Below are 72,089 nucleotides of genomic sequence, written 5' to 3'. Positions count from 1 at the left end.
TTTTTTGAGACGACACACTAGCTTTTCTTTTCCTGGTTTTACGTAGCCTTCGGGTTGCATGTATATTTCCTCTTCCAATGTTCCATTGAGGAATGCCGTTACTACATCCATTTGATGGATCAACATACCTCGAGATACACCAAAGCCAGAAGAGTGCGAATTGACGAAAACGAACCACTGGAGAGAATGTCTTTTCATAGTCAATTCCATATTTTTGCAGAAAACCCTTAGCCACCAGACGACCTTTAAATCTCTCTACCTTTCCTGTCTCATCGTATTTAACTTTAAAGACCAACTTGCAACTGATAGGCTTACGACCAGCTGGTAATTCGACTAATTCCCAGGTCTCATTCTCTAGTAAAGACTGGTATTCTGCACCTGCAGCAGCTTTCCATTCCGTTGCATATTCACTATTAAGAGCATCTTTTAGGGTTTCTGGCTCTGTGATCTCAGATACATAAAGTGCTGTATACCTCGATGTAGTGATCCCAGCATACTCGTCGTGGTAATATATTGGTGGATTTCTTTCTCTTCCTGAGCGTCATGATCATGTTGTTCATTTCTGGTTGCACGAACTTGTCCCTTTATTTCTGTTTCTTCTTCAGCACACTCGGTAATAACTTCACCACACTTCATTTGAGCTTTTGTTGATCCAAAATCTGTTTCATTAAATGTAACGTCCCTCCGAATAAAGACTTTTTGTCGATTCTCATCATACAGCCTGTATCCTTTCTGTATAAGGCTGTAACCAACAAATCTCATCTTGACTGCCTTTTGGTCAAATTTCTGGCGCACCGCATCAGAAACATGAGCATAAGCAGTACAGCCGAAGACACGAAAATGGGACACATTTGGCTTCTTTCCATACCATCTTTCATACGGAGTTACCGCAGTTGCAGTCGTAATGACTCGATTTCTTATGTAGGCTGCATTGCATACTGCTTCAGCCCAAAATTCTTTGGACAGTCCAGCAAGCAAAATCATAGAAAGACCTGCATCTTGGTTTGTCCGATTCATGCTCTCAGCTATCCCTTTCTGCTGGGGTGAATGTGGCACTGTTGTCTCATGACGAATTCCTCTCTCCTTTAAAAAATCTTTAAACTCAGTGGATGTATATGCACCCCCATTGTCCGTGCGTAGTGTTTTTATCCTACACTCTGATTGGTTTGTGACTGCTGCCTCCCTCCTTGAATTTTCCAAGCACTTCTGACTTGTGCTTCATTGGATATAGCGTAACACATCTGGAGTAATCATCAATGAAGGTGACAAAATATCTTGCACCTCCAAGGCTTTTAGTCTTCATAGGTCCGGCAACATCACTATGAACCAACTCCAATCTTTTGGTTGATTGAATATCTCCCACTGGCTTAAATGGTGTGCGATGGGCCTTTCCTTCTGCATGCCTCACAAAGCTTGAATTGCAAGATTTAGGTATGTCCATACCTGTGATAAGTTGCTTTGAAGCATAGTTTTCATTTGACCGACATTTAGATGTGCCATTCTTTGGTGCCATAGATAAAGTTTAGTGCCACTTTCATTAGCAACTGATGCTTGGTTTTCCGGTTTGTCAACTTTACAATCAAGTTGATACATGTTCCCAACTAGTCGACTGCGTGCTACAGCTTGTCCATTGGAGTTCTTTATCCAACAGAGACTGTGTCCAAATCGAACCACTTTGCCTTTAGATGCTGCTGCACGTGGGCTATAAAGATTTATAGCTATCTTCGGGACGTACAGTACCTTTATCAATATTGATTTCTGTTGATCTTTCTCTTTACGTCCAAGTATCATGGTGATGTCAACTTGTCCATACCCATAAGCATTTACATAACGACCGTCTCCAAGTATAACAGGTTCTGGCTTTGGGAACTCGTAGTAATTTACCAAAATATCGCGACTAGCTGTCATATGTTGCGAGGCTCCTGAATCAATTATCAAACATTTGCTTCCTTCTGTTGCTGTCATTCCCACGACAGACACATTACCTCCAGAATTTTCATTTTTGTTTCCATCACTATCCACCAAAGCTGCTTTATGCTTTGATAAATTTCCCTGCTTGTTTCTATTCTTCATTCTCCCCTTTCTTTCTTTTGGGACAATTTTTGATCACATGGTTTTCTTCTCCACATCCATAGCATTTGACGGGCCTTCGATTGTTTTTATCATGCTGCAAAGCCATGTCACCTTATCGATTTTGCCACAATCATCCTTGCTTTAGTATAAACTACGCTTTTCTTCTTCACTCATGAGTGCTTGATGCACTTGATCTAGGCTAAGCTCATCTCCCTTTGCAGTGAATGCAGTTATTAGAGTGTTGTATGATCATGGAAGGCTGAGTAAAAGGGCTACAATATGCTCATCCTCAGGGATTGATGCCTTGATGGCTGCAAGTTGGTCAGTGATTTCCTTCATGTGACGTAGATGTTCAACCAAAGAATCAGAATCTTTCATTTTCATAAAAGCAATTTGTTTGCCACAGTGTTTCTTTCAAAGCGTTCCTATAATTTATCCCAGATTTCCTTTGGTGTTTGGCATTCGGTATTCAGATATACCAGATCCGAGTTGATACTCGTTACAAGGAGGGCTTTGTTTTCTTTGTGCCTTCTATGAAGGATATTCTTGCCCCTGAACTGCTGTCAGAAGCGTCTAGGTTAGTCGCCGATCCATCGACGTGTCTCCACAATTCCCTCGATTCAAGTATAGCTTGCATTTAATAATTTCCACACGTGCTAATTTTTTGCACCGATTAGTTTATCGATAAATAACTTGTCGTCTTGCACCATTTCAACTGTTTTTAATGGACTAAACACTTCTTACTTTAATAAACAGTATTTCCAAGGGTACCTGGGCCCATAACCTGTTCGTATTACGATATATTTCAGCAGAGAAAACAGTTTGAACATAAAAGTAAGTTTTTTATTACGATAAAAGAAAAAAACACAACGAACGTCGTGCGAACGTACACATGCGCCCACGATATAACCTTAAACCTAGTTAATACTTCATAACAACGTAGTTAAGAATGTTGAGTGTAATTTACAACATGCCCTACCAGAAAAAAACGAGGTGGGCGGGGAAATGGGAGAGGTCACGGCGGACGGCGTAAACGTGGCCAATGCGTCGCCGTGGCGGATGGCGTGGGAAAGGGCGTGGACATGGCTTAAGGCGTGGCCAAGTTGTAAAAAATTTGCTGTGAAAATATCTTCCATTTGTTTCACAAAAACAACCAAAGTATCACATGGCACATGCAATCCACCAAAGGCTGACTTGTCTGTGTCATATGCTTTAAATAGGCAGAACAATTTGCTGTTGTTGTTTAGCTCGTTGTCGACTAGATTGGCCTTGCAAATTTCACATTAGTGCTTGCTCAGAGATTTCATCAAAAGATACCCATCCTCATAACAAACTGCATTGGCTTTAATGATGTTTGTGCTGACTTTTTCATTCTTATAATCAGTTACTCCAATATCTAATGTACTTGGCTCCACTCATTATTTGACAGGAACTGGCATTTCATTCATCTTAGAAAACAGTCCAAGAAGTGTATTAAAATCTTGGTCACTGCTACCTGCCGAGGACTGAAGGTATGAATTGAAGAATAACTTTCTAAAAGCTCGTTTGAACTGCACTGCTGTTGGATTATCACTGTTTTCCCTTGCTGACGTATTGCTCCAAAGACGTTTTCAAGAAGATCTGTGTTTGACCGCCTTATAAGTAGAAATTTGAAGTGGTGCTCGGTTTTTAAGTGATCCCAGATCTGTAAAATGGCATTTAACGTGACCAACTTTCCTTTTAAACATTTAGTTCTTGCCTTCATGGTTTTAACTCCATCGACAACCTCCAAACTTTAGACAAATTGAATAGCTTCTTTCAAGAAACCTTCGTGTGTCGTTGAATTACTCATACCACCTTTTAATTTCTTCATACAGTGCATTGTAGAAATATCGACACTGCCAAATATGCAATCAAACTTTGACAGCAAGTCACCCTTGCCCAAAGCACTTGGTGGAAGACCTCCCATGCTGACATATTAATATATTGCATATTGGAGCAGCTACTATATGGCTAAACACTTTACTTGCATATCTTACTTTCATCTTGGAAAATCCATTTGGATAAATGTGCTTCTCTGTCAATGTAGGTGCGTTTCGTATGGAAAGAGTTTTGTCTTTCTCGTAAAACCTTTCAATGTCTTTCCATAATGCAGTGTGTGAGCCAAACTTGAAAAAAGTATTTCATGAGATTGTTGACTGACGTTTAACAACCTTAGCGGTAGTCATCTTCATTTGACTCTGAAGATGACTACCGCTAAGGTTGTCGAAACGTCAGTCAATAATAACAAAACAGTCCTTCTCAGGACTATACCAACCTGGACGATCGACTTTACAAATGTACACACGTATATATTGCCAATAAAATGAAGAATAGCATATTGTTGTTTCAATCTTCCGTTTCATGAAATAAAATTTGATTAAATATTTACAATATCAAAACAATCCTCGTTCGTCCCTTACATGGCGACAATGCAATTCCCAATTTTCTGTATAGTTACTGTACACAAAACTTGAATTTCCTTCATATCCACAAGTATAAGAACGTAAAAGTGCCAATAAATGTCATCAAACACGTTTCTTCACTACTCTACACATTTTAAATAATAGTCCAGTGACCAGCTTCAGAAAAATGGATTTTTCCTCTCGATTAACGCATTCAACAATACAACATTATAGTCAACTTGCTGCTGCTTACTGGCGGCCAGTAATTTAGCCGCGCAGAAAAGACTTGTACCGATTTCACAGATTTTATATTATGAGTGGGACTACTGTTCGTCTCGATATTGTGCTTTAAGCGTAAAAATTTCAACTGTTTGTTAAGCGCCACAAGTCATTCCTGTTGAAATTCACAAATTAGGCCAAATTGGTTATTGTAATTTGAAATGTTTTGCGTTGTTATTAAATCAAAATATTGTGAAATTTCTTGGGAAGATTTATCTGATGACGAGTATTGAATCATTTAACGCTTGGCTGAGTCTTGGCTCCCCGGACTCATGTAATCAGCCCCTTGGAGGTATTTTGTTTAGCACAGCAGCAAGCCCTTCCACTTCTAATCCAGACACCTTTGGAGCTAAACCTGCTACACTTTTGAAAGACAGTGATAGTGATTTTGAATTTGTGGATGATATCTTGCGAGTTCAAATAATTACAATACAAGCAGAAGTACAGGTATTGAATTTGTTCCTGTAATTAATTCAAAAGACTTTTTACCCTAGTAGATTCTAAGATCTATATATTACATCCTTTTTTTGTAGGTAAAGAATGGGTTTTTCAAAACTGAAAAGGAACATTGCAGGCTCATTTTCAACTTGTGTTCAACATGGCAAAAACATCAGGGAAGTAATGAAAATCATAGGAAACAAGAATGTTGTTATCAAACAACTTACAGAAGGTAAATTATTTCATTATGCTCAATTTCGTTTCTTCGACAGCATTTTTTCTTGTGGTGTCTTTATGTCATTTAAATAGATAAATGGCTTCTATTAAATTACTTAAATGTGAATATTGTAATACATGTGTATATTATGATTATATAGACAACAATAAATTACGTAAGTGGTAAAATGTGTGGAGGTGTAAAATCAGAACGAGGAAAAAAAAGGATGGCTGAAATTAGACACAGCACAAATTAACACATAATATGATGCATAGGTTCTGACGACTATGATATTGAAACAGATTTTTCACAAAATGAAGAGCTAGAATATGTCAAAAAAGTATGATTGTACAATACATATTTATTATTTAGTCTGCCAGTGTTATCGACTATTTTTATTTGTGTATCTGTAAAGAAAAAATATAATACATACAATTATTGTTCTAACCCTCTGGGTGAACAAAGAAGAAGGCAACCTCAGGAAGCAACCAAAGTTTAATGTATTCCCATCATGTAGTAATGATAACCCCACAGTTGAAGTGTCGGAAGGTGGTACTATGGCCAATATAAGTACATTTTATAACAACCCTAATTGCAAAGAAACTAAGAAAGGAGCGCAACTGGAAGTCACACTAATTCCTGCCAAGCTCCCATGCTCCAAAGGGAAATTTTCTTATCAAATTTGCCATTTTATTGTTTCACGCTTACGCTAGGGTAATTCATATATTCTCACAAATGGGTCTTTATGCCATATCTTTGACCACATTCTTCAAACATCAAAGGGTACGTAGGTTGTTTTAATATTCCTGATTTCCTAGGTTTAAAGTTGTGCTTTTTTAGGTTCATTTGATATTTCTTTATGAGGAATTGCTTTTACCAATGATTAGTATCTACTGGAGGAAATACATCTCGTTATGTTTGAAGCAACTAAGAGGCAGAAAAAAAATGGTCATTGGAAGACATGGAAGACATGACAGCATGAGCCATTCGGCGAAACAATATGCTTACAAAATATTTTGTTTGTCTGTGTGCACACAATTCTCAATTTTAAATTAATCCATGTATGCCTTTTTCACCTTCCTTTGTATCACACAAGGGTGGCTAATGCATGACGGCGGGGATTTTGTTTGAGCAGGTATTTTAATGGGTTAGAGCCTTTTCAGAAAGGAAACAACCCATGTGAATATTTTTCTGTGTATAAATCACAATTATCTATTTAGACAAACAAGGCCGAATGTAGTTTAGCCATGGAATACATCGGTTTTCAAAGATGTAGGGTTTACATGCTAAACTATGGACTGATAAATACAGTAGCACAAATAAATACAGAATCGCATACACGAGAACCTAATCAAATTACACATAATTTTGAGAAAAGTTAGTACAATTATTGCATAGAAGATGTAGCTTATGTTCTGTTTTGAATCTGTTAAAATAAATTTGTTACTTCATTCTACAAATTGGTAAGTTATTGACAAAGCATAACAAGTAAAAAGGAAATAACGTCCACATGAGAATAATTTTGTATGAAGTGATACATCAACTTTCTCCGGGGATGGTAAATTAATTTGGGCAAAATTTCTATCTTTCTAAGCAATGTTATAAACAAACATGATTAGCCTGATGAACCGTATTTCAGTAATTCTGCTTATGGTTACATTGTATCAAAAAAATGGTTGAGGAATTGTATCTTTGCTCACTAAAATTAGAAGAGTTCATTTTTTTGTAATAGTTTCAAAGTTGTTGCTATTGTCAGCAAGGTATTGCTTTAAGTGTGCCCTTATTTTCATTAGGTAGTTAATTATTTCCCACAGATTGTAATTTGTATGAAAAGTTGTTTTGCTACCATTAAAATAAGGAATCAATGAAAGGAATTATTACAGCCTCCCCCTTTTCTCAAACAAGTTGGTTAGAAGGCCTCCACTCAATTTTGAATCACTTTACAGCAGAGATGTTTCCCTTCACATATCAAGGAATGTAAACAAGGTAGTATCATAATGTCCTAAAAATATTTGCATTAAATACAATAAATTAAAAGCAATTAGGCCGTAATCCATGGCACAAAGTCGCTTAGAAAACGATTTTCGTTGCCCCCCACCGGGCACTACATTTTAACACGATAGATAAGTAGAATATATCATAGAAAGTATGAATTCACTTGTTTCCACCTTCAAGGACCCGCAGTTTTTAAGTATTTCAACATTGAAAATTCTATAATTTGATGTCTTTCACAATCGATCGACGCCATTTTGATTATGTAGCTCTGCGGATACTTGATTTGGATACGACATAAAATGCAGATTCTGCAGTTTTACACTCATTTCTAAATGAAGTTTCTGATAATCCACTATTCAGGTAAGCTTCAACAAGAAAGTTTTGGGTGGCGTTTGAGAGTGTTTTGAGCAAAAATTTTAACATTTTCAAACTGGACTGGAAAGAAAATATGCACTCAAATCCATTTGAGATATTTTAGACTATTTCTGCATTAGGAAGAAAATATATTTGGGGCAAACCCATGTTAGGACAATGCATTCCGGGGTAAATTAGCATTTGTGTTAGTTATGAACACTGTTTTGTGGAATTTTTCGAACCATTGATTTTTTTGTATTTGTTTAAGGTAAAAATGCAAACCTCTGCAGGCAACAAAGCATGGAATGTAACACCAAAAAAATTGTTCTAATTCCACATTATATGCTTCGTAAAAACTTATAAGTAGCAAACTATAGTATGTTCTGACGTCATCTCCTTTATAAACATAAAACACGAGAGTTCATTGAAAATCATATTTTAATACCAACCTAATGTTAATCTACTGAATATACTATATAACAAAACGTAACATTTTTGAGGTATATGGTCCTACTCTTAGCCATTTAGTATAAAGTAGGCAATGGGGTTCTGAGAAGACTTTTACAGGGAAGCGATAAATTATATGTGTCATTTTAGTTGGGTATTATTAACGCATAGTCAAAATTCGACACCTCATATTCCCTTCTTCATCCCCAATCGAATAATAGGTCGGGGTGAAATGGTGAACTGCTTGCCACCCGTGCCAGCACGCCACTAGGAGTAGATAGAAACCGTCAAATATACCATATCAAATATAGTTTTCTTGATCAACAGTGGCGTCATTCCATTCGAGTTCTACGTAACATCTAGCTTCACAAAATTAATTTTTTCGTTATTTCCAAGGTGAAGATAAAATCCGCTAAATTTATCCTCATCGTCATGTTTTTGCAACTCTTCTCATTGGCATCATCTTCAAACTTTCATTCTGGCAATAACAGCAAAAATACAAATAGGCTCATTTTCAGTCAGTCTTTTACAAAGGCAAAACTTGGTCGAGCATTCAGTCTTACACTTACAATTAACATCTAAATTCAAACAAACATTAACGACTCAAGATATGCCCTTTTTCATGTTGGGGTAATATTTCGATGATGTATTGCCTTTAACATACAATAGCCAAGTCCTACTTATACATACAGCTTATTTTCGATATGGACGAATAGATTTTCTCTCACCGATTTGTCATGGATGGATGTTTGATGATGGAGGACTGCTATAACGTAAATGGCACTCCACTCCCTCTTCAATCTTTGAATCTGTATGTTGAGTGTAGGTGTAGGACTGAATGCTTCACCGTGCGAAAGGCTGATTTTAAATGCACAAATTTTTGCTCCTCTATTAATTGCCTGAATGCAGTGTTTGGAGATGATAATGACCATGAGAGCTGTTATGAACACATGATGATGAATTGATGATGATGAATTTCGTGCATCTGATCTGTACCTTGGAAATGACGATGATGATGATTTTAGTTCTAGATGTAAATTACAAAGCGAATAGATTGACTCAATGCTGATCAAAAAAGCTGAAATCAATATTTTATATTTGACTGTTAATCCCTATATCATACTTAAATATTCAGAGTTTCTCTCGTGTTTTATATTCATATAAGACATAGCGCCAGAACATACTATAGTTAGCTATTTGTGAGGTTTTACGAAGCATATAATGTGGAGTTAGAACAAGTATTTTTCAGGTAACATTCCATAGTTTGTTGTTTGCCAAGTTTCGCATGTTTTTCAGCTTAAATAAACACAAAAAAGTCAATGGTTGGAAGAATTACAGAAATATAGTGTTCAGAACTAACACAAGGGTCCATTTTACCCCAAAAGGCGTTGCCATAAAATGTGAGACAATACGTTCCAGATTATCCCAAAAGTTTTAACTTCCTAAAGCAGAAATAATCTAAAATATCTCAAATGCGTTTAAGTGCATGTTTTCATTTCAGTCAAGTTTGAAACCTTTAAAATTTTTGCTCAAAACACTGCCAATCGTTATCCAAAGCGTCCTGGTTGAAGCTTGCCTGAACAGTGGATTGTGTGGGAACTTCAATTAGAAATGAGTGTAAAACTGCAGAATCAGCATTTTATGTCGTATCCTACATCAAGCTTCCGCAGAATTACGTAAACAAAAGGGCGTCGATCGATTGTGAAAGACATCAAATTATAGAATTTTCAATGTTGAAATACCTAAAAACTGCGCGTCTTTGAAGGTGGAAACAAGTGAATTCATACTTTCTATGATATATTCTACTTATCTATTGTGTTAAAATGTAGTGCCCAATGGGGGGCAACGAAACTAAACAATAATCGGCCACAGAATACGGCCTAAATGTACACTTGGGCTTTAGTTACATTGATAATTCACTAAATTGACTAAAATATGTGATGTAATGTTATCTTCTTCCGGACACATTAAAGCTGCAATACATTTCAATGCAAACTTAAGAAGAAAAGAAAAACAAACGATAATGGCACAGGGTACCAAAGTAGGAGTGTCCGTGTTAAACAGAACTTTGGTATATGTGCTTTCGCGTATGAATGACAATCATGAGTTGAAAGAAAACTAGCGTTTACGCAAACACCATTCTTAATATTTTTTTCCTTTCCTTAGATTAAGTTGAATGCATGTATTACTCATTAACATGCAAACTGATTGGTTCAAACTGAACTAAGTGTCATGTGAAATTCAAACGTCTTCACCATATCCCATGAACACAAATAAAAAGTTGGAACCAAAGGAAGTGTACGACGGCTGCTTATGTCCCAAGACCATCACTATTGGAACAACATGGTAATATACTTCAAAGATCTGTATTATGTTAGAAATAAAAGCTTCTTAATTGTTTGTTGGAAAGGTGAGCAACTTTCTGAGGATGTGCCAAAACCTGTACCAACTATAAATATTTTTTACAGCTAACCAAAGCAACAGTTGCGAATATCCTCCAAACACCCGTGCAGTACCGAAAAGCTCTAATTGGGGCAATTTGATGAAGAATCACAAGAACATCACTGACTGTGTAAAAAAACAGAAAATGATGTGATTACAGGTGGAGGGGGAATGTGAAGACAACTTATGGAATCAGTATAGCAAAAAAATCCTACTGTTTATATAGGGTTTAATAAATCACAATTATGTAAGAAAAAATAGCACAAATATTGAGATCTGCCTATTTTCTTTTTTACTCTCCGTCAGATGATGTTTCCTCTTCATATCCCACAAAAGTTTCATCTTTTGGTGGCATAAACTGTTTTCTAATAGAATGATACGCACAAGATGGAAGTGAATAAAATACGTAAACTTTCTGTAAGCAATACTTCGTGAAAATCGCATAGAAAATATAATAACTTTCTTCAATGATTGTTAATCCATAAAAAATTAAGCATAAAAACTTACGTTTCTTCTTGTTTCCTCTTGTTAACATATAGGAGCAAATCCAGGATGGTGTTTAATGCACAAGGTGACTTCAGATACATCTAAAAGAAGTTGTCTATTGTGGAAAGTTGTAACACAAGCGTCGATCCCCTGACAGCACAGACACACATCTGTTTTTTTGCAACAACTCTGTGATGCGGTATCCGCACGTGCACCTATACAACATTGAAAATTATTTTGATGCAGTGATAATTAGATAATGCTTGCTCTTTTGTTGAAATTGAGGTGAATAATTTATGCCGTGGAAAAAATAAACACAAAATGTTAGATCCTTACCATTTCTCTAGGGGATTTGCTCCATCAAATTGCATTCTAAATCAATTAATCTCTTTTCGTTTTTATGTTGTTCATTTTCGTAACATTCTTTCCAGTCTCCACTGGCGAAAGGTTCGCCTTTTTACAGAAGGCTAAATATGGCGTGATTGTTTTCTCTATTAGAGCATTCGGACTTAACTGAAACGCCGTCATTGACTTCTATATCATATGTTTTTTTGTCAGAAGAATCCGGAGAAGATAATGCTGAGTTAGGCAAATACATTTCAATGAAAGAAGTTCTCTGCACTTAAAAATAGCTGTATCTTTAACAAAATGGCTTTATATCTTTAGATCAAAACGCTACCGAGTTTCTCACATGACGTCAGCGGATATAAGAGACACAAACTCTTCTCAAGGGCATTACGGTAAAATTCAGACGTCGTATGGGGGAAAAAAGCAATAGAAATATAAATTTCGAAGACCTGGTCTTTCAAGAAAAATTAAAACGCCACAAGTTTAATTGAACTTTAATTTACCTTTGATGTATTTTATGAAAGCTGTAAATGCAATAGCTCGTAGATAGATTGATTTTGTCTCCAGAATGAACATTTAAAACAATGATGTGGCAATTGAGGTACAATTTCACAAAAAAGTCCGCTTTCACGAAATTCTAAGGGTACAACGCAATATCAAACACTGTCTGTTTCGAAAGAGGCATTGGTGTAAGTGGAACGTTAATTGAGGGGGCTATATTTTCTGCCATACAAAGTCGATTTTATTTGAGATAGAAGATATTTTCAAAACATATTTTTCTTTAATAGCCATTTAAACAACAAATAGTATTCTAATGTGCAGTTTTGTCTTTATACTAGACATTATCAGACGAACAAATAAAATGATCACACGTGCGTTTATATGCACATAAAGATTTCTATTTTATGCAGGTAGTTATTCGTACTATACTACAGGAAGTGAAGTATGGTGAATTGGACTAACAATAAAGGGTGAATGAGGATTTAGAGGATACAGATGAACATTCTGAAGAATATGAAGGCAAAACACAGTGGGTTAGTTAAAACAAGATCCAACGACATAAAACTACTTTAAGCATTCAGCGTGGGTGATCTGAAGGGTTATTATGGAAGGACATGGTGACTATTTTCCTGTCAAAGGCGAGTTGCGGTTAGGTTTTCATATTTACACACGTATTTCATCCTTTTTTCAGTTCCAGCTGATAGATTCCAAAATTCTTGAGATCTGATATTGTTTTGTCTTAGCAAGTTTCGACAATGTACCGCATCGCATGTTGGTCAAATAAAACACCATCTCCATGCTAATATCTAACAACAACTTGCTTTTGACAGGAAGAAAGGCACGCTTTACAGTACTGGGGCACTGGTGTGAGGGAAGCTAAACACACGGAATTCTTGTAGTAATTTTACGAAAATTTTAATTACTAATTTTACAACAACTATTTCATGCAATTAGAAAATTAATACAATAAAAATATGTTTACACGTCTTAATTATAAAGAGTTCAAACATAATTATCCTATACTAACTTGCTCATAAATTGCCTTAATACTTCTGATGAAAAACAAAGCCTACAGCATAAAGGCAAAAACATGGGATGTACAAATAAAAAGTATACATTTATGATTCTTAAATAAGAGCTTAGGTTATATACAGGTGTCTCGTGAATTCAAATATGCTATTCACACTAAAAAAATAACTTTTTGAAAAGGTGAAGTAGAAATGTTCTCATACATATAATTTTCGTAACTGATGTATGTCCTAGTTGTTAAAGTCATTCTTGCAAAGATTTTTTCACCATCTACACAAGCTCTACTGAAAACATTTAGTCTGCAATAATTGTTGACAGAAACTCTTATTAAACCAAACAGGTATAAATTCTGGGCTTACATAAATAAGATAAAGAGTCATAATTCAGACAATGGAAAAGTGTTTAGTTAAAGAAGCAGCCTGACTTGTTGAAACAGCAACAAAAATCTCTTTAGCAATATTCAACTGCCACGATACTTTGTATTAAAATTAAATTTTTTATCACAAAATTTCAATCACTTTCGTGATAATGCATCCGTTGTTCACTTTTTTTCTGTACTGAGAAGCTCCATCAAAACGTCTGCATGAGATGATACTTTCACATTTCAGTTTAATGACATTACGACAAAGACAAAAATGAGCTTCACTACATTAAATATGTTATGTCACGCTCCTTCTTGTTTGGCTCTTTCTCTTAATATCGTTCAACTACAGCAGACGATGGAAACTTTTGAAGAAGCCATAACTAAAATCAGCGAAGAAATTTGCAGAATGTCCACTAAATACGGGTGGAGAAAGAGTTATCAACGATTCTTTTCTTTATAAAATCATCCCATAAACTATGGATTCAGAAAGCAAAGCTGCTCAAACATTGACAATCCTTGACGCAAGTTTTCACTGAAAGCGATAAACGTGACTTCAAACATCCTTCCATATTGATTACAGTCGTTTTTCCTTTCTTTGTCCTTGTTAAACTTATTGCTAACTTTTCCAGTTCGTACAATGATATAGCTAGTTTGCAGCAAACAGCAACAATAGTCACATTATACTTGTTAATTCATTTCCTTAAGCTTACGATCAAAGCTAGCCCAAACTTTTTGTCTTGCTAGAAAAATTTAAATGCCACGATACTTTGTATTAAAATTAAATATTTATCACAAAATCTCAATAAATTTCGTGATAGCACATCCATTGTTCACTTTTTTTCTGTACTGAGAAGCTCTATTAAAACGTCTGCATGAGATGATACTTTCACATTTCAGTTTAATGACATTACGATAAAGACAAAAATCAGCTTCACCACATTATGTTAGGTCATGCTTCTTGTTTGGCTCCTTCTCTTAATATCGTTCAACTACAGCATACGATGAAAACTTTTGAAGAAGCCATAACTAAAATCAGCGAAGAAATTTGCAGAATGTCCACTAAATACGGGTGGAGAAAGAGTTATCAACGATTCTTTTTCTTTATAAAATCATCCCATAAACTATGATTCAGAAAGCAAAGCTGCTCAAAAATTGACAATCTTTGACACAAGTTTTCACTGAAAGCGATAAACGTGACTTTAAATATCCTTCCGTAGTGATTATAGTCGTTTTTTCCTTTCTTTGTCTTTGTTAAACTTATTGCTAACTTTTCAGATTCGTACAATGATATAGCTAGTTTGCAGCAAACAGCAACAATAGTCACATTATACTTGTTAATTTATTTCTTTAAGCTCAGGATCAAAGCTAGCCCAAACATTTTGTCTTGCTAGAAAAATTTAGCAAAAGCGCAACGCATTTATTGTGATTTTACATTTTTTAAATGGATGAACATGAAAATATTTATGAAACGAAAAAAAGATTTGGGCTGGCTTGGACTCTGATAACACCCATGTTTTCAAATTTTTATGGTCAAAATGCAAGTATTACGACGATATAACTTTTATCAAGAATAAAAAATGATTTAAATGCAAAATAATATTGACTGATTGAAGAACAACTTTTTTTTAGAACAAGATAGTATCAAAAAACGAGCAGCGTTTAATACTAAAACCATCCTGCACTAAATATAAATTTGCATGGTTAATGCGATAGTTACTAATGCAAGTACAGATAAACATGCACGACTGCAGCAAAATATTTACAGTCTTTAATGCACTCAGAAGTGCATGTCTAGACAAAGTTGCACGAGAAATTATACAATTACTTAATAAAATATACTTTAAGGTATTTCTAGACTGTACAGTCAGTAACCGTCTCTTCTTTACGCTCTATTGCATCAGAAAGCATCGTTAGGTGTCCTTCCTGTTTAAAACAGTTACCTAAGAACCACTGCTTCCTGTTTTGCTTTTATTATAAGCATTCTTTTGTATTTCTTGTCTTTCAAGCGATTGCAATTTTAGTAAACTGTGTTTAGGTACAACTGTCGCCGTGTATTTTTGAACTAAACAGAAGTTTGTTTAGCTTTCATTGCTTATCAGCAAATCAGAAAACAGTGATTGCAGTGTAATCACATATGTATACAGTACAATTACACATTTTCATTTTGCATTTACAGATAAACCAATCTATCACTATCGCTCTGCAATCAACCTATCACAGTTGAGAAATATCTCAAAGCATATTTTTACCATAGTAATTGTGTGTGCATAGTGTATAACAAAATACATCAAAAGTTCTCAATCAAATATTCTTAATGTATAAAAATCGCATTTGTTTAGCTGTAAAAGCTCTGCTCCTTTCAATTTTGCAAATATACGTTGATCCATGCATATGATGTCATCAAACATTTTTTGTTAAACTTTCATTGTTCGAACAATAACCAAATTATTACGAATATGTCACCAATTAAAGACACCATACATGAAAAATAAAATCAATCAATTAAATAGTGAAATAAAAGAGCAATAATAAAAACAATAAAGGTCACAAATGAAGTTTGCATATAAGATAATGATTTTACTCAAGACAACAACATCATTTTGTTAATTCTAACTTGTCAAACAAATATAGAAAAGCAAACCACTGTTAGGTAATATACTATTTGAAAACAATCATTATACATACTTATATTCTACGATTCTCTACATGCAAGAAATTTTTTATAAAATATTATGAACATTAGAAGTATGTAGACTAACAATGTTTATAGCATTATTGATATCTATCACTAGTATGCATATTACGTGCTTAAATTGGACTTTTTACCTAATAAACTTACGTTGTTGTTAAAATTACGTTAAGTTATTTTCTTCTTTAGGTAGAAATTCATTGTACGTGTACGTATTAGTGTTTTTACAATGTAGTTTATAAATGTTGAACCTATATTGTCTTATAACTACCACTAGCTGATATATTACGTACTTTTGTTGTAGTAAAACTTTATTTTAATAAACCTGTGTTATTGTTAAAGTTAAATTATTATCTTGTTGGACTTTTTAGGGAATAGTTCCCGTAATAAGTCTGTTTCCAACAAAAAACTTAATTAATACTTTTTCGCAACTACTTAATTAAATATGCTTAGTTTTCAACCGTAATCGCCCATATTGTTGCTACTGAATATTTTTTGTCTTTCACACATGTTTTTGAAATTCCAACTTACATTGTTAATGTTATAAATTGTGCATGTTAATGACAATTTTTTAAGAATAAGGAACTTGCGATACTATAGAATGTGATGTTGTTTAAGAAAATGTGGTTAAGATTCGTTATGATCCAAGAAAGAGCAATTTTATCATCAAAGACTAAATTCATTCTCGTGGCAATACAATTTTCGCGCAATTTATCAAAACGTCTAAGTCAGTGAAGAAAGTAAAGACAAGTTTGCGTTTACAGCAGAAATAAAAGCTGCTACGATTTACGCGCAAAAGCGGAAAACCTAATTGTACGTTTTTAAAACACTTCAAATCAATCAACATAAACTTATCACTAATTATAAATCTATCATTCAGAAAGACAGACTTAGCTAAAAACATGGTTAAACTGTAAATAACTTGTATGTTTTTAACGTCAAATACCTTTACATAGCTATGGCTGTCACTAATTAATAATTTATTCGCTGATGGTGAAAAGTCAGCGTGATCAATACTGTTACCTAGCCGCTTAATCCTATTTCTAAACTCTTCATCTATATATTCTAAACCATCTAGTGCTTCTCTACCTCCAATGATTTCTTTCTGAAGTACGTCATTCCAACCATTTACTGGTTTGTCCTCATGCCACATATAGTAAGATGTTTCATCCTCAAACTTGACTTTAGCAAACACATGATTTTTTGAGCTGCATGCAAGTATGTGCATATTTTGATGCTTAAAATTCACTAATACTTCTTGTTGCTTGTTTTCTATATTAAAAAACACAAGAGAATCAGTTTTTTGACAGGCAATTGACAAATCACTCACCTCAAAAATTCGGTTTGTATCTTTTAGTTCATTGAAACTATAAAGAAGTTCTGTCAAATCATTATTCCAGAGTTCTGGAATGCTTTTTTCTTTACGCAAAATTACTCCACTTTGTACTGCAACCATTTCATTTACTAAACATTCCTTGATAACAAAGTCACCTGTGTTGAGATTGGTAACAATTACCCTTGAATTTTCATTCAGATAAAGAGAGTTTTCATTCAAGCAAATATTTTCTTTATCAACATGGTAAGTAATTGCAAGTGCACGTGCTATTAACAAAACATGAGATTCCTGAGGTAAATCTTTTCCGTAGCTAAATAGAAGAGCATTGTCGTTGTTCAATATAAAATAATTATACATCCCAAGACCTTGAAGAGAAAAAGTTGATATGTTATAGTCGAAGGGATCAAGAGGATACAAACGATATGTAAAAGTAAGATCTAAGTTAAGAAGTTTCTCACCAGTAGGATTTATAACAAAAAGTTTCCAAATGAAAGACTGTGAATACAAACCACAACACCAAGAATGAAGACCAACAGTGAAACTAATACAAACTTCTCCAAAAGGTGATTGATGGTCAAAAACAAATATTTCATAGTTATTCGCTACATCGTATGTTCTAAACATGTTTTTGTTCTCGACAACACCCAAATATCTGCCCGACCTGGTAAAACACAGTGAGGTCACATTGACGCATCTAATTCTCTTCTTCCTCTCACCTTTCTCAACGTCCCATACTGTCAAAACATTTTCGTAATATGTAACCAGCGTGCGCTTATCTTTTGAAAAACAGCTGTTAGTAAAGAACTTAGAAGTAGAATCATCACAATGGAATGGACTGGAGCAAATTTTACCATTAATACATAGCACCTTATGAAGTTGTGAAGCAAAAATGAAATCTTTGAAAGGATGAAAGATAACGCGAAATTCTTCCCCTTTACAGCGCTCTAACTGATCAGCAATATTTCTTATCCATAAACATCTGCTTTTTCTCAGCGACAAAAGTTGTACAATGAATCCCTCATAACCCAATATGACGTAGTCATGATTTTGTGAAACATCGATCGAATTCAAGTTTCGATTTAAACATAAAAACTTCGTCTTTACAAAACCCATTTCGACGTGCTCTAAATAAGCAGACTCTTTGAAACGTGTTTGAAGCATTGCAGTAGCTTGGAATGAAAGATCTCTAACTTCATTGACAACGTTTTGCAAAAAAAATATTAATTTATCCATATCTCGAGTATAATTGTTAACGACGAATGTCAACAAACAATAAAGATCATTAAATAACAATCGAGTGGCCTCAGAAATGCGAAAATACACGTCAAGAGAGATAAACAAGTCGAACATATGCAACATAATATCTTCATCGATCAACAAAGAAGCAACTAAAACTTCTAAGTCTACAAGATATTTACCAATATTTTCAATGATAGAAGCATTATCAACGGCAAGCATATGAAAAACCAATACTTAACTGAATACTTCACTGACGCATACTTGATTTTGTCATAATTTACGCCAACAGCTTTAAGTTCGTCGAGTGTTTTCAAACAAAATTCTAAAACAATCCAATGACCACCACTCCTATCAACTGAGTAATCATGCTCATGATCATTAAACAACCAATCATTCAAGGTCTTGTGAAAAAACGAAACACAACCGTCTGCCTTGACAACAAATAAGCAAGATATAATTTTTTTAACCAAACATGATGTGCTTTTCGTGCAAAGTTTGTTCTCGATTATTTCGAAAGGAAGAGGTTCTTTGGCAACAACCAAAGCATCTAAAACTGACAAAAATTTTTCGTTACTGATTTGAAATGCCTCTAATTCTTTACCTAATCTTTTAAAGCAGGTTTCATAATATTCATTTAGATCTTTTGGTATGGATGCATTCGACAAACTTCCATTTTTGACTTCCTTGCAGAGAAGAGATGCAAGCAACATAAGTCCGTCAGCTTTGTCTACTAAATCATTTTTTAATTGCATTAGGCTGTCAGTAGAGCCAATTCTTTCATCGATCAATAATTTGATGTCATTTAAGTTGCGATCATCACTGCATTTAATAAATAGTGGATTTAATTTTTGAATGTGTTTAAAGAAACTTCGTTTGACCTTGTTGTAATTACAAAGCGAAAACAATGCGGAAGTTTTTGCAAGTGATTAGCAATCAAGTTAGTCAGGTCGCCCCTTTCTTCATAACCACATTCATCCAGAGCATCCAACACAATTAGGAATCGCTTGGGAGATTTTACGATTTTGGAAAACAAATTAGTAAAAAGCAAATAGAACAGTTCTTCAACGTTCATGCTATTCAAACGCTGAGAGAGTTCACCAGAAAGTTTTTTTTCAAGAAGCTGTTGATAAGCAGGAAAAGTATGAGCAATTTGAAAGGCTAAAGATTGAAGAAGTGTATTGGCTTTATTGTAACGACTGTTGTTGTGTTGAAAGAAATGAACTGCACTCAAATATTGAGGATAACGTTTGCACAAGGTAGCTGCAATTACAGATTTACCCATGCCAGCAACAGCGGAAATAACAAATGCACGATTTTCGGATGTATCGCTATGGAACCAAGCTAAGAACTCATCAAAACCCATTCCCGCGTTCCTTCTAAAATTGTTCGTAGTGATGCGTAATTACACTCTCGAAGTCTAAACTCACAAGTTTTTTCGACAAAATATCTTCCACATTCTTCAATTGATCTATTTCTCCCTGAGTTATTCCTAAGCGAACTAATGGTTCGCTTATTTCCACCCAAAAACATTGAAAGTCATCAAAGCTTACTGAAGTGTTAGGTAAGTGAGCGAAACGATCATTGCGAAATAACCTGATACGGGTAATATCTGCTTCAGTTGAATGATCAGTAGGATTAGGAATGTTATTCCAAATTGGATCATGCGGTGGTTTTAAATTGCAAATATTGCGTAAGAGTATACAAAGTAAAGTAATGTCAAAATCATTTTCATTTGGCAATGTTGGAGGACTAGGATAAAATAAATCCCACTGTTCTTGACCAATTACTTTCTTCTTTTTTAATTTCGAAAGTTTTGCCTTATTTGTTGGGTTCTTTAAGACATGAAATAAATCAATACCTGACAGTTGTTTTTTCAATGTGATTCGCAAAGCCTCACCACCAAGATCAACAATTAATCTCATCAACTTAAACGCATTTGCTTTGTCTTCTGAGCTCTCTGAAGCAGTCATCATTTCAAAATCTAGAATGATGAATTCTATAATGAGATTTACACATTCACGACAAAAAATGAATATCAGAGATACAGGAAAAGATCTTAAAATGCAATACTTATGAGTCACTTTTAAAAATACTAAATAATACTTTTTAGAAAGTAGAAGAACTTCATTAACTTAGATCATTTCAAGACGTATTGTCCAAAATTCTTTTTCAACACTGTCTGAAAATTGCAATTGATAAATAAAACACCGTATTATAGAAAACACAAAGTTAACAAAGTTATAATTTTCTTTTTTAGAAGTAAAATAAGTAGGTATCCGTCATTTTGGTTCCAATTAAACTCAGTCCTTGCAAAGATCGAGTCTAACTAAAAGTGTATAGAAAGAAGAATAGTATTCATTTTTATTCATTTCTTTTAAAAATTCATTGTATTCATTGATTTTCATGTGAGTGGAAGTAAAAATATTTGTATTGCATAGCAAAATAATGAGCTGTCTTTGCTGGTCTGTAGTAAGATGTAAAAACATTTTTAATAAAATACTTTGCCGCAGAATGCTCTTAAATACATCTAATAACACGCTTTAGGGTATTTCTCGACTGTGATTAATTGATTTTATCGGTAGCTCCGTATAAATTACACTGTAAAAATGCGAAACAACGCTAAGCTACAGAAAAATTTACACGATTTGGAGCAAGAAGAGAAGGTTGGTGACAATATAAACAAGCAACTTGCTAATATTGTCTACAAACGATGGTAAACAAAGCTACCAGAGGCAAAACAAATAGAAAAAATGGATAAATATTCCAGGCAAAGCAGCAGTGACAAATTTGTTTTTCTTCGAGTTTAAAATAATTAATTATAGGGGCTGATCTAGGGTATGTCCAATCAGTCACGCGATTGATGTTTATAGTTCAAAAATTATTTATCAAATTTAATGATTACAATTTTTTTGATTATTAAATTTTCGTTCTGTAATCATTTGGATTTCATCGTCAAAATTCTGTTTTATGTATAAAACTCATACAAATACCACTTTAGTAAACAGATCAGTAGATAAAACATATCTAGAATTACATTAACTGGCTGATTGATAAGAGGGTGGCTCGACTGGTTCGACCGATAACGGAGTTCAAGAACGCTTATTTAAGCCATTCCATTGGTCAATAGCCAGATCAGTGGATGATCTTGAATAATCTCGACGGATAAGCGGGGTGGCCGCACCGATAAGGGAGTCCAATTGCTATCGCGTAATTGGTTCGTTTAAATTTTTGTCTTACTGTGATTGGTTTTACCGATTCCGACTGATAACCAACGGAACTAACATAGTCAAGATCACTGTCTGAAATGAATGTTTGAACGTTTCATAGTAATTTTCTAAAGTATGAGAGAAACTACAATCAGATGAAATTTAGGGAAATCTTTCGCAAATTCATATATTGACATGAATGCTGCTGTCCAAACTGTGAATTTTCTCAAGAGGATGAAAAATTTATGGATAAATTGTAAATACTTGGCAAAATCGATCTCGCGAGCGACATTGCAGTCATTGATTTTCAAAAGCAAGCCAACATTCTTTTGAGTTTTCTCGGCAGAAATTTACATCCAAAATCGTAATTAAAGGACAAGTGAAGTGTATGCATGAATGTAAAATATTCAACTCAATTTATGCGAGTATGTGATGCGATTGATGTCAATATGGCGTATGGTAAGCAGATTGATGCTTCTAAAATTATTGTTCCTGAAGGACTTTTACCTATGGTTTCTTTAGTGCTTGGGGAATCTTGCCCGTTATATGGCAGCGAAACCCTATATTCCTGCAAATATATTTCAATGGACAAAAAATATGTAGCCATAAGGCGCCATACTATTATTTACTTTATCATAAACAAATGTTTGGGAATTTTCAGTTTATGATCATTGATCATTCAATCATTGGACAGTTATACTACACATTGTTTAAGATTTAAGAAAACTAACATTGATTACATGAGAAGCTGTTTTCTATAACCTGTGATTTTGAGTCTTTTCAGATCTGCGAGGCTTTTTATTTTGACAATTGACTGGAATGGTATTAAACCTGAGTATTTCACATACATGAAATATTGTCCCATGTCACATATTATCCCTTTTCCAACTGAACACCTCATGTAGAGATGCCAAGGTGTGTTGATCTACGACTCATACCAGATTGTTTGCCATAAATTACAAAGGGCTATTGATGTATGAAAAGCATATTCTACAAAGGAAAAATGTGTTCCTATATATGCAGATAAACCTTGAAATTTGACAAAACAGCAAAGTATTTTTCATGATCACTAGGTAATATTTCTGATGATCATTATAATTTCTAAACTAAATTATTTCAGATTTACATTTAAACGAGCTTTGATCATATGAAAAGACATTTATCATAACCAGTAAGCATGACACATGAACCAATTTTAACATTCATGTAATTATATGACTAAAGGCATGTTGGTAACATTCTGTTTGTGTTGGCAAATACAATGCTACTGGTGATTAACATATAGCACACCTTGCATATACATACAGAAGATAATAATCTAGTAAAATGCCTAATAAACATTAATTGCATTAAGCTGTTTTAATTCCAAATTTTCACTCATAATTTTGCTTAATCTTTGGCAGAAAAAATTTGCACTGTATGTGGAGATTGGTAAGGGTTACAATAAACTTGCATGGTTTGAAGTCTGAGGTTTTCCACATCTGTGAACTGTCCCTTTTAGTACCAAATTTCTAAATTAACTCATTACATAGATGTTTGATTGGGGGTCTCTAGGGGAGTCTTTCCCTGACAACTTGGGAGAAAATTTTAAAGACAATACCTTTTGGAATAGCATTATTGTAAAATAAATTTTATGTTCCTAGGCATGCAAATGAGCCATATATTTGGCATGATAATGAGCCTAAATATTTGGCATAACATTCAAGTATTGTTTATTTCAGTTTTTTTTACGCTAAAACGATGCACACAAAATACATTTTGTATTGCTCTAAAACGCTGAAAATGTTATTTTCAAGTCTCTGAAATTTAAAATTTCCAGGGAAAATGTCTTGGACCGCCCCAGGTGCGGAGCGCTTCCGACGTTTTATGACTGATGTTTGAAAATCCTAGATCCGCCCCTGATTAACTACACTCTGAAAATGTTTAGTTGCATAACAAAAAGGTATAGTTAGCTGTAAATATTATAACCTGGTTGTTTGAAAACCAGTAAAAGCTAAACAAGCCTATTTTTAATTCAAATAACAGGAACGTCGGAAGATCGAAAATTCTATTTCGTCATAGAAATTTGCCAATAAAGAGTCATGTAAGATATGTCATATAAGACATGCAAGTAGCTATTTAAAAATCGAACAAAATCGTAACGAATGATAAAACAAACAGATATCAAATGGCAAACTGGAAAGACAATTATTGGAGCCACGCGTTATGAATGAAGCGACCACTGGGAAATCGAAAGACCAGAAGTTCCAGCTAATATAGTCGAGTAAGTAGAGATAATGTCAAGCATTTAAAATGAAGTAATTATAATTAAGATATTCGCTGAAACAGCTGAGTACAATATATTTTGGTAATGAATTGTACAAATGTACCCTACTTTTGTAGCTCAAAGTAGAACATTACTTTTCTTCTAGACTTGTCAATGATATTTTAATTGTAGGTTTGGGTTTATAAGATCACAGAGGCATATTTCCATAATTTCAGCTATTTGGGCTCTTTAATGTATATTACAACTGCTGCTGCCATTCTGATATATATTAAAATATTGCTGGTTTTCTGATGTATATTTAAGTGCTGCTAGCTTTTTGATATATATATATATATATCACTGGCAATACAAGGTATAGCATTTGAACAAACGGGTCTAAGCCCCCTCCAACACACCCCTGTTTGATCAATAAACACATACAGAAGTTGAGTCATTCCTCAACCCATAAATGTAACTCTTTGCTAAATTAAAGGTTGGATCAGACTCATATGCTGTATAAAAGACTACAAACAGTATACTTATAGCAAACAGACTGTTCTTCAATAACAGAAATGTTTCATGTTATAGAAATAATATATTCATTTTAAAGAAATGCTTCAGCAGAATCCTTAACAAACTTCATTAGAAATAAACTTTAATACTTTATAAAGTGTTTAAGGCGAAATAACTTCATACAAAGGAATAAAATGTTTAAGGCCAAATGCATCTTGGGCAAATCACTGCATATTTCAATAACTAAAAAGTAAAAAAGTCTGTCATTTTCTGCTGAGCAAGAAAATTTTGTGATCTTTCAGAAGAAAAATTGTCATGCTTCGATCAAATTGGAGGGCATAAACAACTCAATACTATTAAATTGTTACAAATCTTGAACACAAATCTCTCAGGACCAAAACTGCATGATTACTAAGATTCGAAGTTTCGAACAAAGTCTTGTCCAACTAGTTGATAACAGTGATGCCAGGATAACATTGCCGCTTGCCATCAAGCTTAAAGATTTTGAAAACTTGTTACAGAGTCGGAACATAAGTCGAGAAAACACGTTCACTTACGAAAAATACTTCTTACAGTGGGTCACGATCAATTTGAAGCACGAACTAGTAAACCGCAAACGAAGCTCAAACCAATGAAATTAAAGCAGGTCTGCCCCAAATCGTTAAAAAACCCCAAAGGGCTTGCTATTGTTCCTAATATATTAGATAATACCATGGAATAAGCTTAAATTGCTTTCCACTTTTGCATATATACCCAATTTTCAATAGTATTATTATAGATTCACTTTGCAAATTTGAACCGAAATGGCGGCTACGCGCTAGCCACAGACCGTTTGTCGCAACTCTTACGAATAGAGGGCTCTGAACACAACAACCTACCCATTCTTAAAGTTGGTTTCCACAATTTCTTTCACAATTGATAAATTACAACAAATGCGTCGTAAAAGGTTGCCAGACAGCAGACGTTGATCAACTGATCACAATAAATACCGATGATTGACACATCTTGGCCACACTATGTGTGAGCTGTCAGTGCGTCGACGCAACGTAATTATGACAAATTCAAACAAAGAATGTAGCAAAGTTTGTGCCTCATGGGTGCGCTTAAAAACCTTCTAGTTTGGAGTGAACCTTCAAACATAACTCAAAGACATTAGGGTATCAAACAAATATAGCAGAGCAACAGTGTAAAATAATAGAGTAACAAGTACAATAAGATTCAACATACTATACCGTATGACTGTTCTCAATCTAAAGGTAGCTACTAATTAAAAAAAAACTCTTCTTAGGGAAAGTCAAACAAAATCCTTTCTATCCAAGAATCAGTTGAAGGGAAGAACCCTAACCTTAACTCTAACCTTAACCCTAACTCTAACTCTAACCCCTAACCACCAAACCCGAATTATCCATCTAAAAATGTGTTAATATTTCCAGGCAATAACCAACAACAGCAGTAAGTGTTAATGAAGAAAAAAACCACAACATCATGTTGAATTTACAAGTTGTTACTTTAGAGGAAGACCTGCTATTGTTGATCAACCACTTAAGGCTGAAACACACTGGGCAGTCCCTTCAGTCGCGCGTCCAAAGCGAATTGATGCGCACGCGTCAGTCGCTTGAACGCTAGAAACACACATGCAGCGACCATCGCGACTTTTACCGTGGCGTCTATTGAAAATGGCGGTGATTTTAGTTTGTTACAGACACAGATATCACTTAAACTTTTTATTTTGGCCTTTATTATAGCTACTAATATATGAATATTTACTCAGTACAAACTACTATGTGGAGAAAAGAGAACAAGCCAGTTAAAACACGCCAATATGATCATAGTCCATTACGCGTATATTGTGGATAATCTTATTCTGCGCACTTAGGTTGTGCATTAGGGTTCCAGTTTGTAGCTCCTATTGTCCCTATTTGATAAGTCATATAAAACTGAAAGATTCCAGTGTGAATTCACTATATATTGCCTTCGTTTTCCAAGGTATAATCTATAAATTTCGTATGATGCTTATGACAGGAAATATGATATGCATTTAGGAAGTTAAAATGTATCTATTGGCCAATCAGTGTAAAGCGACTGAAGCGACCAAAGTCAAAAGTACAACATGTTGAACTTTCAAAGCGACTAGCTGACGCGACTACGCTACTAGCTTAGTAACCACGCAAAGCGGTAGTTTTAGACGCGCGACTAAAGCGACTGCCTAGTGTGTTTCAGCCTTTATACAGACGAGTGAACTGCTTTCAAGTTGGACAATTAAATAAATCATTATTTTTGTCAATGGTGCAATCTCACTTAAGACTTAGAGGTTTTACATACAAACTTATGTTAAGAGATCTTAGGCAAGATCGATCGAGTGCCATTGTTGAATAAAGTCGTGAGCATAATGAATTTATTTCACACATTTTCTTAACAACAAAGCCTAATGGGTCTCATACAATGATATTACAACTAAATTGATAAAAAAGTTGTGTTTCAAAATTGAATTTGGAATGCTATTAATCTGATGAAACCAGCATGCTACATGCCATCGGTTCATCTAAAAGATGCCGATTATTCAGTGCCCAACTGAGAAAAAAGTATTATATTTTGTCTACTTAAATTGATGACTTTATCTAAATACAGGATAACTTTAATGAAAATGCAGTGAAAACTGTCGATACAGTTAAAGCTTTAGATAACTTCATTTTTTCCACACAGCCTGAAAAAATCGGTGCTAATACCAACAAAAATCATTGCTCTTTTCTGATTTGTTTAATAAACTTAAAGCTGAAGTTGGCTGTGTCGCCCAAACTCCTTTGTGGAATACCTCTTACAGAGAGGTTGTCCAGGTAATTGGGTTTATTATGTCGACATTCCCTCAGGTAATGTATGGGACCCTAGAGTTTCCAATGACGGAGAGTAAGAAAGCTGAAACCTTAAAACATAGTTAAGGGAACTATGACACTCCATGCATTTATCCTTCTAAGGAAAAAAGGAGTTTCAATTGTGGATATAAAATGTAGAAACATCTATAAATATGATCTAAGGACTTGAACCACATATAGTTATGTCCACAAATGTTAAAATGTTATAATTATGTAAAAAGTGGGTTGGGGTGCGTCATAAAGAACATTAAAACAAGAGGAATCTGTAGGAGTCAATATCATACAAATTACTTAAAAATTATTGTAGCATATTTTGAACTGAAGTCACATAAAAAATGAGTTTAAAATTGTATGTCATAGTAGTAGTCGAAAACAAATTGTGCAGAACACGCTTAATAAAATGGAACATTATCAGAGAAACATTATAATAATATGAACTAATGACAAAAACCCAGTTAATCAGTATAATATAAATATTCGTTTGACAATTTACAATTCAATTGCAAACGTTTAGTTTCAAAATGCTTGAAGAATGCTTGTTGTTCTACCATAAGTGAGAGCATATTTAATACCATTCAATGAGTGAGATTTTAATTGACTTAATATCCATGAGCGTGTAGTTTATTCGGAAACGAATTTAATTAATTATGAAAGTCCTAAAACAGGGGCGGATCTAGGATTTTTCAAACATCAGTCATGAAACACCGGAGGCGTTCCTCACCTGGGAGGGGGTGAGCCATTCTCTCCTGGGAAAATTTTGAATTTCAAAACCTTGGAAATGCCATTTTCAGTGTTATAGAGCAATACAAAAGTTTTTTGTGGGCATCGTTTTTGCGTAAAAACAACACATTTCGCTTACTTATTTTTAAAAAAAACCTGAAATGAACAACACTTGAATGTTTTGCCAAATATTTAGGCTCATTATCTTGCAAAATATAAGGCTCATTAGCATGCCTAGGAACATCAAATTTACTTTACAATAATGCTATTCCAAAAAAGACATAGTCTTTAAAAATTTTTACCAAGTTGTTTAGCATAGACCCCCCTAGATATCCCCATTCAAACCTCTATGTAATGAATTAAGTTAGAAATTTGGTACTAAAAAGGACAGTTCATAGATATAGAAAAGCTCAGACTTCAAACCATGCAAGTTTATTGTAATCCTTTACCCATCTCCACATACAGTGCCAGCAAATTTAACTTTTGAAAAAAAACTCAAAATTTTTTTCGGAGTGAAAATTCGCAATTAAGAACAGCTTAATGCCATTGATGTTTATTAGGCATTTCACTAGACTATTATATTCTGTAAGCTTATGCAAGATGTGTTATATAGAAATTACCAATAGCATTGTATTTGCCAATCTAAACAGAATGTAACCAACATGCTTTAAACCACATAATTACATGAATGTTAAAATTGGTTCATGTGTCAAGCTTACTGGTTATGATAAATATCTTTTCATACAATCAAAACTCACTTAAATGTAAATCTGAAATAATTCAGTTTAGAAATTATAGTGATCACGAAAAATTCTTTGCCATTTTGCCAAATTTGAAGGTTTAGATGCATATTTAGGAACACATTTTTACTTTATAGAAAATGCTTTTCATACATCAATAGCCCTTACGAATTTCTGGCAAACAATCTACGGTATGAGCCGTAGATCAATACACCTTGATATCTCTACATGAAGTGTTCAGATAGAAAGGGGACAATACATGACATGGGACAACATTTCATGCATGTGAAATACTCAGGTTTAATACCATTCCAGGCAAATTGTCAAAAATAAAAGCTTCATGGATCTGAAAAGACTCAAAATTGCAGATTATAGTAAACAGCTTCTCATGTAATCAATGTTAGTTTTCTTAAATCTCAAACAATGTGTAGTATAACTGTCCAATGATTGAATGATCAATGATCATAAACTGAAAAGCCTCAAATATTTGTTTATAATAAGATAAATAATAGCATAGCACCTTACTGCTACAGATTTTTTGTCCATTGAAATACATTTGAAGGAATGTATGATTTCGCTTCCATATAACGGCTAAGATTCCCAAAGCACTAAAGAAATCATAGCTAAAAGTCCTTCGGCAACAACAATTTCAGAGGCATCAATCTGCTTACCATACGCCATATTGACATAATTCGCATCACATACTCACATAAGTTCACTAATATATTTTACATTCATGCATACACTTCAGTTGTCCTTTACTTAAGATTTTGGATGTAAATTTCTGCTGAGAAAACTCTAAACAATGATGGCTTGCTTTGAACGTCAATGACTGAAATGTCTCTCGCGAGATTGTCTTTGCCAAGCCTTTACAATTCATCCATAAATTTTTCACCCTCTTCAAAAAATTGACAGTTTTGAAAGCAGCATTCATGTCAATATATGAATTTGTAAAAGATTTCCATAAATCCATCTGATTGTAGTTTAGTTTCTATCATGCTTTAGAAAACTAATATGTAACGATCAAACATTCAATTCAGTGTGAGCCTGACTATGTTAGTTCAGTTGGCTATCAGTCGAAATCGGTCAAACCAATCACAGTAAAATAAAAATTTGAACGAACCAATTACACGATAGCAATCGGACTCCCTTATAGGTCCGGCCACCCCGCTTATCGGTCAAGATTATTCCAGATCGTCCACTGATCTTTATAAACAAAAACAGGAAAACATCAGTATACTTAGCGTTCAAGTCAGTCTTAAAAAATATGATCTTTAATACGTGTTTTATAGCTTTTCAAGTGCATGTATAATTGCTTTTCAATCGTTGACGGACTATCAAAACAAGCAACTATCTCACCTGTGAGAAGCGATATGTTCCTTTTTGTGGAAACTACGACATCCAACAATTGAACGATTAATGTGTTGGCATTGTAAAAGAAATGCCAAAATACATATCATAACAGAATATGGAACTAACGATATCCATATTCTGTGATATCGTGTTTTTTTTTTTGAAAAATTCTTTAGAATTTACTAGAGACACCAGGGGAGGTCAAAAATATTATTTTTCTGCAAAGCGATCATTTCAGCGGAAATACGTCCGTTGGCCGCCATTTTTTAGGCGTCAGGTCCCAATAAGTTAGCCGCTCTAGTTATTATAGAACTCAATGGTTACTACAGTTAAGGAGTTAACTACGGTTACTGCGTTAACTATAGTTAACTGCTCGACTTAACTGCGTTGCTCAAAACTTAGTTAGTCGGATAGTTCAGTAACTGCGTAGTTAACTTGCGTGGAAATTGCGTGGAGTGTTGTTTACGTTAAATGACATAAAGTTTAATCAATTTATGCTTTGTAATGTTGGGCAAGTGAACTATAAAATGACTTTAAAATCAAGAAAAATCTCTTGGCTTTTGTAAAATCTTAAAAAATGGCAAACGATTGTCGTTTTTACGGATGCAAAAAAAAATTTAATAAACGATTCACGGTGACATGGTAACTGGATTAAATTGTAGCTTATACTTTGGACTTTTCTCAAGAAAATCGACCCTTATCATCTGTCTAGTACAGAACGATGTCGATGAATGACATGAGTCTCGGCAAGAACTGCCTTATTTCATGTACCAATTATATTTAATGAAATTGGGCAAACGAAACAATGAACTCTTCTCAAATTGATTCAAATTGTGTTCTATGTGCAAGGATTTAAATAATTGAATGGCCTTGCTTTTTAAGAAATTAAGCTGAGAGATTGAGGGTAAAAAAGGAAAAGGACGTTTCGTGTCTCTTTATAACAGCTGAGAAAAATGCTTGAAAGAAATGTGTGTATAGAAATAAGTCACACATATTTGTAAAAGATGACAGTGATGTATTTTTTATTATTAGAAAACATTTCTTTGAGTCATCATTGTTAGTAGCCATGTAATCCAGCAACTTTCTTTTCTCTGCTTGTGATATGTTATATTTACAGCTATACACAAGTACTTATTTGCTCTTAATTATGCTTTGCACAAAAATGAATTAGAAAAACTATTGGGTATATTTGTTAATGAACGTTAGCTAACAAACTTTTATTTATGCCTTTGTGATTTATAAGACTATTTTTGTCTAAAGCTTGGGAGTTTTATTCATTTTTTTTAACTTTTTAAATTATCAAACAGTAGCTAGAGCTTTATTGGCAAGCAAGATTATATGTACATTAAAAATAAACATTTTTCCATAGAAAATACTTGATGAAATATCAATAAAACCTACTAATTGACTGTCATGTATACTTTCTGCCTGTGTAATAAACCATGTGCAATGGATAATGTATATATATCAAGCAACATTTACCTTCACCATGCATGCTGATGAAATGTTTTATGTATTTAAAAAACTAACATCATTGTATCTCATGCAGCTGATACACAAAACAGTAGTCATGAATAAAAACTGTTCTAAAGCTCATGTATCTATATGTATTAACATTGGTATACTTAGAACAACATCTATACTGTGGTACCTCTTTGTTTTAACATAATCTAGCTTATTTTCCATAGAACAATTAGTTTATATGATGCATAAAATATTCAATCAAGCTAAATGCATAGGGAAAAACATGCAATTTGAATGTTTGATACATCCAAGGCTATAGGATTCATTGCTCGATAAACACTCTTTCTTTTTTTGTCATTGAATGAATTGTACGTGTTTGTAAGACAATGTCAGCGAGTTATGTGCATTAATGTTAAAGAAGTGGCTCTATCTCAATTGAGAGTCTCGCTTATGAGTTGAAAGAACTACCGGACGCAAAGAAGACAATACAAAATGCAATTGCTCTTGTGTAAAAGGGCTTTTTTACGCAGATAAGTTGTTGGCTGTTTTTAGTCGGCAAAACTTAGGATGTTTACAGCACTGACGAATGTAGTACGCAGTCCATTAAGCTTTTAGTCTAAAAGCCTTTGCCATGGAAGATACATATGTGGTTAAAAACTCGAGGTAAAACCTTGTTGATCAACAAAATCTTGCCCATATATGTCTTTGAGAAGCTAAGCCGCCATATTTAACTGTGTTTTGAAAAGTTAATTATACTTCATAGGATAGTCAACTACTACCTTTTAACTGCTGTTAGCGCTAACTACTATTTTATAGAAGCGACTTAACCCGTGGTTAAATTTAACTGCTTTTAAATGCAAAAGTGTAGTTAAAAGTAGTTAAGAGCTTTATGCAACCGGCCCCTGTTTACTAAGGTGGTGTTTGTATAAGTCTTTATATATAAAACATTATTTTGACGACGAAATCCAAACGATTACATACCCTAGACCCGCCCATCCGAAAATGAGTCAATTTTCAATGGTTTTAGTGCACTTTCTCAAAAATAAAAGCAATTCTTTCCGATTATCAGTCTTGTATCAGGGACCACTGAAGGTCATTGATTAAGGAGGGGCAATATTCATATACGTATGCATGTTGTACTACAATAGGTATTTTGAACTTTCATTATGGATTACAACATACCATTATATAAGCTCCTAAAATATTTGTCTCGATCACAAAACTCAGTGATGTATGAGAAGTGCTTAGCATTTCCACACATTTGCATGAACTACCCCACATTGTAATTTCTCCTTAATCGGCTTTGTTGAGAAGGGCAAAGCATACGCATGGCAATTAACCACTTTTCAATATGAACATAATAGCCCAACATAATACTTTTATCACAATAATCAAATAGAGAAGGATTTATTAATTACGTTTCGTCTTTAACTTAAGACATCTTCAGATTAATTGAATTATATATACACGAGGTTTTAAATACAAGCATATATGGGGTGTTAAATTACATGTGAGGAGTAGGAAGTTTAGATGACGGAATAAGTGAGAATGGCGGTATATTAAAGAGGTGAAGGGGATTGAGTTGGGGTTAGAGGGTTTAAGTTTGGATATGAATCATGGTCATTGTCCCTTCCTCCTCCGACAATTATGACCTTATGATTCATGAAAGCCTTCTTATATCCAAACTTAAACCCTCTCTTAACACCCAAGGCAACTCAATCCCCCTTCACCTTCTTTAATATACTGCCATTCTCACTTATTCCGTCATCTAAACTTCCTACTCCTCTCACATGTAATTTAACACCCCATATTATATGCTTGTATTTAAAACCTCGTGTATATATATTAATTCAATTAATCTGAAGATGTCTTAAGTTAGGGACGAAACGTAATTAATAAATCCTTCTCTATTTGATTATTGTGATGGCTTTTTTAAAAGTATTATGTTGGGCTATTATGTTCATATTGAAAATTCGCTTTCCGCCTGGCAAATCTCTGGCCACGATTTTAAATTAACCACTTGTTGTGCTAAGGCTTGATGTTCAAGGTGTTGAAATGATTGATAATGTATAAGAGTCACAAGGAGTTGCAGAAAAGTTGCGGTAAATACAATAAAAACAGATTGGTCAAAATTACCATTTTTTTTGGTCATGACCAATTTTAAAATCGGTCAAACTCTTCTGAACATTAAAATATTGGTTATTTTCAACAAAAAGTTGGTAATGTTGTAAATACTTGATAGCACTTAGAGACTGCATACCAATGCCAGTTACATGGAAGTTGAAAAACGGTAGAAAAGCAATTAATAATGCATTTTTAAGCGCGCTTGCTTTAAGGAACACAGTGGTAAAATGAAAAAAGAAAGACAGTGCTGTTGTTTTCTACAGAAAGTGTTCCTGATTAGTTAATCAAACAAAGAAGTGATATAAGAGCTAATTAAAATAAACAATGCAAAGGCAGAAAAGATAAATTATTGTAAATAAAGTAATTACAATGAATGGCTGAAGTTATAATGTACGTTTACGCACAACGATTTTGTCGGGCTGACGTCATATTAAGTGATTCTTGCTATATATGGAAATTTGTCGTAAGACAAATTGCTGTGTGTAAGCAATGCATCCGATGTATTTACACGATTTCAAAAGCCGAAAACAAAACAAGCAGGTCAAAGAACAATAGCAAAGCGAACTTAAAACTTGTCATTGTACCATTGGAAAATTGTTTATTAGTATTATTGCCTCAAAAATAAAGAAAAAATCGGTATGAGTAAAGTGCAAATCGAGGTATATTTGCCGTATTTCTTTTTCAGAAAATATTCTTGGCTTTTTTCTTTTTCTGAATCTCTGCAGCTTTTGTTTTTTTATCAACATTTTCTTTTTCAGTATTGACAGAAGACGTTTTCATAATATTTGATAATCATAATTTTCTTTTTCAGAAGCCATAGCAACACAATAAGAATCAGGAACAAATCTGTAGTTTGTTACAGATTTTCATCCGATATTTCGAGTCGGGTGACTTTCCAAATGTGGCAAGAACACGTAGCTAATATGGCATAAGTGTCGGCCATTGAGTTAAATAACAACTGGAGGGGCTAAGTGGACTGGGACGAGACTGTGAAAACATGGATGCCAAAGGACTTATTTCCGCTGAATGGTTCGCTTTGCAGAAAAAATATTCTCGACCTCTCCTGGTGTGTATCGCTAATTATATAAAATTTTTCAAAAACAAACGTGATGTCTTTTTGGCATTTCTTTTATAATGCCAACACTTCAATTGTTCAATTGTTGTTCGTGTAATAAAAATTAATGCTCAACATAAAGTTTTGATTAGAGCCATAGAAATAGACCAGAAAAAAATTGTAAAATTGAACTCTGTTCTATTTCCATGGCTCTAATCAAAACTTTACGTTGGGCATTAATTTTTATTACACGAATTCGATTTTCACTCGGCAAGTCTTTCGCTACTATGTCCAATTGTTGGATATCGTAGTTTACACAAAAAGGACATCTGGCTTTTTCAGGTGAGATACTTGCTTGTTTTGTTTGTTAATCAAATATTGAAAAGCAACTATGCACTTGAAAAGCCATAAATCCGCAAGACTGTAGTTTTTAAGACTGACTTGAACGCCAAATATACTAATGTTTTCTTGTTTTGTTAATAAAATTCAGCATTTTTTTTTGTTATTTGTTAATGTATAAAATCGTGAATATACTCTAACGCAAAAAGACACTGCACATTCTAGTCAGTTGGTAGATATGAAGAAAAACGATCAACCCAAGCAGTACCCATGATTTGGAGCACACCCTGTAATGTTCAATTTGCTGACAACATGCAGGGAAAATCAAGCAAAAATGACTGGAAGATAATATTGACCAGGCAGAGTAAAGTTTTCATACAAAGAATGGTAATACTGAAAAGATAAATGATTTATTGCCATCCTTATCCAGAATTATTTAAATTTATCATAATCAAATTCTTTGGATGGAGACAATGGATTCACTAAAGATCATTTGAATGCTTTTAAATTAATGTTTAAAAACCAAAGGAAGATGTCAAGAAGGTTGTGTGTGTTTTGATGCTTGATAAAATGTCAGTTCACAAACATGTAAAATGGGATGGCCAAAAAGTTTGTATTTATGTAATCATTGGTACTAAGATTGTTGATAACTCAATGCAGATGTTAAGCTTCAAACTGTATAATCCATTTGGTTTTTATAACTTAATGGTTAAATCATGTCATATCTTTATCAAAATAGTAGCGAGAGACTTCCCGAGCGGAAATCGAATTCGTGCCCAACATAAAGTTTTAATTATAGCCATAGAAATAGACCAAAAATTGTTAAATTGAATTTATTGTAACGTTTCGTATTTACTCAAGACATCTTCAGACAAATAACAAATAGGATATTAAGACAAGATATTATATTTACAAAAGGTGTTAAATTACTACTAAAGAAGGCGGTGTCAAATGGATTATATGATAAGGAAGTTAGGAAGTAAAATAAAGAGAAATTAAAAGAGGTTAATTGGGATGAATTTCCTTGCACGTTAAGTGAAGGCTCTCATGAATGAAGAGTTCATAAGAATCGTTAGAAGAGGAGATTATTTTAAAGTCATCTAAGTTGGTGGTGTGTCCAGTTGCGTTAATGTGAGTAAAAGTGCTCGATAACGCAAGGTGGGAAACAAGAAAAAGTCTTATGAATGGTTTGAGAACTGCATATGGAATTGAACTGTACATCCGGTGGAGGTAGTTTTAATTCAGTTTGCTGAAACATTAACGTACCATTGAAAGTTAGTTTTATGAAACATACCCTCTACTTTTGTTTATTTTGCAAAAGTTTTCAGAAATTGTAATTTGTAGTTTGTCTTCACTGTTAACAAAGCGACTTGCGCCAATAATTAAATTTTCAATGTTCTCGGACAATTTAAAATCTTTCAAAACAACAAACTAAAGCTAGTTTTGCTAAATAGTCGAGTGAGATGCGAATCATCGACCACATGTAAGAATTTAAGCAGAACTTTCAAGTGCAAACCTTAAGAGTCGTCTACTTAAGCACAAAGCAATACTTTGCAGACTAACGCGAAGCTTGAGATACAAAGTCAGAACACGGGATTTAAGCATTGAGTTCTATAATAACTGGAGCGGCTAACTTTTGGGGCGAGGACGCCAAAAAATGGCGGCCAAAGGACGTATTTCCGCTGAAATGATCGCTTTGCAGAAAAATAATATTCTCGACCTCCCCCTGGTGTCTAGTAAATTATAAAGAATTTTTCAAAAACAAACACGATATCACAGAATATGGATATCGTTAGTTCCATATTCTGTGACGATTCTTTTTTGGCATTTCTTTTATAATGCCTACACTTCAATATCGTTCATTTGTTGATGTCTTAGTTTCCACAAAAAGGAACATATCGCTTCTCACAGGTGAGGTAGTTGTTTGTTTTGTTAGTCCGTCAACGATTGAAAAGCAATTATACATGCACTTGAAAAGCCATAAAATACATATTAAAGATCGTATTTTTTAAGACTGACTTGAACGCCAAATATACTGATGTTTTCCTGTTTTTGTTTATAAAATTCTGTATACTTTTCTGTCATTTGTTAATGCATGAAATCGTAAATTTACCCATTTATTTGCAAAATAGTTTCCCTAAAGCCAAAAAGACCCTGCACACATTTTGCTCTGTGAGTAAGTATCAAAAGGAAATAATCAGCCCAACGATACCCATGATTTGGAGCAGAGCTTGTTATGTTCTATTTGCTGACAACATGCAGGGAAGATCAAGGAGTAAAGATGACTGGAAGATGTTATTGACCAGGCAGAGTCTTAAAAAAGGATAATGCTGTAAAGATAATTGATTTGTTGTCTGCCCTATCCAGAGTTACTTAATTTGATCGTGGTCAAATTCTATGGATGGAGACAATGGATTCACTAAGGATGCCTTGAATGCTTTGAAGTTAAAGTTCATGATCCAAAGAAAGATGGCAAGAAGGTTGTGTGTGTTTTGATGCTTAATGAAATGTCAATTCACAAACATGTAAAATGGAAGGCCATAAAGTTTGTGTCTATGTAAACATTTGTACTGAGATTGATGATGACTTGATGCAGATGTGAAGCTTCAAACTGTATAAGCCATTGGGTTTTATGTAACTTAATGTTTAAATCATGTCATATCTTTATCAAAATATTTTAGTTGAGTGTTGTTTGAATGTTACTAATATCTAATGCACTATACTGAAGCATTAAAGATTCAGTGATGAAACCTTTAAAGTTACTGTACTGATATTTCTTATATATTTCTTTAAGAAAAATTTGATCTTATTTACCTATTAGAGTACAGAGTGGAGATTTATCATATGCATTATTGCTGTTTTTTTAAAGAAAAGTTTTTCACTTTTCAAAGCTTTTCTACAAATTTTTTGCTTCTTATTTCTTATCATGAGATTGATGATATAGAGGTAATATAATCCAATAACTTTCTAATTTCTAAAAAGCTTTTAAGCTTCTAGCATAAAAGTACACTATAGGTATGTAATTCATTTGGTTTTATTGCCTTGCTATGACATATCTACTTGCACTTCATCATTCTTGTATGAACAAAATACCAGATGTCGATACTCAGAGAACAAAATGCACTACCATCTGCTTATGAAATTTATTATTGAGGTGAAAACTGTGTTAATCATTCAAATTATAGTGCACTTTTATTGCAAATATAGGAAAAACAAAACAAAGTGAAAAAAAAGGTAGAAGTATTAAAACTACAAATGAATTATAAAAACCATTGGAAGCATAAGTGTTTTGATGATTATTTGCATTTTTCCCAATTCATATATCAATACAACAAAATCAAAATGTGCTACAACTTTACAAGTACTTGATGCAGTTGCACTTCAGAACATCACAAAAAGGTTACTTAATGTAATTTCTATACAATATTGTTTGTTTTCATTTACCAAACCAATGCAGACTTGAGTCTTTTTGAAATTTCATATGAAACTCAATTACAGAAAATCCGTAAATATCCAGAGATTTAATATGTACTTTTTTAAAGAAAAAAGTAAAAATCCTACAATTGTGGCGAAAAAAGCCATTGCCCATTGCATGAAAAGAAGCAAAATAGCAATGATAACAAATAAGCTGACTCTCTCTCGTGAACCGTGGAGATGAACTATGATATACTTTTTTGTATAGACTAAAGAGTTTAATCGATCAAGCAAGTTTGACGCTGGTAAGAAAACGACGCACATCTACATTCATACATGTGTAGCCGACATATCGGTCTTTCGTCGATAGTTATAAATGCATCCTCGTAGGAGCAGATAACTGACAACCACAGTTCACTCGCTGTTATGAATTTAAGGTTTTTACCTTCATTTTCATCAAAAAATTGCTTGCCGAATCCCAAATACACACATACATTTTCCTCACTCTTTCCTCAGGAGGGAGGGAAATTGTGAAATTTTCGGAAAAGCGGTCAATTTCGGTAAATCTCAGCGGCAAAGGACGAAATCCGCCATTTTTTTGGCGTCATCAGATATCTAAGGCCGCGCTTGAGATAGCCGCTCTAGTTATTATAGAACTCAATGGATTTAAGCCAATGTCACCATCCTAGTCTATGACTGTCACAGTTTGCATAACCAAGGTCACCAATAATAACGACAACTTAGAGTGTACACTGAGGGATCTGGAACATTACATCGAGTCAACTCTATTTTAGTAACGGAAACAAAGCAAGAATCAGCTGGGGGACAAACTGGAAAAGCTTTAAAATGTAGGATGTACTTAAATACCACCGACAAAAAAATGCAAGAGATTTCTCGCGTCAGAGGTTGTAACAGGAATGATTCCCAAGTATTATGGCGGAAAACGGACTGGACACAGGTATTTACCTTACATAAGAAACCTAGGGGATTCTAACTCACGTTATGAAGCGATGGCAAACTAATTACGGTAGCGCTATCTTGTTTGGTTTGGAAATCAGAAAACTAAAAACACATCCTTTGCTCTTCGTACCTCGGTGGACTGGTTTCAACATTAGCGAGCTTTAGCAAAGACTGCGAGTGACGAATACGAGTAAGAATTACGTCACTTTGGCTCGAAAATATTAGGGAGCTTTAGCAAGAGTACGACTACGACAACGAGTACGAAGTTTGAGCATGTAAGAGAATGGTAGGAAGTTTGTTGTCGTTGTCCTTCATCAAAATTTTGTTTTAGTTGTAAACAACAGAACGAGCCTTTTTTGTAAAACACCGACGTTTGCAAAGCAGCTAAGGCTCTATTTGTCAATAATGATATCAATGAATCGTTAATACTGGTTTTGCGAGAATATAGGACTCTTTAGACTGAAAAATCTTCGCTATTTTAAGGTGTATGTGCGATATATTTGTACTATTTTATTGTTTGTTTACCTTTCACTTTGCGTACGAAGTACATGAAAGTTTTGCAGGTCATATTCTCCTTTTCAATATACATCTGCGCTTAATAAAGGCTATAAATTAAAGCCCGGATGCTCGGATATAGTACTGTAAACTAATTTCTTACAGAATAAAATATACCTATTTTTGCTTAAAGACATATCGCGACTACGATTTTTACAAAACATTGTACACAGATTGATGAGTGCTGACGGCTACGTGTTGTTGTTGTCGCAACAATATTTTCGCGCCAAAATGACGTAATTTGTACTCGTAGTCGTACTCGTCGTCTTTACTAAAGCTCCCTATTGTTGCGATAACAACAACACGTAGCCGTCATCAATTTGAGTAGGATGTTTTGTAAAAATTCGTAGTCGCGACTACGATGTCTTTTAAGCAAAGCAGGTATATTTTTCATTGTGTACGAAATTAGTTTACAGTACTATTTTCGAGCATCCAGGCTTTACTTTAGAACAATTTTGGAGCGCATATGTACATTTAAAAGGAAAATAAGACCTTGAAAACTTTCATGTATTTCGTGCGCAAAATAATAACGGTAAACAAACAATAAAATCAATAAAATATTATAAATATATAGTACATAAAATTTAAAATGGTAAAGATTTTTCAGTCTAAAAAGTCCTATATTCTCGCAAAATCAGTATTACCGATTAGTTGATATCGTTATTGACAAATGGAGCTGTAGCTGCTTCGCAAACGTCGGTGTTTTCACAATAAAAGGCTCGTTCTGCTGTTTATAGCTAAAACAAAATTTTGACAAAGCAACAACGACAACAAACTTCCTCGTGCCATTCCCTTATACGGTCAAACTTCGTACTCGTTGTCGCAGTCGTACTCTTGGTAAAGCCCTCTATTATAACCAGAGACCATGTGGTGATTTTTCAGAGCGTTATTAGTTGCCAAAACATAATACATTCCTCTGCTACTGATCTGAAAACTGCTTATGAGGTAATTGTTTGTGTTTTAGATCAGGTATTTAATGCGAACACGATCGAAATATTCTGGAAACACAAATCCTTATTTGACGGGCTTGTCATGATGATGGATAGATTCCATCTTCTCATGATGTTATTGGGTGTCATTGGAACCCAGTTTGGCGATGCCTGTCTCCGAGAAATTGCTGTAGAAAGCAAAGTAATTGCCGAAGGTTACATTAACAAAGTATTGACAGGAAAGCTTTATAACAGAGCTGTGCACCTTCACAAATTGACATACGAAGCACTAATGAATTTTATTTTGAAGGAATTTGAGTCGTTGGTCGAGTCAGTGACGTCGTTAGACCTATAGCAAATGAAGCTAAATCATAATGAAGAGGAGCTTACCAAGGTGTTACAAAGTCATAAGTTTCTCAAGTGGGAAAATCTGTTTAATGCATATGTTCATGACATCAAGAAAAGTGGAATTAATTTAGCAAGATTTTGGCTAACATATATCGACCTTTGCGATCTCCTACTCAATTTAATTTACGCTACATGAACAAGGTCATGGAATCTTTATCTTGTGTGCATCGAAGAAATCATCAATTGGGCATTTGTATATGATGGACAAAGTTATGCACGATATCTAGTCTCACTTTTAAATGACATGCAAAGCTTGCCCACCACAATGCCACAAGAGCATGCTGCATTCAGTAACGGTCAGTCCTTGATTCAAATGATAAAACAGAATCCCTTGGAACGCAATGAAGCAGACAAAACTGTTAAGAATACCATAAACAGAGACTTTAATACAAGCGTTGGATATATTGGTTTCAGTACCAATTTTGCTGCATCTCAGATGGGTGCACGCGAGGCGTGCTGCGTACAGAAAACTCATGAAAGAGCATTTGTCCATAGCAGCAAATAAATCGTATTTCCACAACGAGTTGAAACCAGGAAGAATAAAAGCAGATGCAAGACATGTAGACAATTTAGCTGATCTTCTGGATGAAGTATTTAGCAATCATTGGAAAGCAAACGCCGAGTTCACGAACTTGCCACCAGGGATTGCTGTGACAACTAAAATACGCAATGACCTGTTGAAAGCCAGAAAAAGAGGGTAGGAAGCAGCAAAAGGAGTTTGTTTCATCCCGAATTTTTGCATCCCCAGAAAAACAATTCTAAGATCATATGAAGAAACTGAAACTGAAAACAATTGAAAATTTGAAAACTACAGTTAAAGTTGAATCAAAGACTAAAGTTATCCCCTTACAAATGAATATATCTTTGTTCGCTTGCATGGCATTGCTCAGTCAACTCCTTAATATTTACATGAAAATTGTCTTTAAATATCCATTAGGAGCACTTCCCTGGTCTCTAGCCGATCCATATGCTTCACAAAGAAAGACAAACAAAGTAGTACTTGCCCAACAATTTGAGAAACATATCAAGATCATGGACTGATATCCTGCGAACACAAACTATATATATGCTCAAATGGCGCTCCTGCAGAAGTTTAAACCTCTACCCTGTGCAGCATTTGAAGTGGTCAGTGAAAAATTATTTGAATTGGTGACCAACACCGATAGCAAACGAATTGACGTGGTTTATGATATTTAAAAACAAATTTCTATCAACAGTCTTGAAAGATTAAGAAGGAATTCAATGCGCTATGATGGGATCAAGTATAAGAGCATTTAGTCGGGTTACAAAGTGAAAGTGTGGAGTAAATTGCTTTCTGTTACATGGAACAAGATCGAAATCATGAAATATTTGCTGTTGCAATGGAGGAATCCTTAATTTAGAATCAAACTTGTTGACCATCCAATGTATGTCACATGCGAAGACCAGTGCTGGAAACTTACATTTGGCACTTGTGCACTGGTTCCAGAGTTGCAGTACAACCATTAAGAAGGAGATACGCGTATCATTCTCCATGCACAACATGCTAGTGACAAGTGTGTTATTCATTGTAATGACGCTGATGTTCCTATTATTTATCTTGCTCACTCCCAATTTCTTGGTGAGTGTTACATCTAGAAAAGTAAAGGTTCATAGTCCAAAATAATCAAATTGTCGTCATTTGTCGATTACTTAAATAACCATTTATTTGATGGCACTAGCAAAAAACAACTATCTCAAAGGTCTGATTGGTGTACACGCTCCGACTGGTTGCGACAAAGTTTCTGCATTCTTTTGAAAAAGAAAAATGGAAAGCAATGCAGCTTCCACAAGAAAAAGACAGAATGCCTACATAATATGGCGCAAATCCAAGAAACGTGGAATTTATCTGAAGAAATCTGTCAGGCAACAGAAGCTTTTGTGTGTAATCTTTATCGACATGAGGTTTACAGCGTAGATCTGCCCCAATATAAGCTTTACTGCGTAAAAGGTGGCAAAGTGGAGCCCTAAGCTTTACCTCTATGCAAATCATCTCAGCGTCTTCATGTTGAACGATGCAAATACCAAGCACTATCTGGAGATGTGTTTTGTCTCTTTGTTTTAGAGGTACAATCTCCACAACTACACGGATGAGAGTTTGATAATGACATCAATAACTTCCTATGGCTAGGTCAAACCCGCTCCAGAAGATTTATTTGAACTTCTGTCATGTTCATACAAACGGGTGTACTCTATGCAGTCATGTTGCTGCTTGAAAAATGGACTGAAGTGTAGAAATATGTGTTTTTTGACGTGCGACAGCGTGGCTGTCATGGATGAGAACATAACTCCAGATGATAGTAATGTTGAAGACATAGACTTATATTTCTAATGCGTGGAATGAAATAAGTTACGTTGGAAACTTTTAGATAACTCAACTCAAAAATTGCTGCCTTTTAAAGCTTTCCACCAATTAAATAAAACTTTTAAAATCTTTTCTAACAAAACAAAATGACGGCAAGAGAAAAACATACAGCCACTTTTTCACGTGTCAATTTCTGAGGGAAAGCTACTAATAAAAACTTGCTATCAGATAACTATCAGATTGATAAATTTTTTATTTGCTCCTCTTCATTTATCCATCGTACCCCCTCAACTGATAGACTAATTTAGGAGACCGGAATATGCTTCATGATGAATTAAGACTTCAGTGGGAAGAAAGTACTTATAAGCAATAGTAGTTGGCAATTTTTACTCCGTATAGATTTATAAAACCTTGCCGAAAAGCATCATTGGATAATGTTAGCTATTTGAAGTAAGATTTTAAATCAAACTAAGTTAAATCAAAAGTTAAGCCTTCAATTGAGTAAGTCTTTAAAACTACATGATATAGTTGGCTTGGTCAGTTGCTCCACAACACAAAATGAAGTAGCAGTTTAGGATCACCCCCCTTGCCAGATATATTTATTTGTAAGCCAGTGCTCACGTGCTATACTCAAAACAATCCAGCATATTTTTCTTGGGAATCAGGTATAAATAGTGTTTTTGTCACAATTTGTTGAAAAAACAAGTTTGTGCAACTTTTATTGTGTCTTCTTTGCCCAAGTAATACAACTTCGTGAAACATGTAACAATGCATTTGACAAAATTGTGGATGTTGTTCTCTTCATTAGTAGTTCTAATGTCTGATAAAACTTTGATCAAGATCTCAAAAACTCGTTCTTATAAAGAAGAAATAACTTACTAACACACGTACAAGCCACAAATAGACCAAGTAGTCTTATATCATATATTTTGAAGTCTTACTTAAATAAATCGTCATTTCCGCTTTTGATAAGAATACAGATGGTTGACTAAACTTAATTTCTACCCGAAATTTGCATACGATGATTAATTCTACATTTTGAGTCAATTTTGAAATAAAAGTTTTTTTCTTGTTTAGAACAAGTTGTGTATCGTAGAGTTGTTCACTCCTTCGAATTTTCGAATCAAGATTCACAGCGTTTTAAAGTAGAAATAGCAGTAAATTTTTGCCCAAAATATTCTTCACGTCGTTTTATATTTGTAATAAGAAATTTGGCCCGATCAGAATTTTGCATGATATTGTTTGTAGAAAACAGTTTATTTTAAAAAAAATTTGTATCGTAGAGCATACGCATATGATTATCCATTCCACTGGGTACGCCTCTGTCGCAAAACATTTACTCGCTATGATTGGAGATTAGCCTTCAGTAACTCCTGTATGTCTTAATGCAGTACAGGAATATACGTAGACACAAAGTCGATAGGTTTATACAGTACTGGATTTCGCACGAACGAGTACCCGGAGTTAACTACATAGCTGGCGTATAATTGAAGCCTAAAGGTTGTAAATCTTAATGTGGCTATTGATTACTTAGCCTTGCTCGTAAAACTGGAAATGATGAGTCCATTAAAATGACTCTTCTACTCGAAACAATACTTTCGCATTTTCCATTTTCTCGACAACATTTGTAATCAAACACCTCTAGGAAACATATGTAACTTGAGGTGATTATAAGTGAATAAGTGATAAATATTTGCAAGATTAAGTAGACCGTATCAAAACAGTATGAAACTGCTTTAGTCGCGACGATATGTCATATTAAAATACATTAATCTTTTACACGATTCTTTGATGGCCGTAGTCAACGCTATACTCGTATATGCTGGGCTTTTACCTAACAATCATTTCTCATCATATCTTGCTACTGTCGAAAATCTGTTGTGTCTGTGCACAGGAATCACAAATTGCAAAGGTATTGAGACATGCTAATGTTTTGAAAGGAAACGGAAAGCTATTATTTAACCAAAAAGACACAACTATACTGACAAAAGTTTTGGTTATATGTCGTAGTCAGATAGACCACCAAATTTTGTTGTGTTGACAGTAAAAAGTCATAAAAGCTATAGGACAAATAACAACTTACCTGCTGGACTGACAAAAGATCAACAATCATGTGTCCTTAAGCTCTGTTCGTTCAACGTTCTTTAAAAAGTAAAGTCTTTATAGACGTATATTGCCGTTATAATCACAAAATATTTGTCCACTGATGTAGCATATCGACACGGAAGACAAAGTTAACTTTGCTAAGCGAAAGTGGGTATGACATGCTGACATCATCGCTATCAATATTAAATTTTCTGGGGGTGTAGATAAAAGAGGACGGGGACAACGGACGCAGACGGAGGACGTCTGTTTGCTGTGTGCGGGAATTGCCAGTGATTTATTATAGGAGTTTGACAGTAATTTAAACGAGCTTTATCTCATTGGATGAATTTCTTTGATCTCATTATTTAAAGCAATACATGCATATTGTACAAGTTTAAATATTCAGTCAGTCCTATAGAGTGTAATGCAACAAAAACCTCATAGTTAGATATAAACCATCTCAACACTTCTAATTTGAAAAATTTAGCCATAGTTTCCTTTTGAAACTTCGCACAATCCTTGCGCTCCTAGTTTTGTGTTTCTTTCGTGACTTGTCAGTAACATTTCACTCAAGTTGGCCTTAAATGGATGGGCCTGATAATTTTTACTGCACTGATAATAATTTCGGTCATCTTGTCGTTTGGCAAACAGTACGCGTAGTGCAGTTTTCCACTTTAACTTCCTTTTCAAAGTTACGGCTTAAAGCCGTAAAAATGACAATAGTTCAGCCGACAAGTCAAAACTGAAGTAAGAACTACAACAGCTTCAAAATAACGAAAACATGTTTTTTAAAAATGGCAATTCAAGTATTTTCCGAATGCAGACGACGTGTTTTCACGTTTGCTGTAATACCATTTGTTCGGCTATTTTGATAAATATTATTAGCTAAACGCATTCAAAAGCGTTTGTGATATTTCCGTACAACTTAGAGTCAAATTTAACATTCTGTTTTACAGCATTCTTTTGGTCATAGCAATAAAATATCGTCGCTAGGTTAGTTTTCCGTTAATATTTCTTTGTTAAAAGAGCAATATACTAGTTCTTTGTTCATTGGTTTGATTCTTTCTTTTTGTTGTGACGCGTGAGAAAACTGTAGTGATAGTGATTACTGTTAATAATTTAAAAAGAGGGATTGACTCATGTTTTACAATTTAGTTACCGTTCGTATCAAAAAATGCAAGTAATTGTTTCTAACACAAAGAACTACCACAGTGAATCAAAGTTAAAACAAAGAGGGTTGAAGAATTTTCAACAAGCAGAGGAGTGAAAACCTCGACAAATATTCTTATTGTATTCTCGTAAAGTAAATTACCTAAAGAAAATTCATTGTATAAGTGCATGCAAAGTTTTTCCTTACTTATGGTTTCAATTTATACACATTTTCTTTGTCGTATGACTTGAGTAACATAACAGTGGCTTTTATAAAATTAGAAATGCAAAATTGATAAACTATGTACATAGTACCGTTTGAATAACAAAAATTGTCCTTTCCTGACCAGTTTCGTACCTTTTTATTCATTATTGCTTTTTGTGACTCGTAGCTATACAAACTGAAATTTAATACTTTTTTATAGTTTAAACAAGACGTTTCCGAAGAGGCTGTCGTTTATGCCCATGACAATGATTTCAGTGAAAGAAGTTCAATGAGCGAAAGTTTTGAAGGGTGTGTCCTGATTGAATCTGCTTAGAGCATCCAGTGCGTGGGCATCCGGTGCGTGGGAGCAGAAATATGTCAGCGGCTTGTATTGACGTCATATCGTCAATTGATCCTCAAAGCTTTATGTAAAGTCATTGCACAGTCATAATAAACTTGCGTCAAAATGCTTCTCCTAATCACAAAATGTTTCTTTTCGAAACGTCAGAATTTTTTTATTCGTAGGTATATACACAAGCAACTTTTATAGCTTACATGCAAGTATTGAGCTGGTTATTTGTATTCTGTTTTAATAGAACGGTTTCACATCCATAAAGGCCATTATCGCACAGTTTCCGCACTACATATAGAACTTGAATGTCGATTAATATTATTTTTTAAAAAATACGAAGGTTTCTTTGTGTGGAAACTGTGCGTAAGGCCGTTTGCTTGTCCTCCGAATTCAACCTTAACAACAGTTTCCACTGATGTGAAACCAATCTACTGTCCTTAATAAGCATTGAATAATAATAAACATGGTTGTGTAACTCATTACGGTTAGAAAATAATCCTACATAAAACCATTGTAAAAATAGCCTTTCATGCATAGAATTAAGGTGTAGTTTCCTTGACGTAAAGTATGAACTTATAGTTTCCTAATTATTGTACATAATTTGCCTTTTTTAAGTCACATTTGGGACGAAAATTTATTTCCTACGCACGAAACCATTGGTATAAATAGAAGTAAAATTAGAGACTACGCAGTAGAGTTGTTATTTGATAAGAAAAGTCGTACTTCTTTCTTAATAAAAATTCTATAACTAAGAATCAGAGTGCAGATCAATTTGGACGAACTAAACGAATTCTGCGACAATGGTCAACTGTTGTGTTCCGGGTTGTACAAATTACTCGTCGAAGTCAAAATCTTCAGGTGTTAGTTTCCACCTTATTCCGAAAGACCCTCCCGTCAAAAGGCATGGATTGCTAGAATACGGAGAGAAAATCTACCTCCTCTCAATACTGTTACGTTTGCAGCGAGCACTTTGCTCCCGATTGTTTTAAATCGGACCTAAGACAGAAACTTACACCATGGCAACCTTTAAAAAGGCGACTGAAGCGGGATGCAGTACCATCGATCTTTTCATTTGGCCCTCAACCCAGTAAAAAGCGTCTGTCTAGCGAGCATCGTACAGAGAAACGTCAGGCTGATCAAGACAAGGAGGAAGTTAGTAAAAGCATTTCTTGTTAAATTTTAATCAAGAAAAAGTTATAGCCTAAAGTATATTCTAAATATTTCTATTTTTTCTATTTTCAGCTTTTAAATATTTTAGAACAATGTTCCTCCACAAGTACAAATGTTTTCTCAGTGATTGAGCCTGAAGCAAATAACAGTTGTGATTTGGGTGCGTCTGACAGTCCTGAAGCATTGCCAACTAATTATTGCAAGCCAGAAACCAAAGATGCATCAACAGTGTTCATTTGTTGTGAGGAGTTTACATGCCATGGAAGTCCAAACTACACTGTCGATGCTGAATACTGTGGATGCAGAGGTTCAAGTTGAGGAATCTTGCTTTGAAAGCAACACCTCAATGTATGAACAGTGCTATTCTTCTGATTTTGAAGAAGCATCATCACAGATAACAGAAGAGTCTTGTGATAATGTTCATGACGACTGGTTCACTCAGGTGTCAGAAGACTCTACAACTGATGATGAAGCAATCCAAATTGAACCCCAAGAGGAAAAGAAATATATTGTTTTCAAGTCCTGTCTTATTAGTCTTCTTTCAAAGTGTCTTTCTTGTGGAGAGACATTAATTGAATGTGAAGAAAACACTGTAGGTAGTTTACTATCATTTAATCTTTTTTGTATAAATGGTCATCACACAACATGGACATCTCAACCACTCATAAGGAATGTCCCAGCTGGAAATTTGCTTTTGGCTGCATCAACTTTATTTAGTAGAAACACTTATGAAAGAATCAGCCAATTTGCATCTTTCATGAATCTTGAATTTATTGGAAAACCAGTTTTACAGCCTTCAAAAGCAGTATCTTTTCCTGTTGTTGACAAAGCTTGGAAAGAGGAGAAATCAGCTGTTATTGCCAAAGCTAAGAAGTCTGGTAGTCTTAATGTGAATGGTGATGGTCGATGTGATAGCCCAGGGCATAATGCCAAGTATGGTACTTATACAATGATGGCTGACTCTGGTAAGATAGTAACTTTTAATGTTGTGCAAAGTACTGAAGTCAGTTCTTCTAATGCTATGGAGAAAGAAGCATTTGAAAGATGTCTGTCTGAAGTTGAAAAGCTAGTTCCTGTTAAGCGAATAACAACAGATAGACATGTTTCGATTGCCAGTGCTATGAAAAACAAACACCCTCATATTGATCACCAATATGATGTGTGGCATTTGTCTAAATCTGTCATAAAAAATTAACAACGAAGGCTAACATTAAGGGAAATGATGACTTGACCCATTGGATTAAGTCCATTTCTAATCATCTTTGGTGGTGCTCTGCAAATTGTAACAAGAATGCAGAAGAATTGGTGGAAAAATGGATGTCTGTCCTTAACCACATTTCCAACAAGCATTTCTCGAAGGGGAACACATATTTTCATCAATGTTGCCACCAACAATTAACAGAAAAAGAAACAAAGCAGAAGAAGTGATTATCTCCTACTTCACAAGCATATATCGCTGCAGAGAAGGTGATATGTGACAAGAGGCTTCTAAAGACCTGCGGAAGCTATCTGAGTTTTGTCACCCAGGAGAGTTGGAGGTTTACCATTCCCTTTACTGAAATATTGCCCAAAGCGAGAGCATTTTTCATTTCCTGGGATGGTAGCCCGCACTCAGTTAGCAGAATTAGATCACAACAACAATATTAAACGTGATAAAGCAGTCATTAAGTCAGGGACAAACAAAGGGCAAGACCATTACAAAATGATTTTTGCTAAAACACAGAAGCAATGGGTTGTAAAAGCAATGAAAGAAAAGAAAGAGTACCAGTACATTGATAAGCTACTTGCGGAGGTTGTGAATGCATGCAAAACTGAGGAGATTGAACTTGTACATCATGGCAAGAATCTTCCAAAGAACATTTCTAAATTATGTCCACCCAGGAAAGAAGTACTTGTAAAGGAACATCAGTCTACATTTGCATAAAATGTCAGTGGTGATGTTAGCTATGGCAATAGGTTTTGCCATACCCATGTAATATGACGTTGAATCAGTGAAGACAACTTGTGTACTACTTAAAAAATGTTCATTCTTAAATATTAACATAGCAAAACCTTTTGCTATAGCTAGTTTCACCACTGCATTGCACAAACTATTCATGTAATTAATTATAGTTATATTATAACCAGGGTAATAGCCAAGCCACATTTATAATCATTTCTTTGTAAATCTGTTTTTTTTTGTAATAAATTAATAATAATAAATGTGCATAGCATGACCTATAAATGAGCTGGCTATGTCACTTTAATATTGACATACAAAGTAATTGTAATGGGTATACCTATATCATAATAAAATACTTCATTCATCAACATAGTGAAAGCCTTCAAATTGAAATTCCTCTGCAAGGCCAGGTGGAGGAAATGTTTCTCTAATGCGAGTAACTGCACATGATGGCAAGATGACTCTCACTTCTCTACCCAAGACACCCCAGCACCATCTTGCCAACTGTCTATATGCAATATGGCAGTACAGTTTGTCTTCGGGCCCATCATATGCTACCTCATATTGCTGCTTGTACTGGTACCAAGCTGTTTGTAAAACCCACCTGTTAAGACAAACAGGCTCAAAACCAGGATGTTGTGTAATGCACAAAGGGACTTCGGTGGTCTCATTCGTTTCTACTGCCTCTAAATTTTGTCACAAATATTGGAAATCTCTTTGCAGCATAAACATTCCTCGTTATTATCCATTATTTGGCAGTTACCACATTGACACCTGAATATGTTAAAAGAAAGGATCTTGAAAAGTAAATGTAAAACTTCAATAAAAATTGTATCTTACAATAAAAACTTTAAAATCTAAAGTATTATGTGTGTGTGGACGTGGTCAACTTCAAAAACTGAAAACGTACTTTTGAGATAGAAACATTGGTCTAGAATAATATAACATTTTACTACCCACCATTCAAGATTGTCGCGCCGAGATTCATCGTCAATATACAAAAATTCCTGTTCTTCGTTATCCTCAAACTGGTGAGCTTCTTCGTGTTCATCAGCCGGCCATTTGGGCTCAAACTGATATGGCCGAATATTGTTTGTTGGATTGTCTTCTATTTCACTATCGATTGGTGAATTAGGCCGAGGTTCTTCCAAAAAAGCCATTATAAGCAATTATTTTGTTTTTGTGCTAGATTGTGCGTTATTATTTTACTTTGTTGTAAACTCAACTCCAAATCGGTTTGACGATATGACGTCAAAATAATTTCCGCTGACGCTTTCTGTGCCCACGCTGCTAAGCCTCAAAACAGCTCAAATAGCGCACTTGAAGACGCGATTTTGTCAAAAATAAAATAGCTGATGTAAAAATTTCAAAATATAGTAACCTTTGCATAAAAATGGAACTTTTAAGACCAACATTATTTTTGGGTGGAGTTCCCCTTTCAGAAAAAACTTACATCTTTACAAACGACTTTAAGCTGGTATAAAAAGACAAAAGCATCTTTGAAGAAAAAGGCCCAGAAGTTGCAAAATGAATATCGAAGCGAAATCAGGGAAAATCGTAATACATCCATCAGTCCATGAATTGCATAATTTTCTACGAGGGAAGCAGTTATTGACACTACATGTGCATGCTTTGTTGTGTTTACATCTTGATCAAAAAAGATTCTACAGAGAAAAAGAGATTAAATAGAACACGCAAATTATGCGCACGTTGTGTGGGATATTGCATTCTTTTGAGCTTGGCAATAAAATTGTCGTAACTATGTTAGTTTCACTTTAACATTTCTTTGTTTTAAGTACGTTTTGTAAGTTCTTTGTTTAGTTTCTTCTTTTTTGTTGCAACGCGTGAGAACTTGAAACGCAATGAAAGAGTGAATACGGCTATTGACGTAAAGGAAAGCTCGACTTACGTAATTACCGATACTATAAATAACATGTAAATAATTAACTCTAATAGATAGCGTAAAAATACAACAGTGATGTACTTGTAGATTGTTTGGCTTGTAAAATAAAAGGCTCAAAACGAAGAGTGTTAGTGAACCAGCAGAGTGGCGGAATCCTCGACACACGTCATTACAATCTTAAAGCAAAGTTTTACAACAAGAACAAGTAAGGACATTATAACAGATTACTTTATGGTTGGTCAGTGCGTACGATTTTTATGTACGAGTTGAGAATCAATTAGGTGATTGTTTTGAAGCGTTTCAAAACATTGAAGTGACAAAAAGTGCTAAAAACCTGAAATGTTAAAGGATAGAGTGAATAAGTATTCTGAATACTAACACAAGTAAGGTAATAAATCTTAAAGAAACTTTATTGAATGTTCTTCATTGTTTCGATACGATTTATCGTTGCACTATGGTGAAAGCCGGGAGGGCACATTGTTATACACTATATATATATTATATATGTACAAAGTGTATATACATTGTGCCCTCCCGGCTATCACCATAGTGAAATGGTGACTCCTGCACTTGGGACACAGGACGTACGGTTACACATTATATGGATTGTATTGTAGAATCACTACAGTGCTCAAACCTATAAAGGTGAGCTTTGCATATCGCGAACACGTTGAACGTCTCCATATGAGACTCTCCACACAATCCGACAGTGCTCAAACTACGCACGCGCAGTGAGCGTAATATACAAAGTGTATTACAATGTGCCCCCCGGCTATCACCATAGTGAAATAGTGACTCCTGCACTTGGGACACAGGACGTACGGTTGACTCAGCACTTTTCAGAATATTTTCATGCACAATATTTGGGAAAGTATTGCCCAAAAGAAAAAGTGGTAATAAAGTGTTTCTATCATCTTTAGCTTTTGTTTAAGAATATACAGGGGAATTGCAGATTTCTCTGAACTTTTTTTTTCTACCGACGACGTCATCAAACACGACATTCGCAGAAGTCGTTTTAAATGTAAAATATGGGCTGGCCCTATATCAAAATTTTGTGTTTCTAGGCATATTAAGAATGTGAGAAAGTTTCATACTTGTAATATCAAAGTGAACGGTTAGGTGTTTTTTTTGTCATTAACAGCTGGACTATTTGAGGTGTTTGATTACAAATGTTGTCGAGGAAATGGAAATTACGAAAGTATTGTTTCCAGTAAAGAGTAATTTTAGGTCCCATACATACGTATTCGGATATATGATGAACTCAGAGCATTTCCAATTTACAAGAGCTTAAAATTGAAAATTTGAATTTTGTGTAAGAAATTACAAACGAGTGTCATTTGGAATGAGAACCTGCAATCCCACTCAGCGTTTTAGTGATTTTACAACATGTTTATTACATTGAAATGGAGAACATAGGGTTTTTAGTGAACATGGAATTGAGAGATAAACTTTTTTTACAATATCACAATGCAGACTTACCAAATCTAGTTGTCTGTACAAAAGTCTTGTTCAATGTTGGAATTTTCAATCAAAAAAGCTTGATCATTCACTGAAATTTCATCTGCCAATCTAAAAGATACATTTTATTTCTTTTCCCTTAAATAACGAACACTCCCTTTAAGCATATAGCTACACCCGGTTTATAGCTATACGAATTTTCCAATTTGACAATTTTTTATTTCTTCATTAATTTAATCGTTCTGTAAACTATCCAATATGGAATTAAAATGCATGAAATAGGGACAAAAACTGACGATAGTTTATGTATATTCTTATAAACCTTTGTTTACTTGATGGCTTTACACAAAGCTATATGTCACGGTTTATCAATATAAACTTTTTCACTTTGACTTTAACGGTAATTCTACAAAATAAACTTAACTCTATAAATCCATGGAAAGTTTTTGACTTATACTTATATTAGCTTCTAGTATGTTGAACCACTTTTTCTTACTGTTTGTATAAAATTTGCCAAACTTATTGACCTCAATTGTTATATTCATTTTCTACATTTCCAAATCTTTGCGGTAAAACTTTAGTCTCATTCTTAAATATAAACGCAGTTTTCGGTTAAACTTTTTTTACAATATCAAAGTGCAGACTAACCAAGTTTGGTTATTTATACTAAAGTCTTGTTTAATGTTGGAACTTTTAATTAAAAAGCTTGATCACTCACTGAAATTTCGTCTACCAATATGAAAGATACATTTTATTTCTTTTCAGCTTCATATGCGGTCTGTGGATTATAGACATGGCTACGAATTCTTCGGCGCCAAAATATGGTAAAACATTTAAATTGTTTATTTCTTTGTTAGTAATTACAAGAAAACCGCATGAATTTTTTACGTAGCTACATCGATCATTCATGTTTAAGAGATAAGCATAAGCTTTTGAAATAAGCAATTAACACCAGAGCCCTCTATTGGTAAGAGTTGGGATATGTGTTGTTCTCTGGTTTGCAAACGTTAATTGGACGATATCAGTCACATGATTGATTTTCGCCATTTTCGTTCGTAATTTTGAAATTTGAACTAATGTTTATACGGCGATTATTACAAGTTTCTTTGCATTTTGAGAAAATAGTTTGATTTTCTGGAGATATGGCTATAATAATTGATTATTTGATAGCTAAAACATGTAACTACATATCACCAAAATCATGGAATCGGGAAAGAACAAAGAAATGGTATTATGATAGATTGGATTGCGCATAGTGACCATTGTGTCGAACTGCCTTTGACCTAAAGGTTCATATACGAAGATTGTTTTCGACTAAAAAATCATTGGACAAGTTCGTCCTAATGCTAAAGATTCAATAGTTTTCTTACATAAAAAGCCCGCACTTCATAGAAAGATTATGACTTATCATTATATTCTGAAATGACTGTAATTTACAAGCTCTTAACCACTTCAACAAACAATTATGGCTAATCTAATATGTTAAAATAAAATACTTTCGAATATTGTATGCTGTATGTTTAGGAAATTTTTTGAAAGTATAGTATCAGTAATCATAAATAAGATATTTACTGAAACAGCTAGGTAAAATACATTATTTAGAATGCAATATACATTGCTGTCTGTCCTTTAAACCAGAGTATGTTCAATTGGCTTATCAATGATTTGGTCTGGTTTTAAATAATCCATGATTTGGTGTGGTCTTTGGTCTTTATAATTTGGAAAACATGCAGGAGTTTAGTCATTACTCAACTTATTAATTTTTTAAGCTAGATTATAAATTGGATCACACTCATATGCAATATCAAAGTCTGTACAAACAGTAGCATTTCTAGCAAACAAAACTGTTCTTCAACAACAGAATCGTTTTATGGTGCACAAACAATAATTTCCTATTCAACAAATACCTTCTACATGAGAATTCAAATATAACTACAATCACAGTTTCGCAAACAATAAAGAAATAATTTATATTAGAAGCAAAATTTCATGATTACAGTGCCTCAACACAAAACTTTATCCAACTATGGATAACACTTATTCAATGGCAGACAGAGCTTAAGTCAAAATGAATTATAGCAGCACAGTTGTAAATTTAAAATACTTTTTTGTTTTACAATAAGATTATTAGTGATGAATTTCTAGTTAAGTTGTCTCTACGGGTTTGAAATATAAATACAATAAAAAGTGAGTTGCAGTGATTTATTTTGACTTCCCTTATACCTAGCACCTAAGCATTGATTCAGATCTGGAGATATGTGTAGTAACGTGTCTTCCCTGCCAAGAATATGCAACCGAAATGTCGAGTATTTTCTTTAAAACAAATATCTTGGAGCTGTTGTCGAAAACTGCCAGAATATACGTTCACACATACGTTGAAACACCTAGCAGTGAGTCACGATTAGTTTCAAAGCACGAACTATTCAACAACGAAAGTAGCTCAAATCCATAAAATTGAGTTTGGTTTGCATTAACTATTTACAAAAACGCCAAAAGCTTGATTCTGGTTTCCATTATAGTTAAAATTTTCATTAAACAAGGCGGAATTGCTTTATTCTTTTGCTCATTTAGCCAATTTTACACCATTTCGTTATAAGTTCAACTTGAAAGTAGGAACGAAATTGTCCCAACTCGTAATACAATGGTCAATGTGGTCATAGCTGCGTTCACTCCCCCCTCTATGCTGAGTTGCAAGAAAGTTGCGGGTAAACTGGTACCTCCCGTGAGGTACGTTTTCCTTAAATAAGGGTTGTGAGGACGGTTGAAAGTTAAACACTTTAATTAATTACATGAATATATAATAGTCCAGGTGGTGAGTGAGGTAGGTATCACCCGAGCGGGTAATTTACAGGAGTAAGACTATCTACACCAGTTTTGGCGTAGAACACGAATCTGCATGTTGTTCAGTCCGACAAGGCTGCTTTTAAGAGTTATGTCCAGATATTGCGCAATTAAGCCTCATTTTCATGCAAAATCAAACGTTTTTAAGATTTAGCTATTATTATTAATAAAAACACAGACGTGATACCTACCTATTAATAATAATATTAAAAAGACGTATACTGGACCAGTTTTAGAATTAGAACTGCAGTATAATTCAAATGGCAAGACACCCCCCCCCTCCCCCCAATATAGCCTAGTTTTCATGCAAACATATTGTAATTTGATATAAATCTTAACATTAAATGTAAATCAACACTACTAGTTTTGATGTAGTTTCTTAAATAATTCGAATCACATACAGTACCTATAGCTGTATCATTCGTCGTCGTCTGAACTGCAGCTGTCTTCTTGGTCATCACTTTCCTCATCGCTTTCCTCATCACGTTTGACAAGTAGCTCGGCAACGTCGTCAGGATATGCTTCGGCGATCCAATCGATGTTCAAGTTCGGGACCCAACCATGGAACTGGGGATCCTCCAATGCCATAATTGGATGCTGTGCTTTTTTCCAAAGCCTGGCCAAATAGTTAGCTCTGGTCACGTGCTTTCGTAGGCTGCTGTTACATGGTGGTAAGAGAGAAAGGTCAACTGCTTTACGCTCTTCGTTCATCTTTTTCCAGAAAATAGCTGACCTTGCCTCGTTAACGTGTTCGATTTTCTTCTCTCCATACAAGAAGCATACAAATCTTTCCATGGCAATAAACATCTCCTCAGGAACATGCATTTCCATTCCCAACCGGCAAAAAATGTCCAAGAACTCTGCATCTTTGCTCACTTGTTTCCAACAGAAAGGCTTGCCTTTACGCAGAAAGCTTGCCACATAATCATTTCAGGTAAATGCATGGAGGCCAACTAATGCTTTCTTTTGTTGATTAGTTAGACTACACACGTTCAAATGAAGGAGCTTTCGCGTCTTTCCAGAACCGTTGTCGATGTAGATTGCCACATTGCTGATTGACTCCATTCCAAGTAAAATTATGGGAATATCGATGTCGTCGGAACTTGATCGTACCACACAGGCTATTTGTTGACCATCGCTATGGTAGGATGCATGCTGAATCAAATACACGATCTTAGTATCAGCCTCTTCGTGGTCTGTTGATAGTTCTCTTACACAAGAAGAACCGTTTTCTGTTATATTCAGGTAGGCGTTCCCCCTAGCGAAGTATACAACACGTTGTCCTAGTTGGTTCCTATTTTGAACCCACACTTCTTCGATAAGCTCAAAAAGTCGCTCCTTGTTGTCTCCGTTACCAAGGAACTTCTTGAAATCAGCTGGTACGCGCACATTCGCACTTCTAATAACAAACTTGTCGCCATCACCTCGAAGGTCTCGATCACTGTTCTTTATCGAACGATTCCTGTACGTATCACATGCAACGTAAACGATGTTATACCGCATTGGAAGATCTGACAACAGTCGTAAAACAACATTTTTAAACATGTTCGGTACCTTCACCATACTTCGAATAATAGCTGTTAGAATATAGATTCTATGAGCATATTGACCGTGTGTAGTCTAACTAATCAACAAAAGAAAGCATTAGTTGGCCTCCATGCATTTACCTGAAATGATTATGTGGCAAGCTTTCTGCGTAAAGGCAAGCCTTTCTGTTGGAAACAAGTGAGCAAAGATGCAGAGTTCTTGGACATTTTTTGCCGGTTGGGAATGGAAATGCATGTTCCTGAGGAGATGTTTATTGCCATGGAAAGATTTGTATGCTTTTTGTATGGAGAGAAGAAAATCGAACACGTTAACGAAGCAAGGTCAGCTATTTTCTGGAAAATGATGAACAAAGAGCGTAAAGTAGTTGACCTTTCTCTCTTACCACCATGTAGCAACAGCCTACGAAAGCACGTGACCAGAGCTAACTATGTGGCCAGGCTTTGGAGAAAAGCACAGCATCCAATTATGGCATTGGAGGATCCCCAGTTCCATGGTTGGCTCCCGAACTTGAACATCGATTGGATCGCCGAAGCATATCCTGACGACGTTGCCGAGCTACTTGTCGAACGTGATGAGGAAAGCGATGAGGAAAGTGATGACCAAGAAGACAGCTGCAGTTCAGACGACGACGAATGATACAGCTATAGGCACTGTATGTGATTCGAATTATTTAAGAAACTACATCAAAACTAGTAGTGTTGATTTACATTTAATGTTAAGATTTATATCAAATTACAATATGTTTGCATGAAAACTAGGCTATATTGGGGGGAGGGGGGGGGTGTCTTGCCATTTGAATTATACTGCAGTTCTAATTCTAAAACTGGTCCAGTATACGTCTTTTTAATATTATTATTAATAGGTAGGTATCACGTCTGTGTTTTTATTAATAATAATAGCTAAATCTTAAAAACGTTTGATTTTGCATGAAAATGAGGCTTAATTGCGCAATATCTGGAAATAACTCTTAAAAGCAGCCTTGTCGGACTGAATAACATGCGGATTCGTGTTCTACGCCAAAACTGGTCTAGATAGTCCTACTCCGTAAATTACCCGCTCAGGTGATACCTACCTTACTCACCGCCTGGACTATAATATATAATGTGTGATATATACTAATATGGAATGATGATGTATATAAATATATGATGTATAATGTAAAATATAATTATATAATGTATGTATGATATATATTATACATGTATAATATGCATGAAAAACAATACTTCATTATACGGATTAGCATTTGACTTATGGACTATTGCGTAGGTTAACAATGCATGAACTAGCATAAGATAACTAAAGATCTAATACAAGATAATACCAAAGATGTCATGAGTAATATCTGAAAATATAATTTGTAAGTATACCATATACATGCATTTGAGTTCACTCAAATCTGTGAGTTGTAATTTAAGTGCATTATAATTTACTATTTAAGTTAGTTACTTAATTTTATTATTAAGTAATACCCATTATTACATAATGACCAAGATGTAAGGCAATTATAAAGTGAGGAACAAACTATATCAAATTTGTATCAAATTAACAAACTACAAAATATGATGAATAAAAGCTGAGGAAAATTATAAAGTAATTCTGTCAAAAAATTCCGTTCCTCACTAAATCACTTGGTCGTTTTGAAAATATTGAGATAGGCGTACAGTGATTTATTGAAGAAAACACATTGGCCCATGGCAAAATTGTATGCATTATTAACATGCATCATTAATAAAGTGGTAGTGCTAAGAACATATGGATAAGCTGTATAAAAGTCCCTACAAATAAAGCGATTAACCATTTCCAACTAAGCCGATTCATTGACTGTTCAAATGACGTTGTACATCTTCTGACGTTGTTGTGCTCGTTACTAATTAAGCACTGCACTGTCATTACCACTTAGAGAAGCTGCAAAGTGCATATTGCTATTTTGGTGAAATTAACCCACCTTAATGAGTCAATTTTACTTTATATTTCAAACCATATTTCACAAGTTTTTCTGTATACATCACAGCATTCCAATGGAATGTTTTGTAAAATAATGAAATAAATATAAAGTTAGTCTTTAACATACGGCTTATTGTCGAGTTAGCTGGTCTATAACTTCAATTGCATTTTTTAATTTTTTATGCTTATGCCTATTTCAACGTCAAGTAAATATGCCATTCATTGTTTGATTAAATGGCCACCATTCGTGCATTGCTAGCTACAAATCTCATCAGGTTTCTAAAAGTATTTGATTATTGTTCTCCATAATGTTTTTTTTTACCATTTGTAGACTTTAAGAAATTGTTGGAGTGGACAAATGGAGACAAATACAACCTCCAAGTCAGTACGAAAGGTATGTATTCATCAGTAATAAAAATTTTTGCTATCAGAATATTTCAATTTTATTTAAATTTTGATTGACGATTCTTGGCTGTCTTTGTTGTGACATTTATATTTTTATATACAGCTTTTTACAATATGCTTGATGAAAACCAGAAACGAGGGGAATACATAAAAAGTGAACAGGTATTGTACCACTTTATTTTTTAACTAAACAGTTTTCTCGATTAGATGTTAGTAAGCCAGAACAAACATTAAGCTCAACAAAACATTGCATGTTCGGGAGATCTAGCAACTCGATTGGATTAGATTTGAGATCAGTACGCGAATAACCACTGAGTACATCAAACATCTTTTGTTACTCTTACATTATGTGATGTGTATTTTTATTTTCAGCTGAATTCCAAACAACTCCTAAATATTTCAAAACGAGCTTTTGAAAGAGAAGAGTTAAATGTTGCAGAAACGTTTATTGGCAAGGCAATACAAAAACAAAAGGTTGAGGATGCTTCAAGTAAAAGTAACCCGGAGTTATACTATCACTTGGCCGAGATTCTACAGCAGAAAGCGACTGAAGGTAACTTGCAACAACTTGAGAGACAAAAATTATTACTGCACGCCACAGTGCTTTATAATTTTGTGAAAAATTGTTTGAACAAAATCGCAGAAGAAAGTGAGTTTACCACAAACATTTCAAAGCGTATACCTGAGAAAGTCTTGGATGCTCAACAGAGCCTTATTAAAACGGCTGGAGGGAACTCGTTTAGGTGTAAATTCAATTGGGATAGTAAAAAAAAAGCTTTGAAAGAACTACGAGAAGAGACCAAGAGTAGTTTGGAAGACATAAATGCTAAATACGATGCTGAAACAGGAAGTGATGAAGACCTTAGGAAAATGTTTATCAAACAAACACCCGAGGTAAAAGATTTGTTCAAAAAGGTTGCAACCAGGGTAAAACAGCTTGTAATAGAAATCATTGAAGAATGTCTGGATGTGTTGGGGAAGCCACCATGCAACTATGAAGTTATACTACTTGGATCTTTGGCAAGAGAAGAGATGACACCATACTCAGATATAGAGTGGGCAATACTAACTAGCTCTGAAGATGAGGAATGTAAATTTTTCTTTCGCAGTTTGACAAACCTTGTTCATTTCCAGGTAAGCAAAATAATAAAATCTTTCTTCAATTTCACCTGGAATATTGTTAAGAAACTACTATGATATATATTAGCCTTTCCAGCGTATTGAAGGTAACGAGATTAATTTTCAACAAAAATAGCTTTCTTTGTCGCCAGATAATTAGTCTTTTGATATAAAATATCACTCAAGTATAGAAACATATTCTCCTCCAACATCATTGATTACAGATTATCAACCTTGGAGAGACCATTTTGCCTGTAAACGATATTGAAGTGTTAAGAGGAGATTGGTTTTATGATGATGTGACACCTCGTGGACTCTCTTTTGATGCTTTTCTTCCTCAAGCATGCAAGACACCTTGGGGAAATTCTCTGGATTTTGAGCTTATTCATACTCCTGCGACAATGGCAAATTTTCAGAGTGAATACTGGTACAAGAAGCATCCACACTTAGGTAGGTTTTTTTAGAAAATTGTGCGTCCTTCTGCTGACAAAAAATGTTTTAAAACATTATTAATATAAAACTCTTTGACAAAGGAATAAATCCTAAAACCACGTGATTTCCGTTACGATCACATGGCAAATTCATTTTTGCTGATCCATGTACATGCAAACTGGAGGTTTAAAAAGGTTTGGTTGCTCGTAGGTCTAAACATGTGTAAGTATAAGAACTATTTCTCCCAACATTATTATACCTACTTTCCCAATTATTTTATATTCTCGAAACAACTCGAACACTGTTTTCCTGCAATTGGCTTTTCTGTAGAACGGATTCTCGAAAAATCAAAATATATTTTTCAGCTCTTTAATATTTGCTGCCACGTCTCAGCGTGACATCACAATAATTTTGACATAACTCAATCTAGTCCCTCTAATTGACACAAATATTTTCCATGCCCATAGTATCAGAGGAGCTTCAACCTCTGCTGCTAAAGCAGTTAACATATACTCAAAATGGCGGATGTTTCTGTTGCTAAGGAGAAGACGTGCGTTTTAAAATCGAAGAAAAACATAACAAAAAAATTCGCTTGTAATTTAAAAAATAATTTAGCTCTTTTAACGTTTTCTGGCAATGATTTGATACCTAGAGTCTCTAAAAGTGTTTGTTTTAAACGATCTACAAATGTCAGGTAGATGGTCGTCAGCACGTGGTGATACGCTACATTTTACAAATGCAGCGTATAGTCTAAAGTGGAATAGTTCTTCGGATAAAAAGCTCTTAGTAGTTGATGACGATGAAAATAATCAATTAGCAGGCACTCTAGCCAGCTTTGCATCAACGAATGCCCCTGCTCAAAACGAAGTAAAAACACCGAAGCACGAGGACGACGCTAACACTGACTCCGCTAAAAATGAGGCCAATCGGAAAATTATACTATCCAAAAATAATATCAATTATAACGAGGAACTTTTGAAAATAGCGAATTCAATAAATGAACTGAAAACAAACCAACAAGCAGAATGCTTCAAAGCGGAACAACGCCCAAAGGACTTGAAAAAAGTCATTGCATCGCTAGTTGAAGACAAAAAGAATATGGTGGCGAAAATCGAAGTCCTTGAATATCTTGTGAAAGAGCTTACGGCAGAAAATACCACCTTTTTGGGGACTCAATGGTTAGACACATACATTAACCAGCCAAAGATTCAAAGAGCAGCGCGTGCGTACCGTACTGAAAAACAGTGGAGAAAAAGCAAAGGACGTCCATACCAAAATGAAAGAAACACTACGGAATGAAAATTATAATTCATATATTATCCATATGGGTACAAACAATTTGGTGAGTGAAGATGCTGAAAGTGCTGCATCCAAAATGTGAGCTAATATTTGATTCCAAAAAAGTCAAAAGTGTTGCTGTATAATTAAAAGGCATGATGGCCGTGTTCAACCATACAACCTGACTAAATTTAGTAAATTGATTAGTGATATGTGTATAGAAGACAACCTAGCATTTATAAATAATGACAAAATTGATAAGAGCCTAGTATACAAGTCCAATCTTCATTTAAACAGGGCTGGTGATAAAGCATCGAGGAGTGCATTTTGCACTTATCTTAAGTCAGCAAGTAATGGCGAAAATAAGCATTTTTAGACCAAAATTATCTGAGAAAAAAGTGGAACGATTATCTGCAGTTTGTACGTCAAACATTGAGGAAGGTCCAACTACTTAAAAACCAAATTCTATTAAAGCAAGTAGCAATTTTTTATATGATCTTAACAAGGTTTCTAGAAAAAGGGGTTTTAAAATAGTTTTGCTGAACATAGTCAGTCTCCCAAAAAGTATTGATGAGATAAGGTGCTCCTTATCAAAGGGGCATATTGATTTAATAGCCTTTAACGAAACTAGGCTTGACTCAACCATTAGCGATGGTTTGATGCATGTAACTGCATATGATTTAATCCGAAAAGACCGATCAAGGTATGGTGGTGGTGTTTACATTTATTTACGGAATACCATAAACTATAAAATAAGAAATGACCTACTCCCATCAAATGTAGAAGCAATTTGCATTGAAATTATTAAACCACAAAGTAAACCATTTTAGTTGCCACAAATTACAGGTCCCCCCGGTGCTCCTTCTGAGTTCTTTAATGAATTTAAAAAAATATATAGAGTCAATGGATGATGAAAATCGAGAAATGTACATATTAGGTGATCTAAATTGTGACATGCTAATACCATGTGATCAAATGTTAGACAAAACAATGAAACTTAAATCACTTTACGAAACCTATCAGCTTATTCAATTAATCAATCAGGCTACACGAGTCACAAAATGCAACAAAAGTCTGATTGACCACATAGTCACAAATACTCCCTAAAAAATATCTGAATCAGGAGTTATTCACACAGGTATTAGTGACAATGATATGATTTTTGCAATCAGGAAAATTCCCATACCAAAAAGTGACAACATAATGGAAATAAGGAACATGAAAAACTTTATTAAGAAAACGTTTCTTGATGAACTCAGGGAGCAACCATGGGATTTTATATATTTCTTCCCGCATGATACTAATGCGTTGTGGGAAAAGTGGAAAGGTCTCAAATTCCTTGAGATTTTTGACAAATATGCACCCATTCAAAATAAAAGATTCGAGGAAAAAATCTTCCGTGGATGACAAATGATATAAAAGAACTAATGAAAAAGCGAGACTATTTGGAGCACAAGGCAATGAAAACAAATTTAGAAACAGACTGGCTGTGTTACAGGAAAAGCAGGAATAAAGTATATATTAAACTAAAATATGCAATAAAAGAGTATTACTCTTCAAAGATTGTTGGTCAAAAAGAAAACCCTAATCAGGCCTGGAAAACTATTAATAATTTATTGGGAAAACAAAAGTATGAAACAGCTATAAATGAAATGATTATCAATGACAATACTTTTACAACCTCAGAAAGCATAGCAGAGGGCCTTAATACATATTTTTCTAATTTTGGCCCAAAACTTGCAGAAGAAGAATTTTGAGAATTATATAAATACAACTAAATCAGTTTGCTACCTTTCAGCTATCTACTGTCTATAATGTGTACCATCTCATTTGTGGACTTTCTGCAAATAAGGCTACAGGTTGTGATGGAATTTCATGTAAAATTTTAAAACTAGCTGCACCTATCATATCTAAAACATTAACCTATATTTTTAATCAGTGCATAACTTTATCTGACTTCCCAGATAAGCGGAAAACTGCAAGACCTCTATACCTCTTTACTACAATGGACTTCGTAATTTTCCTGGAAACAATAGACCAATTTCAGTTCTTCCAGTTGTCTGTAAAATCATTGAATGTATACTTTACGATCAACTCTACAATTACTTTCCTAAATCTGAAATCCTAAGTGATTGTCAATTTGGGTACAGAAAATCCCATTCAACAACAACTGCATTAATTGACTGTACAAATGATTGGTACACATACATGGACAAAATGTTGCTCAACCTTGTACTCCAAATTGATCTAAAAAAGGCCTTTGATACTGTTGACCACAAAATTTTATTAAGAAAACTTGAGTTGTATGGAATTAAAGGACAAGCCTACAACCTAATTGAATCCTATTTGTCAAAGCGAACTCCAAAATTTTATTTCATCCCAACATTTCCTCTCCTGTGGAAATCCCCAGGGCTCTATTCTAGGTCCGCTCTTTTTCTTAATATATATAAATAACTTATCCTCGTGCTTAGAGCAATGTGAACCAAAAATGTTTGCTGATGAGACTAGCATAACTGCTTCAAATAATGATATAGTTGAACTGGAAACGACAATAGAATCTTACTTGAAAAATCTTGAAAAGTGGTTGATAGCAAACAAATTTAGTTCGAATTCAACCAAGGCAGAATATTTGATCATAGGTTCGAAACAAATGATCAAGAATTTTTTTACCTCTAATTTACATATTGCAATTGGCAATTATAAATAGAGTTTATGAGTCAAAAGTTTGGGTTTAATAAGTGACCAACACTTATCTTGGAAGAGTAACACTGATAAAATTTTCATAAAGTAGCAGCCGTTATTTTTGCACTTAGAAAATTAAAGGAATACACAGACAAACACTTATCTCTATTTATAATGCCCTGGTACATCCTTACTTCACATATTGCTGTGAAGTTTGGGGTGTATTAAGGGAAACTCAGTCCAAAAGACTACAAAAGCTTCAAAACAGAGCTGCAAAAATTATCATAAGCATGAACAATGATGTCGATCATTGTAACGCACTACAAGAAATGAAGTGAGAACCTCTTGAAATACTTAGAAAAAAAGCTGAAGCAAAGCTGATGTTTAAATTATTAAAAAATGCAGCACAAAATTAACTTACTAGATTGTTTACCTATAGAAAAGACATCACTGATTACAATCTACCCAATATTACAAGTTGTCTGAATGCCTAGTACTAACTCCTTAAAAAAAAGCTTTGCGTATGATGGGGCTTCCGTTTGGAATCCAATTCCAGCAGAAATCAGAAATAGCAAAAGCGTGTCACTTTTTCAAAAGAAAATTGCTGCTTGCATTTTATGATTTAGTTTAACATGTAACTAATTGAACTAAACTATGTAAATTAAACTAAACTATGTAATTATTTAAACTTATCTTTCTCTACTATAGTTATTTTAATTCTTAGAGAATTTTGTAATTGCTTTTGAACAAAAGCACGCCCCTCATGGAAATCAAACCTAGTTGACGAGGCCAACGTGTCAAAATAAAGATTTTCATTCATTTATTCACTCATTCATTCATTCATTGAATTAATACTATCATGAACGCAGCTGGTTGAACACATGCTTCAACATTTAGCAAAATCTTTTACAATCCAATGACTTCAGAGGCAACTACCAACTCTAAAAATTTTGATCATACCTTACTACAGTCATTTAATATCAATTAGATAAGATTATGTTGGTAATTAAAGTTACTTGTTTGTTTACTCTTTCTTGCTTTTTTGTAAAGAATTCGTAGTTCTATGCTCATGGCCTTTATTGACATGACCAATGGTGAAGTAGAGCAGTAGTTTTCGGAACTATAAATTTTGTTTCAAAATACTGCGGGTTCCAAAACTATAGTTTTTGACTTACAAAACTACAGTTTATTTTTGTAAGGGTCAACCTATATTCTTGTCAAATCTCGGTTTGTTTGTGTCTTTTGCTGTGTATTTTTTTCGGGGATTAAGATTTTTACGGTTTGAGAGAGCGGACAATCACAACAAAGTATTCAAAAAGTTTGTTTGGCTTTATGTATGGAATCCGCACTGATGTACCACAAACAACAACGTATTTCTAATACGGTAAATACTGAAATCCCCTGAAAGATCATCAAAATTAATTATATCTCGTTTGGCGAATAACACATGAAACTTTAATCAGCATGCCATATTTGCCAGTTTGGTATTTATTTGCATTGTTTATCTGCTCTGGTTACTATTTTTGGGTGAGGAAAATGTTAAGCATATATTTATTTTCTTTCGAGTTTTTATGATTACGTTTAATATTGGTACATTGAACTAAAATACATGTAGAACGATAATTCCTATAGTTTTGTCCCATGATTGGTTGAAGCCAAACATGCAGTTAAAATTTGTCAAACTCCTCCCTTATATGCATTATTGGTGTTTTTTCAGTAGCCGATGTTTGTTTAGCTTCTTGGAAGTAGAAAAACGTAAAAAATGATTTAGTGTCTTTTTTTGACACATTTTGTACATTAAAACTGCATCTAACAAAATTAGCTCATTTGCAGAAAAATATTTTCGAGGAGAAAATATTTAGCAAGAGTCTACGACGATCGATCGACGAACTAATACAAGCCTTCATGACAGAACTAAATGCTGAAAAATATGAATGCTATATAAAACATATTTAAATATTCATAGCACTTTATACAACTTGATCGTGTATGATTGGTGTACTTTTACGTTTTAATAACGCTCCAGTGATATATTTTGTTCAACGACACACAATTTTTCATTGTGTATTTCATTATTGTTTTTCATCAACTATCAAGATTTGCATTGTTTTCATTTTCTTTTTCTCTCATTACTTGCTTTACACAGACAAAAAAGGACGCCCGCTCTGGCATTAACGCTGTGTACAAATTTGTTTGTGAAAATCCAGTACAGTGCATATATCTCAGTATAAATTTTGTGTCTAAATTGCTGTCCTGTTTTATTGGATACAGCATATGCTGAAGGCACATCTGCAAGGCGTAATGATAATTGTAGCTATGTTATAAAATTGGGCGAATCGATCGCAAATTATTAGATTTTACTATGTTAACTTTTACAGAATTTTTAGTCATGCCACTTTACAGGCACTGTCATTTTTTGGAATCATCACTACGAAATGTGTTCAATGGTTATCAAAAAATTTGAAACACAATGCTAATATAAAAGTATTTGTAGAATTTTCGTGAACAGTAGCTATCAATCAATCTTTTCTCAACCATTTTCTCCTCCTAAATAAAATGTTCTTTGTAAAATAATGCTTGACTTTTGAAATTTAGAATTAAAAAGTTATTTTAGATAAATAAATTAATATTTGAATTCTTCATTTTCATTATGAAATGTCATTGAATTATTTATTAGGAGATATTTTGCTGACTGTTGCGCCACTCCAAGACGACCAACAAACGTTATTGGGCGAATACAAAGCAATTATTGGCAAGATTTTACGTGAACCCCATGATATAGTTGGTTGTACTAAAGACAACACTGTACTATCTAGCAGAGGACGTTGCATTCTATCAAAGGATATTGATCGATACTGGAAAACGATGTTGGACAGCCATCAAGCATTCGATGGAAAAGAGTATGATGTAAAAAAGGAGATTTATCGATTGACTGATCGCGTCATCGTAGGATTTTCGATAGTTTTTGGCATCACCACAAATGGCTCTTTTAAGGTTGTTGATGATTTGTGTGAAAGGAAGGTGATATGCTCTAGTGCAAAAGATAACCTCGCAAGTGCTTTAGCAATTTCACTAAAATTTAAGCTTTATAATGACCTTTTAGCGGAAAAACAGGACGAGGCAGGTAAGACAAGATTTAATAATTCCAACAATAAAACAGGACCGGTAAACAACAGATTACTTGCTTACGATACAAAAAGAAAAGTAGAGCTGCTTCATTTTTTCTATGTATCAACTCCACTGTATGAAATGCTGCTTGAGTTTTGTGATGACAGGATTGGCTCAAACGATTTTGAGCGCAATTTGTTTTTTTGATTGCTCTGATAGAGTTAAAGGACACATACATTGTCGAATGTTAAACTACGTTGCTGCATTAGATTGTTATAAGTGTGCGCTTAAATTTGACCCTGGAAACATTAACTTAGTAATTAAACACATGAGGATTGACTTTATATTGGGCATAGGGTCTGACGACGTTTCTTTGATTGAAGAGAAATTCAAAGCTTTACTTCAAGAGATACATAAAAAAGCTGCTGAGGGCAAAGACAGCAAACGTAAAAGAGACTTCTTAGACCAATTAGTTGATATGCATCTGTTACACGCATCATATTGTGTAAGCCAAGGGAATATGAAAAATGCAATAACAAGTCTTGAGGAATGCAACAATATAGAATCTGATATTAGTGAGTTACAAAAATTAAACGTGCGAGTGAAACTTATAAATACATCTCAAATCCGAATCACGCAGGAAGAATTTGATGAGATAATATATCAACTCACTGCATTGATAAAGGACGAAGGTAACAGCGTCATGGGAATAATATGGCTGAACGAATTAGGACAATTTCTAATGCATCAAGACAAGATTGGTGAAGCTTACCAGTGCTTGAAAAGAGCATTGTTGATGGGGCGTATTATTTTTGGTGATAGCATCAACTTTCATGTTCTATGGACTTTGTTCATGCTTGGGAGGGTTTGCTTTTGCTTATTTATGTACGAGGAGGCTAAGTTCTACTTTTCACTAATTCTTAAATCACTTGTGTCATCAGAGGAGCAAATTATCTTTGTCATAGAAAAAGAAGTCAATCATCATTTAGCTATGATCAATACCTTCACAGACAACCACGTGGAGGCGATCACCTTTTTCGAGAATTCTTTAGATATTAGCAACAAAAAGAAAATAGAAATGAACCAGGGAAGAAAAAATGTAGAGCTTATGATTGACTGTTTGACACATTGTGGATTGGCTACTATTTGGTTCAAATTAGGTGAAAAAGAAAAAGCATGGGAGTCAGCGTTAAATGCTAATGATTGTCTGGACAATATCATACATCCCCAACATGAAGTATCACTTGTGTGTATTGTGTCAAAAACCTTAATGGACTTAGGCATGAGCGACGAAGCAATGTTATTGCTCATGCAGGGACTTGGTAAGGAACAAGATGCTGTTTTGAAAGAGAAATATCTGAGTTCTCTTGGAAAATTATGTTTCCAAAAAGGGTTTATGGAAGATGCAAAATGCCATTACACAAAATCTTTAGAAATATTAAAATCTGAGCATGGAAATACGCCAAAAATCGTAGAAAGGCTTCTAAATATCACTGATCTGTTAATAGACAATGAAAAACCGTCAGAAGCGTTTACCTACATGTCTGATACTTTAAAATATGTATCGGCCTTGGTTGATAACAGCGATAAATGCAATTACTTAATAAAGATGGTTGATAACTGGGAAAAAATTGGGGATTATGACGAAGCCCTACATTGCTTGGAGCAAGCAGTCAAAGTTTGTCAATCATCTAAGAAAAATGCACGGGAGGTAGCAATCGTTGAATTTAATTTGCATATTAAATTTAGTGACCTTGTGGAGAAAAATTTTACGAGATCTCTGTCAAAGGGTGAAAGAAGCTTTGATAAACAAATCAAAAACGCGCTACGGCTGCACTATGACAGAGCTGGCGATGTCTTACGGCAACAATTAGCAATCGGTCAGTTTAACTCTCAAACTATTTCCTTGTTTTTACTACTTGCATCCAAATATCATTCTATTGATTTTGTTGAAAAAGAGAAACTTTTGCTTAAAGCTTTGCAGATGAGCGAATTAATATACGGATCTGAGAATACGAAGGAGCAAGTCGCTTCTATACTGATTGAACTAGCAGACATTTACATTTTGAAAAGCGATTATGAAAATGCAGTGAACTTTTTCGAGCGCTCCTTACAAATAGAAATGAAATTGCATTGTTTAGATCCTTACCATTCAAACATCATCCAACAAATTTCTCTGCTGAAAGTATTTTTGTTTGTGTATCCTGAATGGAAAAATTTGAAAACTACTCTGCAGCAAGTTCTTATTTTCTTGGAAAAGCACAGCAGAGAAGAAGAGCTAATAAACAGTGTTAGAAAAGCAATCTGTTTTTCAAACATGGCGCTCTTATGCTGTTTTCAGACGATTTAAAAAGCAGAGACGCTCAACAAAATCGCTAGAGATATTTTACAACAATCAAACAGAACGAGTTCCCCCAAGATATCATTCTTGAAGCGAAAAAAATCTGTGGTCTTAATGATGTCTTGATTGGACACTTAACAAATGCTTCAGATGAGGTGTTCATTACTCTCCATAAATCTATACATATACTCGGAGAAATGTTTTCTTCTCTTCCAGAAACCGTTTTCTTCTCAAACCAAGAAACAGT

At 34.4% G+C, this 72,089-nt stretch overlaps 1 protein-coding gene and 1 long non-coding RNA gene across 5 annotated transcripts; one reads left to right on the top strand and one right to left on the bottom strand.

The window, feature by feature from the left end:
• Positions 1-15,952: 15,952 nt before the first annotated feature.
• On the bottom strand, positions 15,953-46,800 carry LOC124455553 (E3 ubiquitin-protein ligase DZIP3-like). 4 transcript variants are annotated; one of them, XM_047006190.1, is made up of 3 exons: positions 21,695-21,887; positions 20,519-20,641; positions 15,953-17,357 (listed from the first exon to the last, which is right to left on the bottom strand). In XM_047006190.1, the coding sequence occupies exons 2-3, from the start codon at positions 20,631-20,633 to the stop codon at positions 16,765-16,767; spliced, it is 708 nt and encodes a 235-aa protein (XP_046862146.1). In that variant the 5' UTR covers positions 20,634-20,641; positions 21,695-21,887; the 3' UTR covers positions 15,953-16,764. The 4 variants fall into 4 exon arrangements, with proteins under 4 accessions (XP_046862146.1, XP_046862147.1, XP_046862148.1 ...); XM_047006191.1 differs by lacking the exons at positions 15,953-17,357; positions 21,695-21,887 and adding an exon at positions 45,961-46,800 and having other exon boundaries at positions 20,031-20,641; XM_047006192.1 differs by lacking the exons at positions 15,953-17,357; positions 21,695-21,887 and adding an exon at positions 45,712-45,822 and having other exon boundaries at positions 20,031-20,641.
• A 1,818-nt stretch (positions 46,801-48,618) lies between these two features.
• LOC124455619 lies at positions 48,619-49,148 on the top strand. Its single transcript, XR_006951946.1, has 2 exons — positions 48,619-48,820; positions 48,911-49,148. It is a non-coding gene; the product is annotated as an uncharacterized LOC124455619 (long non-coding RNA).
• The last annotated feature ends 22,941 nt before the right edge of the window (positions 49,149-72,089 follow it).

The sequence above is a fragment of the Xenia sp. Carnegie-2017 genome, unplaced genomic scaffold (assembly GCF_021976095.1).
Source record: "Xenia sp. Carnegie-2017 unplaced genomic scaffold, XeniaSp_v1 HiC_scaffold_4, whole genome shotgun sequence".
Taxonomy (NCBI): Eukaryota; Metazoa; Cnidaria; class Anthozoa; order Malacalcyonacea; family Xeniidae; genus Xenia; species Xenia sp. Carnegie-2017.
This window is presented reverse-complemented; position numbering and strand designations above follow the sequence as displayed.

Bases quoted from the DNA above. Each gene is read 5' to 3' on its own strand.
- LOC124455553 (XM_047006189.1), bottom strand. From the start codon at position 43,102: ATGAATAACACACTTGTCACTAGCATGTTGTGCATGGAGAATGATACG. The intron at 20,642-42,996 runs GTAAGTTTCCAG...TCATCATTCTAG, and splicing joins CCAGTGCACAAGTGCCAAAT to ATTTTGAAATGATGACTGCT.